At 47.0% G+C, this 72,089-nt stretch overlaps 2 protein-coding genes across 2 annotated transcripts; both read right to left on the reverse strand.

Moving 5' to 3' along the window:
- Positions 1-12,916: 12,916 nt before the first annotated feature.
- Positions 12,917-49,307, reverse strand: LOC138489376 (zinc finger protein 135-like). The gene is made up of 2 exons (XM_069617091.1): positions 49,207-49,307; positions 12,917-17,383 (listed from the first exon to the last, which is right to left on the reverse strand). Exons 1-2 carry the CDS (start codon positions 49,234-49,236, stop codon positions 16,250-16,252), a joined length of 1,164 nt encoding a protein of 387 aa, XP_069473192.1. The 5' UTR covers positions 49,237-49,307; the 3' UTR covers positions 12,917-16,249.
- Positions 49,308-49,451: 144 nt separating this feature from the next.
- On the reverse strand, positions 49,452-50,258 carry LOC138489377 (zinc finger protein 551-like). Its single transcript, XM_069617092.1, has one exon. The coding sequence runs from the start codon at positions 50,256-50,258 to the stop codon at positions 49,452-49,454; it is 807 nt and encodes a 268-aa protein (XP_069473193.1).
- Between the last annotated feature and the right edge of the window lie 21,831 nt (positions 50,259-72,089).

The following is a 72,089-nucleotide window of genomic DNA, read 5'->3' on the forward strand; positions in this document are numbered from 1 at the left end:
AGCATTTCTTTTTTGACTCCAGAGTAGTTTTTTTCTGAGTCGTAGAGTGCTTTGAATGCAAAAGCGACTATATGTTCCATGTCTCCCTTCTTTTGGGTGAGCGTGGGTCCTAGTCCACAGGCGTTTGCATTTATTTAATTGTTTTTTATAACACGCTTTATACCAGAGTTCGGTTTCTAAGTGCGGATCCGGGATTCAAACCTCTGTTGCTCTGCGTGGTATTGCTTCCAAGACCAGCACGTTGCCCCAGTGCAATCATCCGTTCTGTGGTGATATATGTTTCCCACATCGGCTTGACCGGTTTGAGACATGGGGCGTTGACAATCCCTTTTTTGAGTTCCTTGAACAAAAGTGGTCTTTTGTGAATTACCCCACTCGTACTCTGCTCCCTTCCTCAGCAATTCTCTCAAGGCAGTCGTTTCCGAGAACCTTGGCACAAACTGAGCCATAGGAAGGATCGCAACTCATCTTTCAACATTGGGGACAGGGCTTTGACTATAGCCTGCAGGAAATCCATTTTTAGGCTTACCCCTTCTCTCGAGATCCGGTAGCCTACGTACTCCACCTCCTGGGCTCCCAAAATGCATTTCTCATATCATAAACAAACTCCTGCCACTTAAAGTTTGTCCAAGACTTTCCTCAGTGCTCTTTCACGAGCTTCTGCGTCCTTGGCATATATGAGGATGTCATCTTGGAAGTATGACACGTTCCCCACACCACGCAGCAGGGAGTCCATCATTCTTTGGAACGCTGAGGCAGCTGAGGACAGGCCGAATGGCATTCGCGTATACTGATACGTGCCAAAAGGTGTGATGAAAGCCATGAGCAGACGTGATTCTTTGTGTAAGCTTATCTGATGATATGCATCATGCATGTCCAATTTCAAGAAGATGGTGGCCTCCATCATAATTATCAGCTTGTTGATGCTGGGTAGAGGAAATCTATCAGTTATCACATCCTCTTTGGCGTTCCTTCACCTGACCTATGTACCCTTCATTATGGTCGCTCTTCTCTCTCCTTCATCCTCTTCACCCATTATTGGTGGCACCTGATGGGAGGTCCTCTTGGCCTCCTTCCATACCTCCAGTGATATTATTAATGTCTATCTAAATGGTACCATCATGCTCCAGATAGGCACCTCCCTCACCTCATCAATTTCCTTCCTTCTCCTGCTATTCCTTCTACTACTTCTCTGGCTCCTCCTCCGCCTCCTTCCTCTTCCATTCCGGCTCCTCTGCCATCTACCACCTCTCCTGCTCCCTTGCCATTTGCCTCTCCACTGGCTCCCTTGCCACCTCCATCTCCCACCTCTCTGGCCACCTATAAAGCTGCCTCTCTCCTGGCTCCCTTGCTACCCTCATTCTCCACCTCTCTGGTTCTATAGCCATCCACTACCATTTTGGCTCTTCTGCGTCCTCCTCTCTTTACCTCTCAGGCTTCTCTGCCACTTCCATTGGGTACCTCGCTCCCCTGTACCCCTCCACAGAAGTCTTTCAAAAGTGGCATCCTGCTTCACATTGCTACTCTCAACTCTCGCTCTGCTTCAAACACTCCTCTGATATCTTCCACCTCCTTGAGCTCCTGGACCTAAATGTACTTGCTCTTACCGAGGTTTAAGGCCAGCTCTGTCATGAGTTTTGACACACTCCTCCCTGAGGGCTACAAAATCCTCTCTGAGCCCAGGCCCAACAGGCCCGGAGGCGCAGTGGCCCTGTTCTTTCCTGAGTGAATTCCTGCCTCCATCATCCCCACTCAAACCTACTCCTCATTTGAATGCCTTGTCTGCAGGCTCTCTATCTCGCCTGGCTTCTCTCTGACCATGGTCATTTTCTACAGGCCACCTGGCCAGGTTATCCTCTTCCTCTCTGAATGGGCTGACCTCACTTCTTTTCTCCTTTCCTCTACCACCCAGCTGCTCTTCCTTGGAGATCTCAACATACCCCTGAACTCTCCAGACTCCTCTGGGCCGCAACCTTTGCGACTCTCTGTCCCTTTCCATTCTACCTTCTGGTCTGACTCTCTCTGCTGGACACACCTTGAATGCTCTCATCTCTTTAGACATGCCCCTCTCAAATCCTCTCACTACTCCTCTCTGCTGGACTGACCACTCTCGTCTTTCTTCTCACTTGAAGCTTCCTGTCCCCTTGGCAAAGGCCCACCCATGGCTGACACCTTCCTTTGCGGTCATTCGACCTATGAAGCAAGTTTCAGTGGCTGCCGTTACCACCACCTTCTCCCACCACCTACTCCTGCGGCTGACTCCCAGCCTGACACAGCCCTTTCCAACATTCACCTTTGTATCTCTAACACTCTGGACACCCTTGCCCCTGTCATGAGGATCCACATGAAGCCTGCCAAAAAGTGCAACTCTTGGTACGACTCCGATCTGGCCGCACTGAAACGCAAGTACAGAGCAGCTGAACGAAAATGGGGAGCTTCGGGTGCACCCTTTGACAAACTGGCCTGCCGCCTACTCCAAAGGCAATGCAGACTCTCCATCTTCTCTAAAAAGAGCGTCCATATTCAAGCCTGCATCTCTGCAGCCTCCAACAACATGGCCAAACTATCCTATTGCAGTATCTTCCTCTTCTACACCTACCCAGACCCTCTGTATGGCCCCTGCCTCTCATTTCACCACTAAAACCTAGGACAACTTGTCCGCACTCTCTCCCTCTCTCCTGTCACACCTGATGATGTTTCCAGACAAGTCCGGTCTATGAAAGTCTCATCCACACAGGTGACCTCGTGCCCCTCCAGAACCATTAAGGACAACGTTGATTCTCTCGCTCCAGCCTTGGCCGATTTCTGCAATCACTCTTTCGCCACTGGAGTTTTCCCCTCTCCTCTCAAGCATTCCCTTGTGCACCCCGTACTAAAAAAAGCCGTCTGCCAACCCATCCATTCTGGAAAATGATCACCTGATCTCTATCACTCCTTTCCTGGGCAAACTCCCGGAGAAGTTGGCTATCTCCTAGCTAACCCTCCACACCGAAGCTGTTGGTCGTCTCCATGACCATCAGATTGGCTTCAGAGCTAACATAGGCACAGAAACTGCTCTACTGAACATCCTTGAAGATCTGTGCTCTAACCTTGACTTTAGCTCTCCCTCTGTCCTCATTCTCCTCGACCTATCCTTTGCTTTTGACACAGTGAACCACAACATCCTGATCACTTGTGTCCGCGATACCTGGGCATCATGGATCAGGCTCTGGTGTGGCTCTCCTCTTTCCTCTTGGACCGACCTTCCCAAGTTCAACTTCATTTGTTCCTCCCCACCACCGCTCTCTCCACATGTGTCGTTCCCCACGGCTCTATCCTCTCCCTTTGGCTTTACAATGTCTACCTGGCCCCTCTGGCCCTCCTGATCTCTAGCTTTTCCTCTAACTTTCAGTGTTATGTGGATGACACGCAGCTCTCTTTCAGGCTACCCTCAGGCTGCTCCTCCACCTTGCTCATCCCCGACTGTCTATCCACTATTCAGGCATGGTGCACCTGTAATGATCTCTGCCTCAATGCCAGTAAGACTGAGATCCTTCTCATTGGGGCCCCTGTTCTTGCTTTTCCCCTCTCACTTTTGCCGGCCTCCCTGGGCCCTCTGGCCTCACCCTCTTGTGAGACAAAAAACCTTGGGATCATCTTCGACTCCACTCTCTCCTTCTCGCCAGAAAGGCCCATTTCCAGCTACCCCTCCTTAGAGGTATTCTCCCATTTCTCACCTACCCCCAGAAGCCCACTGTCTCCAGAGCCCTGGTTCTGTCTAGGCTGGACTACTGCAACAGCCTCTTTCTCAATCTGCCTAACTTTACTCTTCGCCCTCTACAACTCATCCAGAACAGGACTGCAAGACTTATCCTTGGCCTCAAGCTGAGGGACCGCATACCTCCGGAAAATGCACAGAAAGCGCTGGGACCCCCTCTACCAAGAACGAACATGGCCATATAACCTGTTCTTTGGGAAGGTGCCCACTCAGGACGGTCTACAACCTCTTTTTAGCTCACTGTACCTTTCACAGAGGAGAAATATCCATTTGCATATCAGTCTTTGTCCCACCCACAAGGGCAGTCCAGCACCAAAATGCTAGGCAATTCTCCTCTGAACAAGAGTACCAACAGCAACCCCAGACACGTGTTTCAGCCTAGTCGGACCTCATCAGGTGAGGTGAAACTGTGCCTCCTAAGAAACTCTCCAGCCTTGAAATTCCTCCACTGGCTCCCGGTGGCTGCAAGGATGAAGTTCAAGATCCTCTGCATTGTCCACAAGGCTTTCTGGAGCCGGGACCCTCGCTATCTCCAACTCTCTCTTCCTAAGTACCTTCCTACTAGAGCCCTCCTCTCGTCTACTTCTAATTTTCTGCAAGTCGCTTCTTCAAGCAGAGATTGTGGGGTAGATCTCACGCCTCTGCATGTGCCTCTCTCTGGAACAGCCTCCCTGCCTCTCTCCGCCTTCAGCCGGATCTCCTTAAGTTCTGGAATATCCTCAAGACCTTCCTTTTCTCATTTTCGTCCTCTTTTCGGAAATGCATGGGGTTCCCTGTTTTCCTTGGTGGATTGGACACCCGAGGCCCATATCTGTATGGTGTGCCCATCTCGAAAAATCGTGACATTCAGCTGTCATTTTCATTGGGACACCTGTGGGAACACAGGACGGTAGGCCATGTGTTGTTGGCGGCGTGTTTCGGTGGCTGAGCCGAGTGAAATGTGCGGAAATTACATTTTTTTCGCCACATTTCGGAAGTTGCCGGGGTTTCTGGGTAATACATTCTGGGCCGATTTGCGCAAGTCAGACCTCTGTGGATTTCCACGGATGTCCTCTTTTCGGAAATGCATGGGGTTCCCTGTTTTCCTTGGTGGATTGGACACCCCTTGCCCATATCTGTATGGTGTGCCCGTCTGAAAGAATTGTGAAATTCAGCTGTCGGAAAATACTTGGGGTTACGGGTGTTTTAGGCTTTCCCCTTGGCGCCCAGGTAGGTGCACACACATGTGAGGTACCGTGTTCATCGGGACATGTGTGGGAATGCAGGACGGTAGGCCATGTGTTGTTGGCGGTGTGTTTCGGTAGGTGAGCCGAGTGAAATGTGCGGAAATTGTGTTTTTTTTTTTTTTTGCCACATTTCAGACTTTGCCGGGCTTTCTGGGTAATACATTCTGGGCCGATTTGCGCAAGTCAGACCTCTGCGGATTCCCACGGATGTTCTCTATTCGGAAATGCATGGGGTTCCCTGTTTTCCTTGGTGGATTGGACACCCCTTGCCCATATCTGTATGGTGTGCCCGTCTGAAAGAATTGTGAAATTCAGCTGTCGGAAAATACTTGGGGTTACGGGTGTTTTAGGCTTTCCCCTTGGCGCCCAGGTAGGTGCACCCACACATGTGAGGTACCGTGTTCATCGGGACATGTGTGGGAACGCGGGAAGGTATGACATTTGTTCTGTTTGTGTGGTTTTCCTAACGTTTTGACCCATTTGCTGGCGCCCTTTGTCACACAACCCTTTAATTTCCCAAATGTGCCCTACATTTAGTCGCTGCTTTAGGCACAATACACTTTTGTTACCTGCACTAGTCACCTACCCTTGAAAAGGTCTGCATGTGCTCTTTCAAAAAATGTATGCTTGCCGTTCCTCACCACATTGGTTTGCCTGATTTACACATGCTAAGTGCGTCTGTTCAGGCCGTAAGCATAAAACTCCTGTGTACCATGGCTCAGTGTTTGGCTTGTGGTATTACTTGTTTTGTGAAACACTACAAACAATGTGCGCTTTCCTAACTGCAAGAGTCGGAGGAATATAGAGGAGCATGGTTTTTCTCAAAATTCATAGACGCCATTGCCATACCAAGCCAACCATGTCCACCACATACCTTTTTTCTGTCATTTTCCCGCTTTTTCCCCAAACTATTGTGTTTTCCCCTACCTAGTTGTTGTCCGACCTGCGCAAATCACCCCTTCCTAAACTTGGAATTCTGTCTACTTTTCAGAAATGTATACCTTTCTGTCCTCCAATTCGGCTTTCCTACACTTTTCTTGCATTCCGTCCACCCATGTCCAATTGGCAAAAATTGCCAAAATCGCCTACCTCTCAGAAAACCATTGATAACCACATCAAAATAATGTTTTTTCATTTCCACTCAACCGGTTCTTGAACGCCAGGAAATTGGGGAATTCAGCACAGCAAACCATTTGTTCCTAGCTCTTACAAGGAAAACACCACAGGCTTCTTTGTACATCATTCTATTGGCATTTTTTGAAAAAACACAACATTTTTGCCCTTTTTGGTTAATTTCTCTCACCCCCCTACAGCAACCTAGGATTCGTGGATGGTGTTATGACCGCCTACATGTGGTAAAAAAAAGGGGCCAAATTTGGCAGAGGTATCTCATGTAACAAAGAAGTTACAAGGCATTAAATGGCAACATACCGAAATCACCAAAAAAGACCTTGGCACTGGGGGGAAAAACCCATGGCACTTAAAGCGTTAAGGAAACCATCCCTTTAGAGTTGGGGCCAGTTAGGCATTACACCAACCTAGGAACCTTAGTAAATAAAGGTTTTGAAACGGACATCTTTGTGTCTGTGTCTCTCTTGATACAACACTCTAAGAAGAATTCTCCCTTTTCTCTGTTTCTTTGGTCTTACTGGGATGAGGATGAATGATTCTAACTTGGTCTACATGAATGTTCCAGTAATGGTATGCTTGATTCTTTGTGGCTCTTTCTGTATTGATACGAGTAGCAGAGTTCAAATAGTAGTTCTCAATCTTATCAGTTATTTCGTTTTCACAGAGACGAGTATGATTCATACACTCATTGGGCCTCATTACCCGGTAGCCGGTGACCCATGGCGCTATTAGCGCCATGGGTCATGCCGGTAAAATACTGGCACCGCCTTGGCGGAAAGGGGATTTACCGCCCCATTCCAAGGTTGGAGGGGCGGTAAATCCCCTTTCCGCCATTGCCCTTCCCCATTCCCATTTCTGCCCCATAGGGCTCTATGGGAATGGGGAAGGCGCTAATTACGGCACCGCAATTTTGCGGTGCCGTAATTAGCTCCGAGGTCCCTTAGCGGGTTGGATTTTAACGCCTGCAAAAAGCAGGCGTTAAATCCCCCAACCTGCAAAGGGACCTCGTAGTAAGGCGGTAGGGATTTACCGGTACCGGTATTTTACCGGTACCGGTAAATCCCTACCGCCATCCGTGTAATGAGGCCCATTATATTTGTGATCCCTCCCAGGTCTCTCCCTTTCCCAGTTACCTTTTTTCCTTGGGGTTAGCGTCACCAAGCCTGCCTTCAGGATGGGAAGCTTCTCTGCTTCTCATTCTGTAGCTCGGTCTCCATTCCGTAATGCAAGCGGATCTGTGGTTTTGGCGTTGTTGCTGGACCGGACAGTCCACCGACTCTCGGTCATGCCCCCACCTTTCCCCAGCTTCTCCTGTTTCCAGCTTCACTCATGCCAGCTTCACATGCAAGCTTTCTTCCAGGTTTGAATGCTGCGCACCCCGGTCTCCTTCAGCTCTAGATGCACAGCTGACTCGAAATTCCCGCGCTTCTCTTCCCAATAGAACTTATTTTTCTGTATTTATGATGCGTTGCTGGGTCTTCCCCAACAGAGCCTCATAGTCCTTTCTCTCTGTTTCTTGAGTGTTCTGTATCATTCGGACACACTTCTTCTTCTCAGTATTACAAAAATACTTCTCATGGTGAAACAATAGTTTTATATCACAATAACAGTAGTTTGTGTTTCTTGTCTTTGGATTGCAGCTGTTAATGGTGGGTTGTGTAATTTAGGGAGTTTGAAACAGGAGTCCTTGTCCCCAAAGGGGAGTCCCTCTCAGTGTGGTCCATCTCTCCTCTACCCCTACGGACGGTATTGCGTTGTAAAGGTGCAGTACCCACAAAGTAATACAAAAAGAATACAAAAGTAGTCAAAAATAAAGTGCACAACTTGCAAGAAAAAACTGCTTTTTATTTGCGAACATCGTCTGTGAGAATCAGACATCTCTGTGGAACTGAACTGAGGACCATTTCAAACATGCCCATTCCCAGACTACACTATTTAAAGTGGTAAAATGCAAAATTAACATGTTCAAACAAATGCAACATTAATTCTAGCATTTCCATTGGCTGCTCGCCATTAAGCCCCTAAAGAACACTATGGCCCTCATTACGAGTTCGGCGGTAACCATGCCGCTATTGGCAGCATGGCTGCCGCTGAAATCGCGTCGGGGTCCGGGTCCTCGGAATGTGGATTTACCGGGCCATTCCGAGGTCGGAAGGCCTGGTAATTCCTCCCTCCGAGGACCCGGACCTGGTTCTTCCCCATTCCCATTTCAGCCCTCATAGGGCTGAATGGGAATGGGAGAGGAAGCAAACAACGGGCCATTACGAGTTGGCCCGTTGTTTGCTCCCTCTTCCCCTCGCGGGACCCGCTCTGCACGTCTGGTGAGACCAGACGTGCAGAGCGGGTCCCACGAGGGGAACTCGGAATCGGGCGGTACGGGGTTGACGGCACCGGCACCTTTACCGGTGCCGTTAAACCTGTACCGCCTGACTCGTAATGAGGGCCTATACATTAAACAATGTAATTGGAAGTTTCCTTTCTCGTGACCATCAAAATACCGCCACTCAAACATGACATAATTTGATGAAAGAGCTCTATATTAAGCATACAGGATGGCCCAACGCATCAAGCTTAAGTCTTTGTACATCATGCATCGCGCTCATTATGACCAGAGAGCGGATTTTCTTCGCACTAAATTTGTGCGTTATGTTCCAAATCGCCCTTTGCGGTCAGCAGCTTCTGATCTGCTCTCTGTGCTGTCCTTTCGGCTCACCCGGGTGGGGGGTCGTGCGTTTTCCGTCGCTACCACCCAGCTCTGGAATTCTCTCCCTCCCTCGCTGAAGTTTTTGCCTAACCACCTCTCTTTGTGAAAGACCCTAAAAACGCTGTTGTTCTGATTCCTGAGCCTCGTGCTGCTTTTCCTTGCCTGGTCGGTGGATTCCTTTCTCTCTAGCGCTATCATGCCTTTGGGCGACCGCGCGCTTTATAAAACCACGTAACATAACATAACATACAGTGACACCTGAGACAGCTCGGGCTGTAGCATCCCTACCAAGCCAGACCGATCATACGGCGAGTGGAAATCAACCAAGTCTAAGCTTTGTTGCAACCCATGTAACACCACAATGCCTGCCCCATAATTGAGCCTTTTGCCTTTCTGCCCCCTGCACCTGCTCACACTGCAGCTCCCATCACCATACATGCTGCCAACTCTGGAGTAACCTTCTAGTTATCTTCTCACAATGAATTACTGTATGCAGAAAATGTGTCTGAGGCCCTGCTGCTGAAAATGTATTTCTACTATTTGTTTCATCAAGGCACTTTTACCACTGAACCAGGTGCAATGCTCTGAGCGGGGGTGCTGTGCTTACAACCTAATTCTTCATTCTGGCAATGCTGGTATCTGGGGCTTTCTCGTCCATCTCATTGTGTCCTTCACAACCATTGTGTTTTCATTAGTCTAACGTCTGGGAATGCACCTGCTATCTCGAGTCTCGTTTCAGGCCCCTGAGAACTTGCAACAATTGGAAACTATTTGGCATCCCTTACCATACTGACATCGGCTTCTCTGAGCTCACTGCCCAACAGCAGAAAATTAAATTAAATGATAATAGCTCAAAAATGCAGCCTAGTACCTATAATGACAAAATCAACAACCTTTAACAATGGCATATTCTAACATGGCAGGCATCTTGCTCAATACAACAACTACACTCACTAAAGCTCAATCTACACAATCAAAATAAATCCAAACCACAAAACCTTATCTAATAATATGTGTGATAAAAAGAATGCAATATAATGAAAGAAATACTTTGCTCCACGTGTATTTTACTGTGCAGCAGACAGCATAACAACTCCCCGAAGTGTAACAAAACTACATCTTCACTGAATACAATGTCGACCATCAAAAGCATGTGACAGATACGTCACTACCAGGGGCCTAATGCCTTGCCAAAACCTATACTTGCGCACACGTTTGGAATGTTGGACTTGCATGTTTACAGCCTAGCGGGCTCACCTCCCTAGCCTCACAGGGAGAGGCTCCCCCCTGGGATAAGTGACAGAATCCCGCGATTCGTCACAGTACCTTGTTTTACTGTTAACATCCTAAGCCCTTTGCACTGGGAAGTGGAGAACTGGGCACATACTTTCTTAAAGAGGTTTCTGAAATAGGCCGTTTCCAAGAACAGGATCAAGGGGACTTGACAGTGAAGTTGTCCATTTCAAGCCATCACCATCCTGATGCGTTAGATTCAAGATTACTTTAGGTTGGGCATTCGGAAAGTGTGAAGGTTCCACTGAATGTCTCCTCTGGAGGTTGTTTCAGATTTCATAGGAATGCAGATGAAGGACACAGTCACAGGTGGCTTCAAAGAAGGAAAGACTTGTCTGGAGTTCATAGCAGATTCTTGGACATGCAGAAGGAGGATAACAGGGTGCTACTGCAACAGGCCACCGTGTACCTTCACGACTCTGACATTTGAAGAAGTTTAGATGATATAAGCGGGAGTGTGCCCGTTTGTGGCCGGGGCGTGGCACATTCTGCAAACAAATCTTGTGTATTTGGTCCTGCGTATGGTTCGCGGGCTATGAGGGTCTGATCTCAGGTTGTGCTGGAAGAGCCTGGAGATGGCAGTGTGTTGCTTGATTAGTAGCCAGTGGAGGGCCTTCCGAGCTGGTGCAAGGTTAACAAAATGTCGGTCTCGGAAAAGGCCTGCCTCCTGCACACTTTCCTCGCCTGTCCATCACACGATGGAAAAGGAGTCCGAAATAGCACATTTCTAGACATAACAAGTGCATAATATGAGTCTAGATGTCTCTTCTACCAGTTTGTCCATCCCAGCACATGAGCACGAACATGCGGTAACATAGCCGAACGACATCTCTTGCCTTTCTTAATCCCTCAATCCCATAGCTGTCTCCCTGGTAAGAAAATAATAACTATAGAAGAATAGTGAAATGTAATGAATAGGTCTTCTGAAGTTTGGGTTCTTGCTGGCTTTCCCCGAGGGAGACTTCCCAAACACCTGTAGGTCACTTGTCTGCAAAGTCTCTTCAGCGACTGCTGCGCTCTGAATCATTTCTGGGTGCTCTTTCGTTTCCAGCCCTCGAGAGAGTTGGGTACAATTGAACTGATGCTTTTGGGGAAATAATCTGCTGAGAGGGCACCAATCAGGGTTCAGATCTGGCCACAACATAGTATCCGCCACACACCAAGTCACACATGATGCTCTCTGCATGTTTAACCATAAAGAGTCTCCGTGGCCGGTCATGAGCATCTCCGAGTTGCACCACTGTCATGCCATACAATCCTTCTTTAGCACGGACGGAAATAACCCAACACAGACTTACAGAACATATGCAGATCATGGAACGATGACTAAGGGCCTCATTACACGGATGGCGGTAATGGTTAACGGTCACCGTTAATGGTAACGGTGACCGTTAACCATTACCGCCTTACTACGAGGTCCCTTAGCGGGTTGGTGCTAACCAACCCGCTAAGGGACCTAGGTGCTAATTACGGCACCGCAAAATTGTGGTGCCGTAATTAGCACCTTCCCCATTCCCATTATGCCCTATGGGGCAAAAATGGGAATGGGGAAGGGCAGTGGTGGAAGGGGGAATTACCGCCACGCCAACCTTGGAATGGGGCGGTAAATCCCCTTTCCACCAAGGCGGTGCCGGTATTTTACCGGCATGGACCAAGGTGCTAATACCGCCTACCGTGTAATGAGGCCCTAAATCTGCAATTCATAATACAAAGCGCTCACTCTATAGTTCCTGAAAGAGTTTGATCATTTTGCTGGATATCAACTATTCCAGCAAAACCCCACCATTTAGGCAAAACCCCACCATTTAGGCAAAACCCCACAATTTGTACCACCCATTATTTTAAAGCACCACACAAGAAAAACTAAAGAAAACTAAAGAAAACAATATTTCACTGCCATTCACAAGAGACCCTGGAGAAATGTCAATTCTACATAAACATATTCAGACATCTGCCAAGTTGCATCCCACACGTCTAACAGCAGAAACTTGAATGAATGATTAGCACATTTATCTGGAATATGAAGTCACATTTCGGATGATATTCTACAGTGATAGATCCTGAAACCATAAAAAGATGAAGGAAAACTGAGGAAGCAATGGCTGCTAAGTCTTGACTTTGGGAATCAGGCATATCCCAATGCTTAATGCCAGCCATTGCTCAACGGGGCACTATGCAGCTGTATTCTGGGATTTCCTGTTCAAAGGCAACAGAGTCCAGCTGCCTCTTAAGCTCTGCAGACTTGTCTGGACAGACAGGGGCTGCACAGCTGCATTCTGGGGCCTGGTGCGCCATGGAGGTGAAAGAGGTTAGTGGCTTAACAAAGCTGAGTACCCCCTTTACATTATTACTCTCCAATCCCACATGTAGAAGGATACAGGTGCCAGATCTTCTCAGCCACACCTGAAGGATACATGGGCCAGGTCTTATGAACAGTATTCTGGGACTTGGAGTCCTGCTTCCAAAATAAACATTTTAAGATTTCACTTTACAGTTCACCTCAAGACTTCTTTAAGATTTCTTTAAACAGCTCAAAATCTTGGAATGGGCAGACACTTGGCTTGCCAAAGCAGGACGGCTGTGTGTAAGACATGATCCAAGCTCTGTGCCCTCCTCTTTGAGAACCGGGTTGGAGGGGGGTTGGGGGGTCTGAATGCACTCTTGCAGAACAGATAGGTTTGAGGAGTAGGTCAGGCAAGGCAAGGCAAGGCCAGAGGGAATCTCCATAACACACAGTTGTGTTGAGAGATTGTGAGTAAAAGAGTGCCATTGAAGGGAGTACAGAAATAAACACCACTCTTAGGCTCTACAATTGGGCTTTATTTATGCACACAGTAGCTCTTAAAAATACTTCATATTATTTAGCATTTAATACATTTCATATGAAACAAAATGTGATTTCAAAGTCTACAGGTCCATTTCTAAACAAGGATTCATGTAAATCAGACATAAACGGAGTCGCGTTTGTAGTTTCCCACTGCATCTTCTCCAGACATTTGCAGTTTTTGTGCCCGTCTGCCTTCTGTTTCCACCTCTGGAGAATGTCTGCCACCTAGTGGGAGCAGTGCAAACACACCTTGGCAGCTTAAACAGAATGCTTTGGACATAACTCTTTAGTTAGTCCTAACCCGCTGGTTCTACATGGTGTTAGCTGTGGCACACTAATGTATGACATGGCACGGATGATCTCACGCCAGGAGGTTTACAGCAAAGTTTGTTAATTAAATTGCAATTGACATACGTAATGAGTTATCAATTCATATACTGTACTCAAACTGACCAGGAAAACCGGGCTTTAGCCCCCCCCCCCTCCCTACAAGGAAAGAGTAGGGCCTATTTGCATAAATGGAAGGGAAGGGAGGCCAGCAGAGCCACATGGGAGAATCCTCCTCCTGGGAGGTGTGCTCTGGAGAGACAAGCCAGCACCAGACATGGTGCTTTGACACGCAAGGGAGTATGCAGAAAGCTCGGCAAACAAGTTGCAGTGCAGAAGTTAGAGGTCCAGATTAGGATCAAGAGACACAGCAGAGGGAGCTGGATACAGCAAACAGCAGTGAGAAGCAGAGCCGCTATCAAGGCCCAAATAGGAGCCAATGAGAAGGAAGCATCTGCACCAATAGAGAAAGAGGAAGCTGACAGATGGAGCCCTCACCACCACCCCAACACGACAGGCTGGAGGAGCACCACTCGAAAGCAAAAGTAACGCAGTTGCTCGGGCAAGTTAGGAGGTGGGTGGTCAGATCAAGATGGACCCCAAAGCGGGTTGGGAACTGAACAGCCCCAGTGCGAGGTAAGATGCGACTACAAGGTGTGATGTGAGCCAGATGACCCCAAGGTTGGCTTAGAGCCCAACAACCCCAGGGTGGGGTGAGAAGCAATCGGCCGCAAGGGGAGGGGTTAAGCACCAAATGACCCAAGATGGGGTCGGGACAGAACTGAAAGGGGCCCCTAGGGGTCCCTCGTGCTATGGAAACAAGGCAATGACCATACACGAAAAGATGCGCCAGACACGAGGTTAAAATTCCCAATGCTAGGGTTTATTGCGAGCAAAAGATAGTATCAATTGGCCAATTATGATCTCGCCCCGCGACGTGAGTTTCCTAGACATCGAGGGACGCAAGAGAGCGAATTACGTAATCAGTTACATATATACAAAATGCATATCATACAATCAGAAAAGTCATGTTCAACACCCCTCTGTATTAAGTTCCTTTGAACTCGGGATGACGATGGACATATCCGACGAGTATGACGATTATAATGCTTTCGATGTCTATTCTAGTAACAATGTGCAATTTAGAAAGTGCGGAGGCATCTTTTAGAACACGATGGTTCTGTTCTTGGAAGCAATCTGTACACGGGGGAAGAGCCACATTCCAAGCTTTGCTATCTATGAGGTACTATTCGTGTCCTGGGAGCCGACACGTTATAAAGGGTTTTGCAAAGGGGGGCCGTAAGAGAAGCATAATTCAAGCCTTTAACTGTATTATTCTAAGATATTCTACCATCGCACGAGACTGGCTGGCTACTGTGAAGTGATTAAATGCCCTGCAGCTTCCTCCCAAGGCTACAGAGAGGGAGCGTGGGCATTCCTCTCTGGGCAACTCATGAGGAGTTTCAGCAAACTCTTCAGTCCCGCGACCTTGTCCTTTCATATTCAGACAACAATGTTAACAGTTGAGCAGAGCAAGCAGAATTCGCAGGAATTGCAAGCTGCAAAGCAGTTTTTAGACAAAAAGCAATGAGCAATGGTTAACAAGCAAAATGGCGATTCTTACTACATTTAAAATGGCCGCTCGTCGGTCAAGCATAGCAGTTCATATTTCTCCAATTCGGTGCATAAGACGGTTGGCCCACGGCCATCAAGTTACGTCTATCATTCAAATGAAGGTTATTCATTTTTACAGATTGAGAGAACGACCCCAAGGCAGAGTGAGAAGCAAGCAACCCAAAGCAGGGTAAAAGTAATCCAGCCTTCATGTGGGTCAAAGAGAGGCAACACCCAATGTGGGGGTAAAACCTGAGACTCTGGGGATGGGTACCCAACAGAAAGAGTGGAGAGGGCATAACAAGTATCCTCCTAATATAAGCCACAGGGACAATCGGGAACAGGATTCAAAAATCCCAAGGCTATCAGTTGCACACGAGTGGTACAAACTGTATGACAAAAGCAAAGGCTGACAGAAAGAGGGGAAAAAGGAAACTGTTTTAAAGTGAATTTACACCCCCAGATTTAGGTGAAAGAGACATTTTGGTGACTAAGCAGCGGGGCAAAGGCCCCCCTTTTTGAGAAAGAAACATACCTGTGGGCCAGAAGCCAACCACCATTCAACCACTTTGATTACGTTAACTTCTGTTCTGTTTTAGTGGTACGGACATGAACCAGGGTAGATTAGGAACAGATGTAATTTTGTAGGGCATCCTGACTACCACCATTTAGACTTCCTTCTTGTCTCCAAAATAGGGGCAGGACCGTAAGGGACAGATAAGATTGTTTTGAATAAAGAGGCATCTAATCCAAAATACCACTTTGTCCGTCTCCCGGTTCTGACTTACCACACATCTTCAAAGAAGTCCCCCTAATTGTATAGAAACAACCAAGACAACTATCACAGTCTCTGACCAGGAGTACATTTCCAGTAGATCAAGAACGAAGATGGCCCAGAATGTACTCTTGCCACATCAGGAGAGGCAAAGCATGCCAACACCTCTGAACTGTATCTGCTATAACAACCCTGGAGAACTGAACAATACAGATACAAGGGTCATACAACTGCAGGTCATTCAATGTTGTGTACCTCATCCAATGCAAAAAGAAAATGCATGCAAGGGAGTTATGTAGGCAAGACTTGCAAGGAGCTGTAAGAAAGGATGAACCTATAAGGATACACCATCATGAATCACAAATCAGAAACACCAGCGGGTTGACACTTCTCGGAGGATGGGCACCCACTGCAGGATATAGGAGAGATGGTTTTAAAAAGGTGGCCTCTTGAATAACACACACAAAAGGACATGGGGTTGAAGTGCCCAATGAAAAAGTCTTACCACATTCAACGCACACATAGGGCTTTTCCATAGAACTAGACCTTCAATGCCCACTCATGCATGTGGGGCCACTGAAGCTCTTCTTTCATTCTATGCATTGATGGGGCTTCCCCCTGTATGGATCGTCTGATGCTCATACAGATGTGAGCTACAAGTGAAGCATTGTTCACACACCATACACTGGTATGGTCTCTTCCCAGTATGGCTCTTCTGATGGTGGTATAGATTCAAGCTGCGAGTAAAGCTTTTCTCACACTCCGTGCACTGGTATGGTCGTATCCCGGTATGGATCTTCTGATGCTGGTACAGATGTGAGCTCTGAGTGAAGCTTTTCTCACACTCTGTACACTGGTATGGTCGCTCCCCAGTATGGATCTTCTGATGCTGGTACATATCAGAGTTCTGACTAAAGGTTTTCTCACATTCTGTACACCTATATGGTCTCTCCCCGGTATGGACCTTCTGATGGCGGTATAGACTTGAGCTCTGATTGAAACTTTTCTCACATTCTGTACACTGGTATGGTCGCTCCCCAGTATGGATCCTTTGATGTCTGTATAGATGCGCTCTCTGAGTAAAGCTTTTCTCACACTCTGTACACTGGTATGGTCTCTCCCCAGTATGGCGTCTCTGATGCTGGTAAAGATCTGATTCCTGACTGAAGGATTTCTCACATTCTGAACACTGGTATGGTCTCTCTCCAGTATGGCTCTTGTGATGCTGGGACAGAATCCAATTCTGACTGAAACCTTTCCCACACTCCGAGCACTGGTATGGTCGCTCCCCAGTATGGAGCTTCTGATGATGGTAGAGATGTGACTTCTGAATAAAGCTTTTATCACACTCAGTACACTGATATGGTCGCTCCCCAGTATGGAGCTTCAGATGCTGGATCAGAGTTGAGCTCAGAGGGAAGCTTTTATCACACTCCGTACAATGGTATGGTCGCTCCCTGGTATGTGTCTTCAGATGCTGGTACAGATGTGATTTTTGGGTGAAGCTTTTTCCACACTCTGTACACTGGTATAGTCGCTCCCCAGTATGGATCTTCTGATGCTGGTACAGATTTGAGCTACTAGTGAAGCTCTTTTCACACTCTGTACATTTGAACAGTCTTTCCCGTGTGTGGGATCTCTGATGGCTTTGGAGGTCAAAGCTCTTATCACACTTGGTGTACTCGTAGGACTTCCCCGTGGCATGGATCCTCTGATGGCAGCTCATTTTCTGTGGAAACAAGCAGAGGTCCCATGTATTATTTGATAGCATTGTGCAGCCTAAAAAGCAATAGGCCTAGGGCAGAGCGATTCATTCATTGTTTTACACAGTCCAATCCTCAATAATGATAATAAAATAACCCTTCTGAGCCTTCATGAATCAAGAAAGAGAAATGGCCAAATAGACTTGCAGGGAGACTACAGCACTCATTACATGTACCATTTTGCATATAAACAAATGTATTCTTTTATAAAAATATAAATGTCTCAGTTTGGGGTTTTATTAATCATGGATGTTGAAGGAAGAGGTCATGAAAACAGAAATAAATTCCACATAGGCAGCTTGCCTAGACAAAGGGTGCATCGCATGTTGGCTATTACATATGCCCATGACACGTACTGCTGAAATGTACAAAAAGAGGGTGCATGGGGTAGTGTCATCAAATGATGCAGGGGCGGGGGAGAATAAATTGTGATCCAAACATCTCATCACAAGATTAAATCAACACAGAGGTTTCTTTTCAAACTTCTCTTTTTATTTTTTACCAACATTTCTTTGTTGAATAATTTATGGTAATGTCACACCATCATCCTTAATACTAAATCTAATTAAATGTAAAGTGATCCCTTTCACTGCGCCTGCATCATGTTCTGCTTGGGATCTCAATTCTCTATTCAATGTTAGATCTCTCCCTCGTAGACATTTCTTTACAGTGCCCTGTGGTGCACACCATCTTATTCCAACATTCCTCCCTGTTTGGGGACTCTGCTTCGTTCTAATGCTTTACAAATATTAATCCTGCTTGTCAATAGCAACAGAAATAAAGTTGCACTCTTGGAGGGCTGTTCCATTTCAAGGCCAAATAATGCTGCATTCAGAATAGGTACAAGACCTTCTCTAAATTGGAAAGAGCAATGACTCTAAATTAGAAACATTATTGTATAATGTGTCAAAAAGGAAATCTGACTGAATGAAATTTGAATATATTTATGTATGTACATGTATATATTTCTTAATGTTTTAATGAATGTAAATATTTTATGAGAGGTTTATGAGTTTTAAATAATGTTGTAAAGTAAATTTGAAAGGTTGATGAAATTAACCAAACAAATGAAAAAAAACAAAAAATACAAGACCTTCTCAGCTCATCACATAATTCGAGCACACCTGTGAGATATTCATCATCTCTCATTGGAATGGGTTTAAATATTGCATTAAAGGGATTCTAATAGACCTTATTTAAAATGAATACTCAACCTTAATGATGACCTAGTTCAACATCCCATAATGATGCCATCATCTGCGGTCCCCAATTCCTGTGAACTTTTATAAGAGTTGCATATCTGCCATCCTCTTAACCATAACACCTTGTCAAATATTTCCTTAATCTTTTCACATTCAGTCTCACTCATTAGTACCTTAGTCCCTACAAATGTAAAAAGATGTAGTTTAGGTTTTAGCGTTATTCTGTGCATAACTTCTCAACAACCCAGTGTGCCCAGCAGAGCTATAGCTTTTCATATCTGTACTTCGATTGCACAGCTGTCTTCTTTAGGGGTAACTAACAGGAAACAAGGAGGAAGCAAAAATGGTTATCGCATAATAGAGAAAAGGAGGAACGGTATAGACAATTTCAGGAAGAGATGCAATATAAGTCATCACTGACTCTTCCTTCAACAATAAAAATAGTTGGTGTCTGTCAATGTATTGGATTCTCTGGTGGCATTAGCGACATTTAACTCAATAACCAAGCCTACCTGGTTCACACAGTGAATGAAAATATATTCCCAATTGTCTTCTGCTGGCCCTCGGAGTAGTATTTCCAACCAGCTCCCCATAAATTTGGCCTTCTAAGATTTTCCACAATATTCTGGCCTGCTTGAAAGACGACATAAATCTTGTGATGTTGCACTTTATGTTTTTGATTTTTACTAAATGTAGGGATGTAGGAGGTAATAAATTGCTACATTTTGCCAGAGAAATTGAAGTTTGAGATGAGTAATCAGTGTCACCAAACAAATTCCTCCATGAAAGGGAAATCATTCCTATCCCATCGTTTGCTGAAGAAGTGGGAGAGAACATGAGGACCAGAGGGATGAAATGAATAGGATAGGAGGAGTGGGACTAGGAGTAATAATGATTGCTGTAAGTACTCAGGCCATTACCCATCCGTTGCTCCTCCCCCTTCATTACTCCATGAAGTCTGTGGTAAGTCAGAATCAGGAGACTGACAAGGAGGCAAGTTTTTAAGCATTTTATTCTTTCAAAAAAGGCCTACTCTTTCCCCATACCTGGGGACTCTAAACCTTCTTCTAATCACAAACAGAATAAAAGGTTGCTCATTAGGATGTCTTGAGGTCTCAACATAAATACAGTCCTTTGTCTGTAAATCCTATTCTGCACTACTTTCTTCCCTCATCTCTAGAAAGGAAAACTACAAAACTACTAAGACAGAATTTGGGGACTTTCCAAATGAAAGGGATGGCTGGTGATTTCTGACCCCCATCCATTTTGGACTCGTTATCATAGGTCCTTGCCTAAGTTCGAAGTTCCAGTCTGCACAGTTCAGATAAATCTGAAATGCCGTCCCAGGCTCCAGCCAGGTCTCTCTCTTCCTTGTCAAAATGTATCAATCTCACAGTCATTGGGCCTCATTCGATGTTTGCCAGTCTGGAAACAAGGGTGCCGGTATGCTCACTGGCACCCTTGTTTCCGGATTTGAGTCTGCCTGCCATGGCCACGGTAGGCAGACAAGTCATGGAAGCACCAGCACCATTAGCAACGGTGCCACTGCTTCCGTGTCCCCACTCCCATGGAGTCCTATGGGACTCTATGGGAATGGTGACTTACATTTTACTGGCACCTGACTTCCCGGACCGCTGGAGTTGTAATCTCCCGGTGACACCGGGAACTGAGGCGCCAGTAAAATATTACGGGTCTGACAGGGTTACCGCCAGACCCATAATGCGGCCCATTCTCCCTTTGGTGGGAGGGGAGAAAGGACTATCCTCTTTCTTGTTTCCCCAGTCTGTACTTCTCGCAGTTCCTTCCTCCCACTCTGGAGCTTTACACCTTTCTTGTTTCCTACTCTGGGGTCTTTTCCTCTTCCCCCTACTCTGGGCCTCCCACTCTGGGTGTTCTTCCTTCCCTCCCCACTCTGGGGCTGGTTTCTTTCTCCCCCTCTGCATCAGAGTTTCTCTATTTTTCCAACACTACAAGGCCCTCTTCTCCCACCTTCTCTCTCCCGCTCCCTCTCCCTGTCCCAATCCCTCTCCCTTCTTCTCCTTCCTCCACGCAACCCCACCCATTCAGGCCTACCCCACCCCCAATGGGCTGCTTTGTGCTTTCCTCCCCTCGTTGGGTCTTCTCTGTGCTCTCTCCACCTTTGGGCTTCTCACTGCTCTCCCCACCATGGCTCTATTCTGTGCTCTCCCCACCATGGCTTTTCTCTGTGCTCTCCCCACCTTGGGGCTTCTCTGTGCTCGCTTCAACTTTGGGCTTCTCGCTAGTCTCCACCACCATGGCTCTTCTCTGTGCTTACCCCACCTTGAGGATTCACTGTGCTCTCCCCACCTTGGGGCTTCTCGTTGCTCTCCCCACCATGGCTCTTCTCTATGCTCTCCCCACCATGGCTCTTCTCTGTGTATTCCCCACCATGGCTCTTCACTGTGCTCTCCCCACCTTGGTGATTCACTGTGCTCTACCCACCTTGGGGCTTCTCCGTGCTCTCACCACCTTGAGGCTTCTCTGTGCTCTCTGCATGTTGGGGCTTCTCAGTGCTCTCTCCACCTTTGGGCTTCTCACTGCTCTCCCCACCATGGCTCTACTCTGTGCTCTCCCCACCATGGCTTTTCTCCGTGCTCTCCCCACCTTGGGGTTTCTCTGTGCTCTCCCCACGTTGGGGCTTCTCTGTGCTCTCCCCACGTTGGGGCTTCTCTGTGCTCTCTTCAACTTTGGGCTTCTCGCTAGTCACCCCACCATGGCTCTTCTCTGTGCTCTCCCCATTATGGCTCTTCTCTGTGTGCTCCCCACCTTGGTGATTCACTGTGCTCTACCCACCTTGGGGCTTCTCCGTGCTCTCACCACCTTGAGGATTCTCTGTGCTCGCTGCATGTTGGGGCTTCTCTGTGCTCTCTCCACCTTTGGGCTTCTCGCTGGTCTCCCGACCCTGGCTCTTCTCTGTGCTTTCCCCCCATGGGGATTCACTGTGCTCTCCCCACCTCGAGGCTTCTCGTTGCTCTCCCCACCAAGGCTCTTCTCTGTCCTCTCCCCACCATGGCTCTTCTCCGTGCGCTCCCCACCATGGCTCTTCTCTGTGCGCTCCCCACCATGGCTCTTCTCTGTGTGCTCCCCACCATGGTGATTCTCTGTGCTCTCCCCACCTTGAGGCTTCTCTGTGCTCTCCCCACCTTGAGGCTTCTCTGCGCTCTCCCCCCACCTTGGTGATTCTCTGTGCTCTCCCCACCTTGGTGATTCTCTGTGCTCTTCCCACCTTGAGGCTTCTCTGTGCTCTCCTCATGTTGGGGCTTCTCTGTGCTCTCCCCCCACCTTGGGGCTTCTCTGTGCTCTCCCCCCACCTTGGTGATTCTCTGTGCTCTCCCCACCTTGGTGATTTTCTGTGCTCTTCCCACCTTGAGGCTTCTCTGTGCTCTCCTCACGTTGGGGCTTCTCTGTGCTCTCCCCCCACCTTGTGGCTTCTCTGTGCTCTCCCCCCACCTTGGGGCTTCTCTGTGCTCTTCCCACCTTGAGGCTTCTCTGTGCTCTCCCCTCACGTTGGGGCTTCTCTGTGCTCTCCCCTCACCTTTGGGCTTCTCTGTGCTCTCCCCACCTTGAGGCTTCTCTGTGCTCTCCCCACGTTGGGGCTTCTCTGTGCTCTCCCCCCACCTTGGGGCTTCTCTGTGCTCTCCCCACCTTGAGGCTTCTCTGTGCTCTCCTCACGTTGGGGCTTCTCTGTGCTCTCCCCCCACCTTGGGGCTTCTCTGTACTCTCCCCCCACCTTGGGGCTTCTCTGTGCTATTCCCACCTTGAGGCTTCTCTGTGCTCTCATCACCTTGGGGCTTCTCTGTGCTCTCCCCCCACCTTGGTGATTCTCTGTGCTCTTCCCACCTTGAGGCTTCTCTGTGCTCTTCCCCCACCTTGGGGCTTCTCTGTGCTCTCCCCACCTTGAGGCTTCTCTGTGCTCTCCTCACGTTGGGGCTTCTCTGTGCTCTCCCCCCACCTTGGGGCTTCTCTGTGCTCTCCCCCCACCTTGGGGCTTCTCTGTGCTCTCCCCCCATCTTGGTGATTCTCTGTGCTCTTCCCACCTTGAGGCTTCTCTGTGCTCTTCCCACCTTGAGGCTTCTCTGTGCTCTCCTCACGCTGGCTCTTCTCGGTGCTTTCCCCACCATGGGGATTCACTGTGCTCTCCCCACCTGGAGGCTTCTCGTTGCTCTCCCCACCATGGCTCTTCTCTGTGCTCTCCCCCCACCTTGGTGATTCTCTGTGCTCTCCCCACCTTGAGGCTTCTCTGTGCTCTCCTCACGTTGGGGCTTCTCTGTGCTCTCCCCCCACCTTTGGGCTTCTCTGTGCTCTCCTCCCACCTTGGGGCTTCTCTGTGCTCGCTTCAACTTTGGGCTTCTCGCTAGTCTCCACCACCATGGCTCTTCTCTGTGCTTACCCCACCTTGAGGATTCACTGTGCTCTCCCCACCTTGGGGCTTCTCGTTGCTCTCCCCACCATGGCTCTTCTCTATGCTCTCCCCACCATGGCTCTTCTCTGTGTATTCCCCACCATGGCTCTTCACTGTGCTCTCCCCACCTTGGTGATTCACTGTGCTCTCCCCACCTTGGTGATTCACTGTGCTCTACCCACCTTGGGGCTTCTCCGTGCTCTCACTACCTTGAGGCTTCTCTGTGCTCTCTGCATGTTGGGGCTTCTCAGTGCTCTCTCCACCTTTGGGCTTCTCACTGCTCTCCCCACCATGGCTCTACTCTGTGCTCTCCCCACCATAGCTTTTCTCCGTGCTCTCCCCATCTTGGGGTTTCTCTGTGCTCTCCCCACGTTGGGGCTTCTCTGTGCTCTCCCCACGTTAGGGCTTCTCTGTGCTCTCCCCACGTTGGGGCTTCTCTGTGCTCTCTTCAACTTTGGGCTTCTCGCTAGTCTCCCCACCATGGCTCTTCTCTGTGCTTACCCCACCTTGGCGATTCACTGTGCTCTCCCCACCTTGGGGCTTCTCATTGTTCTCCCCACCATGGCTCTTCTCTGTGCTCTCCCCACCATGGCTCTTCTCTGTGCTCTCCCCACCTTGAAGCTTCATTGTGCTCTCCCCACATTGGGGCTTCTCTGTGCGCTCTCCACCTTTGGGCTTCTCGCTGTTTTCCCACCATGGCTCTTCTTGGTGCTCTCCCCATTATGGCTCTTCTCTGTGTGCTCCCCACCTTGGTGATTCACTGTGCTCTACCCCCCTTGGGGCTTCTCCGTGCTCTCACCACCTTGAGGCTTCTCTGTGCTCGCTGCATGTTGGGGCTTCTCTGTGCTCTCTCCACCTTTGGGCTTCTCGCTAGTCTCCCGACCCTGGCTCTTCTCTGTGCTTTCCCCCCATGGGGATTCACTGTGCTCTCCCCACCTCGAGGGTTCTCGTTGCTCTCCCCACCATGGCTCTTCTCTGTCCTCTCCCCACCATGGCTCTTCTCTGTGCGCTCCCCACCATGGCTCTTCTCTGTGTGCTCCCCACCATGGTGATTCTCTGTGCTCTCCCCACCTTGAGGCTTCTCTGTGCTCTCCTCACGTTGGGGCTTCTCTGCACTCTCCCCCCACCTTGGTGATTCTCTGTGCTCTCCCCACCTTGGTGATTCTCTGTGCTCTTCCCACCTTGAGGCTTCTCTGTGCTCTCCTCATGTTGGGGCTTCTCTGTGCTCTCCCCCCACCTTGGGGCTTCTCTGTGCTCTCCCGCCACCTTGGTGATTCTCTGTGCTCTTCCCACCTTGAGGCTTCTCTGTGCTCTCCTCACGTTGGGGCTTCTCTGTGCTCTCCCCCCACCTTGGGGCTTCTCTGTGCTCTCCCCCCACCTTGGGGCTTCTCTGTGCTCTTCCCACCTTGAGGCTTCTCTGTGCTCTCCCCTCACGTTGGGGCTTCTCTGTGCTCTCCCCTCACCTTTGGGCTTCTCTGTGCTCTCCCCACCTTGAGGCTTCTCTGTGCTCTCCCCACCTTGAGGCTTCTCTGTGCTCTCCCCCCACCTTGGGGCTTCTCTGTGCTCTCCCCACCTTGAGGCTTCTCTGTGCTCTCCTCACGTTGGGGCTTCTCTGTGCTCTCCCCCCACCTTGGGGCTTCTCTGTGCTCTCCCCCCACCTTGGGGCTTCTCTGTGCTATTCCCACCTTGAGGCTTCTCTGTGCTCTCATCACCTTGGGGCTTCTCTGTGCTCTCCCCCCACCTTGGTGATTCTCTGTGCTCTTCCCACCTTGAGGCTTCTCTGTGCTCTCCTCACGTTGGGGCTTCTCTGTGCTCTCCCCCCACCTTGGGGCTTCTCTGTGCTCTCCCCCCACCTTGGGGCTTCTCTGTGCTCTCCCCCCACCTTGGGGCTTCTCTGTGCTCTCCCCCCACCTTGGGGCTTCTCTGTGCTCTTCCCACCTTGAGGCTTCTCTGTGCTCTTCCCACCTTGAGGCTTCTCTGTGCTCTCCTCACGCTGGCTCTTCTCGGTGCTTTCCCCACCATGGGGATTCACTGTGCTCTCCCCACCTGGAGGCTTCTCGTTGCTCTCCCCACCATGGCTCTTCTCTGTGCTCTCCCCCCACCTTGGTGATTCTCTGTGCTCTCCCCACCTTGAGGCTTCTCTGTGCTCTCCTCACGTTGGGGCTTCTCTGTGCTCTCCCCCCACCTTTGGGCTTCTCTGTGCTCTCCCCCCACCTTGGGGCTTCTCCGTGCTCTCCTCACGTTGGGGCTTCTCTGTGCTCTCCCCCCACCTTGGGGCTTCTCTGTGCTCTCCCCCCACCTTGGGGCTTCTCTGTGCTCTCCCCTCACGTTGGGGCTTCTCTGTGCTCTCCCCTCACGTTGGGGCTTCTCTGTGCTCTCCCCTCACCTTTGGGCTTCTCTGTGCTCTCCCCACCTTGAGGCTTCTCTGTGCTCTCCTCACGTTGGGGCTTCTCTGTGCTCTCCCCCCACCTTGGGGCTTCTCTGTGCTCTCCCCACCTTGAGGCTTCTCTGTGCTCTCCTCACGTTGGGGCTTCTCTGTGCTCTCCCCCCACCTTGGGGCTTCTCTGTGCTATTCCCACCTTGAGGCTTCTCTGTGCTCTCCCCCCACTCGGGGGATTCTCTGTGCTCTCCCCCCCCCACCTTGGGGCTTCTCTGTGCTCTCCCCCCACCTTGGGGCTTCTCTGTGCTCTCCCCCCATCTTGGTGATTCTCTGTGCTCTTCCCACCTTGAGGCTTCTCTGTGCTCTCCTCACACTGGCTCTTCTCGGTGCTTTCCCCACCATGGGGATTCACTGTGCTCTCCCCACTTGGAGGCTTCTCGTTGCTCTCCCCACCATGGCTCTTCTCTGTGCTCTCCCCCCACCTTGGTGATTCTCTGTGCTCTCCCCACCTTGAGGCTTCTCTGTGCTCTCCTCACGTTGGGGCTTCTGTGCTCTCCCCCCACCTTGGGGCTTCTCTGTGCTCTCCCCCCACCTTGGGGCTTCTCTGTGCTCTCCTCACCCTGGGGCTTCTCTGTGCTCTCCCCCCCCCACCTTGGGGCTTCTCTGTGCTCTCCCCCCCCCACCTTGGGGCTTCTTGGTGCTTTGCCCACTCCGGGGACCTTCCTCCTCTTCTTTGCTTTACCTCCCAATTCCATGCAGCCACTGTCTACCTTCATCTGCTGTGCAGTGCTCCTGAGGAGGTGCATTGATTCATCAACTGGACTCCACATCAGCTGCTGTCACTTCATGTCTCCTGCTTGCTTCGTGTGGGGATGCCACTGTGTCTTCTCCTCAGGCATGTGCATCAGCGCTCAGAGTTTCCTCGTTCACTTCGTCGGGATGGACCCTTCCGGCTACTCATCCGCTATGCATCGCCAGGATGGACCCTTCCATCTACTCATCTGATATGCACTGCTGTCTTCCCACAGTGCAAACTGCGTTTTGAGATGCTGAGTCTGGCATGTTCCACCTCTGTTTGGCCACACCTCCTCTGGGCCTTCCAGCTCTTTTGAACTCTGCAGGCTTCTGCCAACAGTGCTTCTTATTGGTTCTTTAGGTGACGTTCCTCAGGGGGCAGGTCCACTCGCTCCTCCGTTGTCTCCCAGGAGGACTGGGCATAGTTGGAAACCACCAGCCATGACAAAAGGCGTTAAACATGCTGGGAGCCATTTAGATCCGGCTTGTGCCCTAGGACAGCCTGGTTAGCTTAACGCCAACAGCTACCAGGCACTAGTTTTGGATCCCGAGGCCTGGTGCCTTACAAGAATGCATATGTGACATTAACTTTGGTTGTTTGAGAATGTTAATAAAGAAGAATTAGGACATATACACGGCACATTTTAAATATGACGAATCATAAATAATATCCAAAATGTTCAACTGTATCTCATGTGAAATCACATTTGTAGTGTGCTGTGTACACGCTCCTGGTTACCCAGTGGTGGCTCCTGCTTACTGGATGATGCTTGATAGCCAGGAGCTGGTTCTAGTGCTCATCGAACCTTGATTTTGAGCCCTCCGATTATCATACATCTCTGCTCCCACATATTCAACAAAGGTCTTAGTGGTATGAGGAGCGGGGGTGTGGTGACTGTGGCCCTTTCTGGGAATTTACTGTCCACGAAGGGAGGGGAACCTCCAGAGCGATCCCGCTTTTCCTGTCCCCTATTGATTGTTAAACGTAGAGGACTCACCTCCGTAGTCCCAAAAGGGGTGTCTCCCCTTTGCGGAGAGACAACCTCCTTGGAATCATCACAGGGCATACCATACAATAAAAACGGTATTGTACAAAATTACCTACTCCCAAAAGTTCGACCACCAAAAGTCTGACCCCAAATTTTCTGCATATATACATATGGGGCGGGGTAAAGTGAATAAAAAATGTAGAGGGGTAAGGTTGGGGGTGTGTGGGGGGTCTCCACCCACATATATATTTGCGAAATAATTGAAGAAAAAAAGAAAACAGACTTTTGGGAGATGAACTTTTCGGTTCGGTAAAATAACGTAGATCCAATAAAAACATATATCGAGTTGGCTCCAGCAAGGCATAGAAATATCTGAAATGATGGAACAATACTAAATATACTAGAACATCTCACAAAACTGTGTAGTTGAAGGGAAAATCCTACAAACCACTAATATCATCAGAAGAAGAGCCTGCATCATCTCCCACCCTGAAAACACAGTGAGTGGTTAAGGCCACCAAAGGATGAAACCAAGCCTGGGCCAGGGAAAAATTGTGGAACACAGAAAAATCAACATCACCCCCAGAATGAACAGGACAGCTCAAAGCATGTCTGAAAGATGTAGGCTCGCCTCAACCCAAGAGAAGAAGGTAGGAAATACTGGGAGAAGAATATCTTATTGAAAAAAGAAAGCAGCTTCAGAAAGTTATGTAAGAAATTGCTTAGCCACTTACAAGAAGGGTCGCAATGAGGCAATTGGAGGAGCACAAGGTCCAAAGCAAGATCCTAAGGAAAAAGGAATGGCATCACAGTAACAAGAGCTAAAGGAAAACTGCAGAGGACAATAATTGACCTTTGAAAGGTGCTCCCAAAGCACAAAACACAATGCACAGTAATCACTGAGATCCAGGGTGAAAACCTAGAAAACCCCAACAAAAAGCCTTCTGCAGGTAGAAAAGAAAGCAACACACTGTCAAAAGCATTTCCCTCAAACCAGGTCTGAAGGGTAACCAGTGTCAGAGACGGGTTAGTGAAAGTGATCCGAAAAAAGGGAATTACCAGGCCATTCCGACTTTTGCGGGCCCAGTAATTCCCATTTTCGGGACCCAGTACGTCCCCATTCCCATTCCCATTTGAGCCCCCATAGGGCTCAATGGGAATGGGGAGGATGCTCCGTTGTTAGCATCCTGGTGTGCATACCCCCATACGCGAGCAAACTCGTAATGTGGTGGCCCGGTATGAACGGTGCCGGTACCTTACTGGCACCGTTCGTATCGCGGCCGCCAGAGTCATAATAAGGCCCATTGACTGGGGGATTTTGCAACTATATGCTAACATAGTTTCTCCTCCACCTGCCTCTTTCTATGGGCCTCATTACACGGATGGCGGTAGGGATTTACCGGTACCGGTAAAATACCGGTACCGGTAAATCCTTACCGCCTTACTACGAGGTCCCTTTGCGGGTTGGGGGATTTAACGCCTGCTTTTTGCAGGCGTTAAAATCCAAACCGCTAAGGGACCTCGGAGCTAATTACGGCACCGCAAAATTGCGGTGCCGTAATTAGCGCCTTCCCCATTCCCATAGAGCCCTATGGGGCAGAAATGGGAATGGGGAAGGGCAATGGTGGAAGGGGGATTTACTGCCCCTCCAACCTTGGAATGGGGCGGTAAATCCCCTTTCCGCCAAGGCGGTGCCGGTATTTTACCGGCATGAGCCATGGCGCTAATAGCGCCATGGCTCACCGCCTACCGTGTAATGAGGCCCTATGTGTACCTAAACACAATGGGCCTCATTATGACCCTGGCGGTAGAGTGATATCACTCTACTGCCACATTACGAGTTCTGTTCGCGGGGCCGCTCTTCACGCCTGGTCAGACCAGACGTGCAGAGCGGCACCCGCTACGATCCTCCCCATTCCAATTGAGCCCTATGGGGGCTCAAATGGGAATGAGGATGTATCGGGTCCCGCGAATGGGAATTACCGGGCCCGCAAAGGTCAGAATGGCCCGGTTATTGCTATTTTGCGGGACTAGGACCCGAGTTTGGGGGTGGCCATGCCGGTAAAAATGGCATAAATAGAAGATACCTCACTATCTGCGCTACCAGCCGGTATTTGTTTGATACCAATTAAAAATAGTTTTAAGCACATATGTAAGGTTGGTACATTTCCAGTCTGGGAAGTACTACTGGTTAATACAGTTTTAGGTACATGTGTATAATTGACAAAATGCCGGTCTAGAAAGTACTTCAAAATAATAATTATATGCTTTGCATCGGTGGTTATTTCATTATTCCATAAAAAACGCCACGCCGACACAAGTTTAAACCCTTTCTGGGCCGTCTTCAGGGCGTAAACATATCAAACTAGTAACTGGTATTTCACCAAGCCAGTTTAAGAAAATGTTCAGGTAGCTGCAGAGTTTGATATGGTTTGGGCAAGTAGACGATAATATAATATCGTGAAACTTAGATCAGTCCGCCATTCAAAATGGGTTTCCCAAGAAAGAGTTTATTTTTCCTAACGGCAACGATATACTGTGAAAGTTCCGTTCTGATGACTTGTTGTCCGCTTTAATTAAGATGCACCATTTCTATGCTTCAATGCATGCAACACTACAAGTTGCTGCCGTAAAAATGGCATGGCTACCTACAAACTCTTAATGAGGCCCAATGTTGGGAAAGGGTACTTGTAGTGTCCTTGAGAAAAGGGCTCCATCCTGTACTGATATCTTGTTAAGGATTGAGTCCTTGTACCAATCCTAATAAGGTTAAATTGAAATCATATAGATCATGGATCCAGACCAGGTCAGACCTTTTAGGTTATCGCTGTTTTAATGGCCACTTCAACTAGTCAATAAACATTTTTAATGTCTTAGCCCCATACCTAAGGAAACATCCATCGAGAGATTTTCGATTTAAAGTATTGAAGTTGCCTCCTACAACGAGGGTATTGGGGATCAGGAGGAATATTCAAAGGGGTATGAGAACATGTCGATATTGTGCAGAGGAATAACAGTCTCTAGAACTGCTGTTTACCTGTAACCATATCCTGTACTGTAAGCGCCCAAATACCTCCGGGTCAGGAGCGCTATATAAATAAATAAACAAACAAACACACCATCTATGTATAAACAATCCTGCTTTGCGCCCGTTTTCGGAATGAAAAAATAGCAACTATTGGCAGTGCCTCGGATGAGAATTCGTGGATTAGGACTTTAAAAACAAATGAAATTTCTGTATTATGTAGGTTTTTAGATTTTCTGAAAGTGGGTTTAGACATTTAAATCTTAGAATCCTTGTTGTAAATGTTTTTAGAGGCTTTTTGATGTTGTTCGTTGATTTATTAAATATTTTTTAATATATTGGTTGATATATTTTTGTATGATGAAATATGTTTAAAGTGTGAAATGTTCAGGTCATGAACTATAACGCACAGTAAATAAATAATATTTATAAAAGTAGTTTGCCTTCCATCCAATCAGCCCGACATAATATTTGCCACAGGGGCATTTAATATTGTAGACTATGTTACTGCTCTCAAAAGTGCATAACAATTTGTTTTTGCCTGAGTTAGGTTGGAATACCAGGATCCCTTTCAGGATAGAACTGCAATTTGAGCATTGAAGGCATGGCAAAGTTCCACATCTGCTTGTTTTTGTGGTGGTCTAGTGCTATCACTCATTACTTGCATATCTGTCATGTTTCTGCTCCTACTATATGCAAAAACTGGTGGTTCGCTATATGGTTCTCCTAGTGTCCTATCTTGTGATAAAACATGTCAGTGTTGTTGTATAATCTTTTTGATTCTTGGAATTTGTGTGGAGTATTTTGAGATGTAAATCAATGCAGGTTGCGTTTTTGTGGATGATTGTCTCAAGATAGCTTCTCTCAAGACATTTTGGACTTAGTTCAGTGAACTGGTTATTTATGAGTCGTGGTATCCTCTTTCTTTGAATCTGTCTGATATTCTTTTCAGTTGTCTGGTGCAGTCTGACTCGTCTTTCACAATTTATTTGATTCTTAACATTGGCCATGTGGTAATTTTCTGATTGTGTTTGGCGGATGGAAACTCATTCTGTGTACTGGGTTGTTTCTGTCAGTTGGTTTTTGGTAAAGGGTGGTTTTTAACCTATCAGTGCTTATCACTGTCATATCTAAGAAGTTAAGAGTGCTGGTACTGTGTGTGATGGTGAATTGAATGCAGACATCAATGTTGTTGAGGTAGGTACTGAATAGGTTAAATTCCTCCTATGTGCCAATCTAAATTCCAAACCTATCATCAATATACCTGGCCCAGTATTTAACCTAGTTGTGCCAGATATGGTGGTGTAAGATGTGTTAATTCTAAAAATGTACAATTCACCATCACACCCAGTTTTTTCTGCGAGTGCATTTCCTTAACTGGCATCACCTCAAGTGGCTTGGAGTGTGCCACATTTTATGACTGCTATTTGTTTGGGAAGTTTTATTGATTCTAAGCATACAGTCAAATGTTCAGGGTTTTTAATTGGGGGTCCTACTGTAATTAGATAAACCATTTCCGTCCACAAACTGCCATAGCCATGAGGATTGGAAAACATGTTTATATGGCGCTGTTTTTATAGGTGAAAAAAAGCTGTGTAGTGTTCGTGTCTGTGGACATAGACATATGTCAGCAGATTTTAACCTATAGAAAGAGCCCTTTTTGGGCAGCTTATAACTTTGCTGCTCCTGGACGAATCCTCAACAAACTTTGGGCCTCATTACGACCCAGGCGTTAAGGGTTAACGCCGTCGTTAACCCTTAACGCCTATTCTGATTTTAACGGCTGCTCTTAACAGCCGTTAAAATCCATGGCGCTAACCTGCCATGATGCTAATTACGCCACCGTAATTTACGGTGGCGTAATTAGCGCCTTCCCCACTCCCATTATGCCCTATGGGGCAAAAATGGGAATGGGGAAGGGAAAATGGGAAATGGGGATTTACCGCCCCACTCACCTTGGAATGGGGCGGTAAATCCGCCATCCACCATGGTGTAAACGTAGTTTACACCATGTTGGTAAAGTTGGCGCAATTAGCGCCTGGGTCGTAATGACCCCCTTTGAAACCAAAAAAACAAACAAAAAAAAAAAAATAATATGACTGTCTCGGTTTCGTCCAGAAGGAGAGGGGGGGCAAGTTATTGGGGTGAGGGTGCCAACATTTTTTAAATACTCATAGAAACAATGGAATAAAATGCATTTGTGGTTATTGTGTGGCTGAAAGAGTGTCTGGAATCGGAGGGGGAGTCGAGAACAATTAAGATGGAGCTGTTTTTATAGGTGAAAAAAGCTGTGCAAGTGCTGCCGGGTCCGCGGTCAATTTTACACTGTGTGCACATGAACATATGTCGGCAGATGTCATTGGGATTGGGGGGTTCTGAGTGAGTCATATTATTTGAAGGTGTATTGTGTATACGTGTTATATGGTTTAATTGTATTGTGGTGGTTGTGGACAGTGGCCAGATTCTTGGGCCATTGGCTTTCAAATAATAAGACTCACTGAGAACCTCCCCCATCCCAATGATGTTTGTGGTCAATTTTACACTCTGCGGACACAAACATATGTCTGTGGATGTCATTGGGATTGGGCGGGTTCTGGCCGAGTCTTATTATTTGATGGTGTATTGCACGTGCATGTTATTTGGTTTAATTGTATCGTGCTGGTTGTGGGCAGTGGCCAGATTCTTGGAGGCGTGGGCACTAATTAGAAACACTATAGTAATATGGGTATAGTAATTATAGGTACTGTAGGGGGGAGTGCACAGTATTTGTAATATGGCGGGATGATATAACCGAAGGGTATATGGTATTTATAATTGCAGTTGAATTGAGGATAATGCTGATGGAATCTGTAGGTGAAGAAAAAAGAGAAAGATAACACTGGGTATGGATACTTAGTTGCATATGGAAATAAAGCTGGAATCTTATTTTTTTCTGTGTAAAAAAAAAACAGTATAATTTGTTAAATAAAATAGCTTAAAACCTTTAATTGCATACAATTGTACATATAGATTTCCGTTTTACCCTCATAAATAGTACATTGGATGTAATGTGTTTGGTCAGCTATCTAGAGCTACAAAGTCCTCTTTTTAGGGGCTGTGTGGGTGAAGACGGGTTAACACAAAGTATGCAGTATCCCACTAACAGCATCCTTCCTTTCTGTTATGGGTTAGTTTTTAGGTACCTCGTGTCATAGTTTTGTCTGCCCATTCACCACAAATGAGGGCAGATCGCCATGGATTATCCAAAAATATACATATTTTAATATTTATTAAAAAAAACATCAATTGACAATACATTTACTTAAAGACAGCAACATGATCACAATTCATTCTTACACATGTTTATCTTCAGAACATATACAAAAATACATGAAGCTCATATGGCGAAAGAAGCGACACACATAGTTTGGCCCCTTCTGTGCCTTGGCAGTAAACCACTCAATGACTCTACTGGTACCTTACACCGTGGTGCCCTCTTAATTGAGGAGGGCGAACAATGTGCCTACACTACAAGATGTGTTTCTAGGACCAACAAAAACTCTTAGCAATGCACACAAATAAATTCGGATTGCATTCCTTATCAGTGCTGTCTTCAGGGCACTTATTCTTTTTTCATATGCTCATGTTAATCGTATGACATCACAAGATTTTGCAGTGTTCCCAACATTCTACAAAACCAAACAGAGAAAATAAAAACGTAATACCATGGTTACTACGACTTTTATAGTGTCACCCTTTCCACCATAACCTTTACATAATTCTAAACAGAAGGATTCAATGGGCCTCATTACGACCCTGGCGGAGAGGGTATTACGCCGGCGTAGTGCATGGCGTACCCCTCCGCCCTACTACGAGATCCCTTACCGCCATGGCGATTTTAACGCCTGCTTTTTGCAGGCGGTAAAATCCATGGCGGTAAGGGACCTTGTTGTTAATTACGCAACCGTAATTTACGGTGGCGTAATTAACGCCTTCCCCACTCCCATTATACCCTATGGGGCAAGAATGGGAATGGGGAAGGGTAAAATGGGGATTGGGGATTTACCGCCCCGCCAAGGTCGGGATGGGGCGGTAAATCCGCCAACCACCCTGGCGGAGTTGGCAGCTTAGCGCCATGGACCATGGTGCTAATAGCACCATGGTCCTCCGCCAGGGTCGTAATGAGGCCCAATGTCTTTCAACATCACCATGCCCAGGTTTACAGTGAGTCAGAAGGCCACTGGGTTAATGATTTCCTTTATGGAGAAAGGGTCATAGCACCGGGGAGCCAATTTATTTGGTCATAAGTGTCGAGGCAGAAGTTTCGAGGATAGCCAGACCTTATCACCTATTGGGGGTCATTACGGGTTTGGAGGTAACCATGGCGCCATTAGCGCCATGGCTGCCTCCAAACCCATACCGACTCCGCCCTGGTGAATGGAGGTATTACCGCCTCATTCCAAAGTTGGCAGGGGCGGTAATTCCCCATTCACCAGGGTCCTTCCCCATTCCCATTTGAGCCCACATAGGGCTCAATGGGAATGGGGAAGGCGGTAATAACGGTACCGCAAATTGCTGTACCGTTATTACCTCCAAAGTCCCTTTGCGGGTCCCGTCCTTAACGCCTGGTAAAACAAGGCGTTAAGGGAGGACCCGCCAAAGGACCTCATAATAGGGCGGTAAGGGATTACCGGTACCGGTGCGATTACCGGTACCGGTGCCCTTACCGGTAATCCCTTACCGCCCGGGTCGTAATGACCCCCATTGTATATGAAGGCCCTGGTCTTCTTTTGGAGTCAGCATAGTGCTTGGTGTTTGTTCGGGCCTTTTCGAGGTGTTCTTTTGCTTCTTTGGGGGTCATTACGACCCTGGCGTTAAGGTTTTAACGGCGCCGTAAAAGGTGTCGGCGCCGTTAAACCCTTAACGCCTGATTACGAGGTCCCTTTGCGGGACCCGACCTTAACGCCTGCTTTTAGCAGGCGTTAAAGTAGGGTGCCACAAAGGGACCTTGGTGTTAAGTACGGTGCCGCAATTTGCGGCACCGTACTTAGCGCCTTCCCCATTCCCATTGAGCCCTATGGGGCAAAAATGGGAATGGGGAAGGGTCCATGGTGAATGGGGAATTACCGCCCCGCCAACCTGGGAATGGGGCGGTAATTCCACCATTCACCATGGCGGACCCTGGCATGGACCATGGTGCTAATAGCACCATGGTTTAGCGCTAGGGGTCGTAATGAGGCCCTTTGTGTATGCTGATGAGGGTTTCAATCCAGGAGTCAACTGGAGGAATTGGGGTAGGATGTGGGAGAATGGATGGTAGTACCGAAGGGTAGAATCCTTGGCTACAGAAGAAGGGGCTGGTTTTGACAGCCGAGTGATCCGAATTGTTGTAGGCGAATTCAGCCACAGGTATTAAGAGTGACCAATCATCCTGGACCTTGGTGGCGAAACAGCGAAGATATTGTTCCAGAGTTTGGTTCATGCGTTCAGTAGCTCCATTGTTCTGTGGATGATAACTAGGGCACGTTGGATTCCTAGTATGCGACAGAATTGTTTCCAGAACTGAGATATGTACTGGGGTCCTCTGTCAGATATGATATTGGCGGGTAGTCCGTGAAGTCGGAATATGTGTTCCAGGAAGATTCCGGCAAGTTCAGAGGAGGATGGTAGTTTATATAAAGGTGTAAAATGAGCCATGTGAGTGAATAAACCAATGGTAACCATGATAGTTGTGTAGCCCCTGGAAGGTGGTAGTTCCACAATAAAGTCCGTAGCGATGAATTCCCAAGGTCTTATTGGCAGAGTTGGTTGGAGCAGGAGACCTGCCGGTTTCTTGTTGTCATGCTTGTTTTGAGTGCAGACTGCACATGTTTGGATGTAATGCTGGACATCAACCTTCATCTTCGGCCACCAAAACTGTCTTTGTATTAGACGGAGGGTGTTGGTGATGCCACGGTGTCCTGAATGAAGGGTATCATGACATAGGTTTGTGATCTTTTGTCGTAGTCTCTGAGTGGGGATGACCAGGTAATTGTCCTTGAATAAATATACGCCCTTCGTCTTGAGGTTCCATTGATTCTTTCCATTAAACTCCTTCCAGATTTCAGAGGACTGAGTTTGAATCCGAATGTCTTCTAGGAGACTGATTGCTTGGGCAACCAATATTGTGTGGGGGAACATCTTTGGGAAGGATCGGTCTTCAAGAATTTCATAGTCAGGACGTCGGGATAAGGCGTTGGCTATTAGATTGTGTGTTCCAGGAACATGATGGATTTGAAACTGGTACTGGGCAAAGAAGAAGGCCCAATGGGCTTGACGACTGTTCCTACATTCCAGGGATTGCAGGACTTGAAGATTCCGATGATACGTGCGGACCTGAACAGGATGTTTCGCTCCCAGGAGTAGATGCAGCCACTCTGTGAAGGCTTGACGGATGGCTAGTAGTTCCTTTTCCAAAACAGAATAGTGGGTTTCTCTAAGAGTCAAGGTGCGAGAAAGGTAGGCAATGGGGTGTTCTAGTTTGTCATCAAATTCCTGTTTCAGGACTGCCCCGATGGCGTAGTTAGAGGCATCAATTTCCACTAGGAAGGGTCGATCAATGTCAGGTTGGGCCAAGATGGGGGCTTGTGTAAACTCCGACTTTAACCGTTGAAACGCCACATCTTGGACTGCTGTCCAGTGAAAGGGTGTATCCTTCTTCAACAATGTAATGATTGGATGTACAATCTCCGAAAAAGAAGGTATGAATTTCCGGTAGAAGTTAGCAAGCCCCATGAAGAATTGAATTTGTTTCACAGTAGTTGGAACAGGCCAGGATAGAATGGAGTCTACTTTCGAGCGGTCCATTCCAATTCCCCCTCGGCTAAGGACAAATCCGAGATAGTGAACAGTAGACACATGGAAAAGGCATTTCTCGGGTTTAGCCAGGAGTTTATGTTCACGTAGACGTTGTAAAACTGTTTTAACATGTTCTTCATGCTTCAGATGGTCCTTGGAGTATATCAGTATGTCGTTTGGGTTTTCTAGAACCCCGTGCGTGTGTCCTCGGGTTCCAGCGTGCGGTTCGTGACCCGATTTCAGGAAGCGTTCAGATGTCCGGGAAGAAGTCCAGGAAATGGCGAGGTGCACACTCGGAGATACGAATGCGGTGGCAATCCAGGATATGCAAGGTGAGGAAAAAGAGAAAGGATGAAAGAAGAGGAGATTCAGGGGACCGGGAACCAGGAATCAGAAGTAATCGCTGTACGAACTCTGGCCGCACATGTCTGACTACTGCAAGCGGTAGCGTTGAGATGCGCAGGGCCGCGGGGGCGTGTCTGCTTTGTAGGACGTAGAGCGTACAACACGGAGACTGGCAAACAGACGGCCATGTTGGGAGTACTGCTGAGTTCAGTCCCCTATGGGTCAGGGACCATGAAGTCCAGAAGGGATGCGTACGGAGGTTCATGGCATCCACATCATTGCGTCTATTCCCCTGTCCAGGTCCTCCAGCTGGTGGTGGTGGCCCCTGGGGAGTAGGGATGGCCATGAATGATGCCATTGTTGAAGTTAAATAGTAGTTGTGCCAATAGTCTTCCACCCCATAGAAGGGAAAACTTCCATTCAGTTTTCAAATGTCCACGGGACCATTGGCAATCACGTCATCACGCCACGCGTATGGTCACCTGAGGGTCTGCGATGTCGTCAGACGTTCACAAACGTTTATGACCAAAAAACAGCATAAACATTTGTAGAAAGTTGATAGAAGTGTTAAGCATGAGGCTGGGAGGTAGGGAATGACACAGTTTTCACTTAAAAGTTCCTAGATTTTCTGTAAATGCAGTTTCAAAAAGTTCACGAAGCACAGGACCATTCACAAACACGTCATTACATTGTGTGCGCACTGTCATGTGATACTGTCCATGATGACGAAACAACGTCCGTGGACCTCAGAGGTGGAAGATGCAGCACATGGCTGTCTGCACGACACCGGACAGGGCTTTCGGTCTGCAAAAGGTCACCCATTGCGACACAGGACTCTGAACATCTCTATAAAAAAAATATGAAAAAATGATATACGAGAAATTTATAGTGTAACAAATAATGTTATTTATGAAAAGGGATGGGTATTGCAATTGAAGAATTTGGAATGTTATAAAGTGTTCATTAGGGGAGGGAGGGAGAGATTTGATTGGGGTGATTATTGGGGGAAGGTGAACAGGTACAAGTAGGACATTTATAATGCATATTTCCAATAATACAATGTTTAACATAATAGAGAAGTTCCTTAAAAGTCTACTGGTAAAAACCCATGAAATTCAGTGAAAAATACTTTGTTAAAGGCACGTTATGGTGACAAGTGAAACCGAAAACCCCCACTTATGGTAAGGTAGGCAACCATAACTCGCGCCATCCCTATGCGCTGCTAAGACTAACACCCAGGACATCAAAGATGACATCACAAATGTCATTGATGACATCACTGTTGACATCACATATCTAGGCCAGTTGTTTTTGTTCACTGACAGAGAAAATAACTGACAAATGTCTGGGGGTTTTTCGGTTTTACTTGTCTCCATAACGTCCCTTTAACAATGTTTTTGACCTTAAAACTTTGCCATTCCCCACTTTTTAGCATAATGTTTAACACTTCTGTACACTTTTTGCAACTTTTCCCACAGATTTTGTGTTTATCGACATTCGCGAACATCTGACGTCATTGTGGACTTTTTGGACAGTGTCACATGAGCACGCACTTGTGCGTGGTATGATGATGTGTCTGCAAACGGGTCAGTGCTTTGTGAACAGTTCGGAACTGCATTTTCTGCTGTTCTAGGAGCATTCAAGCTCAAAACGTATCCTTGGACAGCTCCTACACCTATTCTTACTCATTATCCATTAACAATCTAGCACAGAGCACATACTCAGAAGAGTATTATCAAAACTGCTATTTAACTTTAAAATGACACACCCTATTGCCATCCCTCCTCCCCACGAGCCACCACCACCAGCTGGAGGACCTACACAACAAAAACAAAAGCACAGTGCTTTAATTTGTATCAGTATATATGGTTATAAATGTACATCATTTATATCTTTTTTTTTTTTTTACCAATTTCTGTTTTGAATAGGGTTTTATTTTTGTAATCTGTATTAAATTTTATGTCTCTTTGTAAATGGTGTAAACCAAAATAAAGTATTACCTACCTCAAAAGACAATTAAGAGGACCAAGAAGATGAGGTAGAGGAAGTGTCTACCTCTAGTACCCAGAGAAAATCATGGGTGTGACAGTTTTTTATCACTGTTGGGAATTTACCAAAGGCTAAAGCTACCAAAGTGAAATGCACTGAGTGCAACTTTGTAATGAGCCATGGACTACCTGGACAGTACTCCTACGGGACCACATCCATGCACCACCATACCAAATCCAACCACTGCAATGCTCTCAGAAAGGTTGTTCCTTTCTTAGCAAGTAGTAGGCTGTCTTCCTCCACCTCATCTTCCTCAACCAATACTGTAAACACACAGCCCACTACTGTGGAACACAAAATCCCACCAGCAACCTTGCAATCATTAGAAGATGCTGTTGATCCATATCTTTCGAAGACAAAAGTACTATGTATGTACTGCAACACACCACTCTGCAGGGGGGAACAATTTTGAAGTGCTTTTGAAGCTGTAATCAAGGAGCATGAGAAACACTGCCCCCTACCTTAGACGTAACACATGCGCAACATATTCCCCTGTCCACCAGCCCCTCCATATTTGTGATTGGTGCCTCTTCTCTCATTTCCCTCCCCACCTTACTTTCTGACATCTCAAGCAACAGCAAACAAACACCAAAAAAAGTTTCTTTAGTTACCACCTCTCACAGTTAAAACATAATCTTATAGACTCCGTCTACTTTACATTTCTAAGGTTCATACAAAATTTCGTCGCCATTAAGCCCCTAAAGAACACTATGGGGGTCATTCCGAGTTTGGAGGTAGCCATGGTGCTATTAGCGCCATGGCTGCCACCAAACTCGGGTCCGGGTAGTCAGAATGGGGACTTACCGGGTCATTCCAACCTGGGAGGACCCGGTAAGTCCCCATTCTGAAAACCATTCCCTGGGCTCAATGGGAATGGGGAAGGAGCCAATAACAGGCCTGCAAATTGCAGGTCCGTTATTAGCTCCCTGGTCCCTTAGCGGCTCCCGCTAAGGGCGGCTGGTAAAACCAGCCGGCCTTAGTGGATCCTGCTAAGGGACCTCGGAATGCGGCGGTAGGGCGTTAACGGCACCGGCATCCTTACCGGTGCCGTTAACTCCTTACCGCCAGGTTCAGAATGACCCCCAATGCATTAAACAATATAATTGGAAGTTTTCCTTTCTTGTGACCTTCAAAATACCACCCCTCAAACATGACATAATTTCATAGTCAGCGTAAAATACAACATCTCCACTGGTTGGCCTTCTCCATGGTGCAATTGATAAAAAAATAGCTCTATCCTAATCATACAGTAACACCTGAGACAGCTCGGGCTGTAGCATCCCAGCTAGACAGACCGATCATACGGCGAGTGGAAATCAATGAAGCCAAAACCTTGTTGCATCCTATGTAACACCACAATGCCTGCCCCATAATTGAGCCTTTTGCCTTTCTGCCCCCTGCACCTGCTCACACTGAAGCTCCCGACTCCATAAATGCCGCCAACTCTGGATGGATGTAACCTTCTAGTTACCTTCTCACATTTAATTGCTGTATAAAGAAAGTGTGCCTCATTACACGGACGGCGGTGGACCAAGGTGCTATTAGCACCTTGGTCCATGCCGGTAAAATACCGGCACCGCCTTGGTGGAAAGGGGAATTACCGCCCTATTCCAAGGTTGGTGGGGCGGTAATTCCCCCTTCCCCCATTGCCCTTCCCCATTCCCATTTTTGCCCCATAGGGCATAATGGGAATGAGGAAGGTGCTAATTACGGCACCGCAAATTGCGGTACCTTAATTAGCTCCCTGGTCCCTTTGCGGGTTGGTTTTTAAGCGCCTGCAAAAAGCAGGTGTTAAATTCTCCAACCCGCAAAAGGTCCTCGTAGTAAGGCGGTAAGGGTTAACGGTCACCGGTACCATTAACGGTGACTGTTAACCCTTACCGCCGTCCGTGTAATGAGGCCCAATGTGTCAGAGGCCCTGCTGCTGAAAATTAATTTCTACTATTTGTTTTATCAAGGCAATTTTACCACTGAACCAAGTGCATTGTTCTCAGCGGGGGCGCTGTGCTCACAACCTATTTCTTAATTCTGGCAATGCTGCTATCTGGGGCTTTCTCGTCTATCTCATTGGGCCTCATTCCGAGTAGGACGGTAAGGGTTAACGGTCACCGTTAACGAGACCGGTGCCGTTAAACCCTTACCGCCCTACTACGAGTTGCCTTTGCGGGTCCTTCCTTAACGCCTGCTTTTAGCAGGCGTTAAGGACGGGACCCGCAAAGGGACTCCGGGGTCAGTAACGGTACCGTAATTTATGGTACCGTTATTGCCGCCTTCCCCCTTCCTATTGAGCCCTATGGGGGCTCAAATGGGAATGGGGAATGGCCCTGGTGAATGGGGAATTACCGGTCCCTCCGACCTCGGAATGGACCGGTAATTACTCCATTCACCAGGCCGGAGTTTGGACGAGTTCGGAGGCAGCCATGCCGCAAATAGCGGCGTGGTTACCTCCAAACGCGGAATGGGGCCCATTGTGTCCTTCACAACCATTGTGTATTCATTAGACTATCGTTTGGGAATGCACCTGCTGTCTCGAGTCTCGTTTCAGGATCCTGAGAACTTTCGGACAACAATTGGAAACTATTTGGCATTCCTTTCCATCCTGACGTTGACTACTCTGAGCTTGATGCCCATTAGCAGAAAGTAAAATAAAATTAAATGGCCATAGCTAAAGAATGCAGCCTAGTACCTTAAATGACAAAATCTACAACCATTAACATTGGCGTATTCTAACATGGCAGACTTCTTGCTCAATACAACTATCAACTAAGGCTCTGTCCGTGTCAGGGTTTCAAAAACAAAACTGTCCTGTGTCTAATGTTCTATTCTGACCCTCCCACTACAAACGTAACCCTAAGGTGAAAAGAGGACGTGTCTTTAACGTTGAGTGGTTTGGAAGAAGTGTTTATAAAGGAAGGATAAATGACTTAAATAAAAGGTTTCTTCAAGGAATAAAATCTTGGTTTTAGAGGGTAGCTCCCTTCCCCTAGATTCTTCTTTACTCCTTGAGGTTTTCATACACCATAGTTCTTCGTGCTTCTTTTGGCCAAGTACAACACTTGTACAACAACTATTCGACTTCACCATCTTTGGGCCTCTCTTTGCCAAATGCAACAGTTGAAAGAAACTGTGTTGTCAAGCATGTTTTGTGTACAAGAACAATTCTTTGGGCCTTTCTTGGCCACGTGCAACACATATATATAGAACTTGTTTAAAACAATCCTCTTCAATTGCCTGGTATACTCCCCTGCAGGACTTCTGTTTCTTTGGGTTTATCGCCCACCCCCAAAGTTGTCTGTATATAGTATTCAATAATGCATCCTCTTGATATATGATCTTCTTTCTACTTTCTTCGTATTGACACTGTGTACATTTACACATTAGAAAGGGGTTTCTTTATGACTCAAATTCCTTTCTCTTTCCCCTTTAAGTAGCGTTCAATTGTTCACACTCTGCATGTTCACCGATACGCTCCGTTGTCCATGTTGCTTTTCGGAGGACTCACCGGTTTATGTAGGCATTGATATCTTCAATCATGGTCAGCTGGGTAATGTGAGAAACAATAGGTTGTCTCACTTACTAGTCCCCAGGGATCTCTTGCTCAGGTGGCCAGGGCACGGCCATCGCTCTTGGATCCAGACCCTGGTGGTAAACCAGTGCGAGAGGATCACCTGGGTTAGGGGTCTTCAGTGAGTGGGGGTGAGGCGACCGATGGTGAGACGCGGTATTACCCCCCTTTCCTGTACACCTGACCCATCCTATTTCATAGGATTCTCTGATGTCCGAACGCCCCTCCCCCCCCCCCTTCTACACAAAAAATGGTATGTGGAAGTGGATGACAGAGTAATGAGGCTAACCCTTACATATTTCATTGGACATGTCCCGCTAATCGGGTCAGGCACTTTACTTTAAGTGCATACATCGGCTACCAATTAACCCTTCCCACACAGATAAAATACGGGACGTAGAGACACACTCTGAGCAAGGTGCAACAGGAACAGAACTTCTGGGTCGAAGGTTAACCTACTGTAGCAGAACAACAGACCGAGGGATGAGAGCAAAGGGTAGAGAGTCCCAGGAGTTCCATGAAGGATGTTGTTGCCTCCAAAAGGCAGCGAAAGACACTTTGAGAAGCCTAATATTCCAAACAGGAAGACTGCATTGGGTTTCAAGGATGACAGCCACCCTCCAGGTGAAAAGCAGAGTTGGGGAGGCGAGGCCAAGCCTGTGGTACTAAGCTTGACTCGTGAATGAAAAACTGCAAAGAAAAGAAAGAAACGCACACAGCCGGTGAGTTGGTGAGCGACTTGAAAGACCAGTGTGTAACAAGGAAAGATTGAAGTTGCAGCTCTATATCGCACAGTTGAAGACTGCATGTGTGTCGGTGAGATGCAAAGAAAGGCAGACATGTGAATGAACTTTGAAGTACCGATAGCTGTGAAACCAGCGATACTGAGTAGCAGAGTGGTCCGGCGAAAGGAAGTAGCCCACTAGAAAGTCTCTGTGAAAGGTGAAATGTTTGTGTTACAAAGTAAAAAAGTGACTGAACGGTAAAGAGCAAAGTGATCAAAATTTATCCTGGAAAAGGAGGAGAGTAAAAAGGTGAATGTTGAACTTATGTGCTTATGACATCAAACTATACAGAACAAGAGTCACTGGGGCAAATAACACAGGAGTGTGAGCGGAAGGGAAAGTCAAAGTGGTCATGCAGAGGTCTGTAGTAAAAGCCACGTACATTTGAAAGTCTTCCACATCAGGAAATGCTCCGAGCCAGACTGAGGGAGACTGGAAGCTGTAATAAGTTAGGGGAAGGGAACCCCTAAGGGATGTGAATTAAGCTTGAGGAAGGGAACCCCTGCAAGTGTTTTGCTGTGAAACGCCCTAGCCCGCCTGAAACAGACTGGCGTGAACCTTTGTTGAACTGTGCTTTGAAAGCTGGAAAGTGAGACTTTAATGTGGAAGGCCAGGCGGGCCTCAAGCCACGTTTTGAACTGCCTTTGTGTTAAAAATCTGAGCTAGAGTGTGTCATACTGCCTACGGGGACCGCCTTACTCTGTGCTGTCTAACGTGGGGAGGAGAGCTGACTCAGCCACATTTATTCTTTATATTTGAACACCGTCTTTCCTGCTTACATATTCTCCTTTACACACTTTTGTACAAGAGATAGGGCAGGCATTAGGTTTTGTTAGTTTAGGCCATTTTGATTTGACGGACTCAACTAGGACTGTTTTGTTTATTATTTGATGGCAGAGACTACTCCCATTCCAAACCCAGAGGGGGTAATTCATGGAATATTTGCGCCGAAAAAAATGGGATGTGTGCGCCATTCTGCCAGCAAATCCCTGTTTAACAAATGGGGATTTGCGGGCAGAATGGCGCACAAATCCCGTTTTTTTCGGCGCAATATTCCATGAATTACCCCCAGAAACTTTAATAAATGTTTTTGCAAATTGTACCTTTTGTGTCAGTATCATACTTGTGAAAACATGCCTCCCTTACAGTAAGGATTCCCGTCTGCTTCCCTCTGGTGGTCTTTTTTCCTTAGTTGGCCGGTCCTCTGGGGCTTCCTCTCGACACACCTGCTGTCTTTGTGGCTCTGGTAAGTGAAATACTGTTCCCCTGTGAATGCCCAGGAGTTCTTCTCCGGCTCCTGGCACTCCTGCAGCGACCTTCACTTCAGCAGTCCCTTCTTCCTCCGGGGATGAGCCACCTGACTCCACCATGCCGGTCCTGGCTTCTATGTTCTCTGATTCTGATGCAGCGGTGAAGCCCTCTCACCAGTCACCACAAACATTCCCTGTTTGGTCTGCTTACATTACCCGGGCAGAGATGAGTGCCAGCAAACAGTAGAGCGCTCACAAGATTTGCTGTCTCTTTTGCGCCATATTGCTCGATCCTTCTTCTTCGTTGCCCCAGTATTTTGTGAATTCTGGGAACAGAAGTGCATTATGAATGATTGACTTATGGAATTCGGATAAGCACTTTCAAAAGGTTTTGATGGCAAGTCAGTTCTGATTGATGAAAAAATGGGTCTGAAAGAGGGGATTTCATCACATTGTCAAATTAGACCAAGGTTGGAATGTTGGTCCGTAGTTTTGGTAAAAGGGTTTTCCCTGCTCTTCATAGGAAAGGGAGTGGATAGATGACAAAAGGCCATAATGGTTTCAGACAAGGGGTTGTTATTTTCAAGAGAGAATGGGGGATACCATGTCTCGTCCGATGGAGCCGCGACATCTCCCCGGAGCTGTCTCCTTTCATGTGATCCTCCCACATATAACCGCCCCCAGGGTCAGGGTCAGGAATTGACTGGCATGCCCCTGGCAACATGGAAGGAGGTTACCACCAGGGAATCGGTGATTAACCCAACAAGTTCATCACAGGGTTTACAACAAATATGTTTGTTGGTTAAATGGGAATTGATATATGTAAAATATACCTACTTGTTGGGTGTGGTTTCTGACCATAGTCAGACACCGTCCTCAAACCGACCCAAGAAGAGGGCATACATCCTCCCCCTCCCTACATGGAAAGAGGAGTGCCCATGTGTGTTGGTGGAAAGGAAGAGAGGCCAGCAGAGACACACCGAAGAACCCTCCTCCTGGGAGGTGTGATCTGGAGAGACAAGCCAGCACCAGACATGGGGCATCATCACGAGTTGGGCGGTAAAGCCGGCGGTATTACCGCCGGCTCTATTAGCCCTACCACCAAACCCCCCGGTGCTAATAGTGCTGGATCACGGGTTTGGCAGAACGGTTAGTGCCCATTCCCCATTGGGTCCATTCATGAATTCCTCATTCCCCTTTAGGCCCAATGGGGAAAATGTGTGCTATTACCGCCGGCGGATTTCCCGGCCGTGGTAATAGCGCCAAAAATGGCCAATTTTGCCACAGATTTCCCCCCAGCTTGTACCTGGGGGAAATCCGCAAAGGCCATGATCTGGCGGACCCTTAAATGTGGCAGTAATAGCGCTACCGCTGCATTTAAGGGTTACCGCCAAACTTGTGATGAGGCCCATGGTGTTTTGACACGCGAGGGAGGAAGCAGAATGCGCAGCAAACATGCTGCAGCACAGAAGTGAGAGCTCCAGAACAAGACCAAGAGGCACATCGGAGGGAGCTGGATCCACCAAAAGACAGTGAGAAGCGGAGCCGATATCCAGACCAATCTAGGAGCCAATGAGAAGGAAGCACCTGCACCAATAGAGAAAGAGGAAGCTGACAGAAGCCCTCGCCATTTCCCCAAAATGCCAGAATGGAGGAGCGCCACTGGAAACGAAAAGGTACGTGGTTGCTCAGGGAAGTTAGGAGGTGGGCGGTCAGATCAAGACAGACCCCAAAGCGGGTTGGGAAGCAAACAACCACAAGGTGGGGTAAGAGGCAAGCGACTCCTAGGTGCAATGAGAATCAGGTGGGGTTAGAACCCAACAACCACAAGGTGGGGTGAGAAGCAATCGGCTGCAAGGCAAGGTAAGCCCCAAATGACCCAAGATGGTGTGGAGACAGCACAAGCCCAAGTCAGGTTAAAAAAAGCAAGCAACCCAAGGGAGTGTAAAAGTAATCCAGGCTTCAGGTGGGTCAAATAGAGGCAATATCCAATGTTGGGTGTAAAACTTGAGACTCCGGGTAGGGGTAGCCAACAGAAAGAGTGGAGAGGACATTACAAGGATCCTTCAAATATAAGGTGCAGGGACAACCGGGAACCAGATTAACACAGCCCAACAATCCCAGGGCTACCAGACGCACATAACTGGTACAAAGTGTATGACAATTACAAAGGCTGACAGAAAGAGGGGAAAAGGGAGGCTGATTTAAAGTGAACTTACACCAAAGATGGAGGAGGTAAAAGAGACATTTTGGTACCTGAGCAACAGGGCCAAGGGCCCCCTTTTGGAGAAACATAACTGCAGGCCAGAGGCCAACCAACATTCAACCATTGGGCAAGATGCCATAACTTTGTTTACATTAGCTTCTGTTCTGCTTTAGTTTTAGGGACAGGAATCAGGGTAGATTAGGTTCTAGACGAGGAACAGAAGTAATTTTGTAGGACATCCTGACAAGAACCCTTTAGACTTCTTTCTTGTCTCCAGGAAAGGGGTAGGATAGTTAGAGAAAGATAAGATTGTTTTGAATAAAGAGACATCTAATCCAAAATGACACCTTGTCCGTCTCCTGATTCTGTTAGATGTAATGCTTAATTGTTCAATAGCATGCAAATCACACTATGAGATTAACACCAACATGTAGCAGGCACAGCTGTATGGATGATTGGAGAATCTACCTAGTCTCCGCCATCCTTGTCATAAATGCCGGGGCTGAGGAGAGTTCCAGGGAAACCCTTGTGGTGGAAAAAACCCTGTTCTTGGTGGTTGTCATCTCGTAGTGCAGGACTCAAAGCTGACCCCAGAATGTTGTGCTACTGTGTGGTGCTTAAGGAGAACGCTGGAAGGGAAAGGGAGGTATGAGTATGAATCAAAGAACAAAACCCTGCCCTTAAGTTGGGTGGTAGTAGGATTTACCCTTCGAGAGGTGAATAGGCACCGTTCCACGTGATCAGCTGCCTGGAAGGTTCAGGGAAGTAGGAAGCAATCTGTAAGAGCGTGTGTGATAAAGACAATTCGAGTGAAAACAGTAAAGACAATGTTCGCCGGAATGGAATTCGTGGGAAAGAACCCTACCATGTGTGAAGCACGGGAGGCGTGAGAGGCAAGGCTGGCGTGGAAGGCAGAGAGGGAAGCTGTGAGTTCTGGAAAGTGTAGCCCTGGTTGCTGAGGGCTGCCGGTGGGGATAGTCAGTCAGCTTCTGGAGGGGAGGGAGAATGGTGAGTGCAAGAGTAGCAATTTGTGGGAAATAAGGTAAGAAAGTATTGGAATGTACCAGTGATGGGAAGGTTCCCAGAGAGGGAGCGGGATAAACGGGGCCGGCGCAGCTGACAAGAGAGGTCGCAGGGAGGCAACGGCACTGCAGTATGTGAGGGAAAGAGACACAAGAGAACAAAGAATAAGGCTAGGCATTAATCCACAGATGGGTAGTCAGAAGCTACAAGATAGCAAACCCACGGAGCGCGGCCACTGTAAGAGTAGCAATGCGACGCTGTTTTGGCTGGGATTCTTGAAATACGCTGTCAGAAGCAGAAGGCAGAGCCAAGATTGTAGTGTCCTGGCAGATGTCTGCAATGCTGTCAACCGATGGCGATGCCATCTTGGGAGGAATATAATGTAGTGCAGCCAAATGCCTCCAGCAGCGCCATACAGGCCACCGGTGCTGACACAATATCACAGACTCTGACTTAACACACATCTTCAACAAAGTCCTCCTAATTGTATAGAAACAACCGAGACACCTATCACAGTCTATGACCAAGAGTACATTTCCACTAGATCAAGAACGAAGATGACCCAGAATGTACTCTTGCCACATCAGGAGAGGCAAAGCATGCCAACACCTCTGCACTGGATCTGCTATAACAACCCTGGAGAACTGAACAATACAGATACAAGGGTCATACAACTGCAGGTCATTCAATGTTGTGTACCTCATCCAATGCAAAAAAATGCACGCAAGGCAGTTATGTAGAAAGACTTGCAAGGAGCTGTGAGATAGGATGAAACTACAAGGATACACCATCATGAATCAAAAAACAGAAACACCAGCGTGTCGACACTTCTCAGAGGATGGGCAACCACTGCAGGATCTATCGGAGATGGTTTTATAAAGGCAGCCTCTTGAATACCACACACAGAAGGTTTCAAGTGTCCAATGAAAATCTTACCACGTTCAATGCACAGATACGGCTTTTCATAGTAGCAGACCTTCAATGTCCACTAGTGCATGAAGGGTCGCTGAAACTCGTCTTTCATTCTATGCATTGATGGGGCTTCTCCCTGTATGGATCTTCTGATGCTCATACAGATATGAGATACAAGTGCAGCTTTCCTCACACTCCGTACAATGGTATGGTTGCACCCTGGTATGGATCTTCTGATGCTGGTACAGATGTGAGCTCTGAATGAAGCTTCACTCACACTCTGTACACTGGTATGGTCGCTCTCCGGTATGGATCTTCTGATGCTGGTACATATCAGAGTTCTGACTGAAGGTTTTCTCACATTCTGTACACTTATATGGTCTCTCCCCAGTATGACTCTTCTGATGACGGTATAGACTTGAGCTCTGATTGAAACTTTTCTCGCATTCTGTACACTGGTATGGTCGCTCTCCAGTATGGATCCTTTGATGTCTGTACAGATTTGAGCTCTGACTGAAACTTTTATCACACTCTGTAAACTGGTATGGTCTCTCCCCAGTATGGCTTCTCTGATGCTGGTAACGATCTGATTCCTGACTGAAGGATTTCTCACATTCTGAACAATGGTATGGTCTCTCTCCAGTATGGCTCTTTTGATGCTGGGCCAGAATCCAACTCCGACTGAAACCTTTCCCACACTCTGTACACTGATATGGTCGCTCCCCAGTATGGAGCTTCAGATGCTGGATCAGAGTTGAGCTCAGAGGGAAGCTTTTATCACACTCCGTACAATGGTATGGTCGCTCCCTGGTATGTGTCTTCAGATGCTGGTACAGATGTGATTTTTGGGTGAAGCTTTTTCCACACTCTGTACACTGGTATAGTCGCTCCCCAGTATGGATCTTCTGATGCTGGTACAGATTTGAGCTACTAGTGAAGCTCTTTTCACACTCTGTACATATGAACAGTCTTTCCCGTGTGTGGGATCTCTGATGGCTTCGGAGGTCAAAGCTCTTACCACACTTGGTGTACTCGTAGGACTTCCCCGTGGCATGGATCCTCTGATGGCAGCTCATTTTCTGTGGAAACAAGCAGAGGTCCCATGTATTATTTGATAGCATTGTGCAGCCTAAAAAGCAATAGGCCTAGGGCAGAGCGATTCATTCATTGTTTTACACAGTCCAATCATCAATAATGATAATAAAATAACCCTTCTGAGCCTTCATGAATCAAGAAAGAGAAATGGTCAAATAGACTTGCAGGGAGACTACAGCACTCATTTACATGTACCATTTTGCATTTAGACAAATGTATTATTTTTATAAAACATACATGATATGATATGGCATTTATAACACGCCTGAACACAAGTGTTTCTCGGTGCGACAAGACAAGGATGGGAAACAGAGGGAGGACAAAACAACAATCTTACTAGGACCTGTGTCATTCAGATTGCGCAAGTTCAGGGAAGAGGAAGGGGAGAAGTGCCAGGGGTTGGGGGTGGAGGAAGGGAGAGGGTGGAGAAGTGAAGGTAACTCAAAGGTGCAGCCAGCGTGTGGCTCATATGTGCAAAGCATGCCTCCGTTTGGGGTTTTATTAATGATGGATGTTGATAGAAGAGGTCATGAAAAAAAATAAATTCCACATAGGCAGCTTGCCTAGACAAAAGGTGCATCGCAAATTGGCACCAACCTCATACACGTGTCCCAATAATTACACACCCCGTCAGGGAATAAGACCAAGAGATAAGTCGGGCAGCACATTAAAAAGGGCAAACGCATCATCAGTGATGATTTAGTATAGGGAAAAAGTCATGTAGCTGGCTGGCGGGGTACATATGGATAGGCCTGCTCTATATGGGATGCCAGGCCCTAATTGGCTGCTGCTTCCCAGTCAATCTTGGTGCACGTGGGTCAGCTGGGCTCATCTCTGCGGTGAAGGCCGGGTCGGAAGGGTGATACAATCTAACTGCCTGAGCTAAACAACAGGAACTGGTTATTCATGTACGATGGCAGGTACCTGAGCATCATATGAAAGGGGGTCTTGTGAAGAAAGAATTATGTATAGACATGCCGACCTCCACATTCAGGGTTTGATCTACTGTCTGCCTTCCCTGGTGCCTCATGATATGAACAGACGTGTGCTGCTATTGGGAAAATATAGCGCTGCACAGGCTTAGATCTGTGGTGGGTAATCTGAAATGGCGAAGACCAGGGGGTTAAATGGTTATCGGCATGAAAGGAATTGGGGGGGCAGGACGGAGAGGCCAGGTGGGCTTTGGCCTGGCAGGGTCGGGGTCGAGGGGCCACGTCAGTTTAGTGAAGATGGATGGGAATTTGTGCTGTGGCACGTTTTTGTCCCACACTCTCGGCAGAGCACATTCTTTGAAAAACGATACTAAGTATTTGCAACATTGAGAGGACAGGGAACGGATGGACTTCCGTGGGAACAAGGCTCGTGCGGAGCTTACCTTTGATGGCTTGGTCCCTCTGTGTGAGAGGCCGGGGGTGCGAGTGCCGCAGCCTCACAAAGTGGTGGTTTTTTGGGCCTAGTAAAAAATGGCATCTAGGCTTGATACAAAATGGAGTCGTAATGCGACAAGTGTGATGTCGATGGGGTTTGTTTGCCTTGGCTGCGGGCTGCGGCTAGGGGGGGGGAGACTACTTCCTTCACAACAGAGCCAAGAGGCTGGAAGGAGTAGAGAGAGGCTGGAGAGAGCTGGAAAGACTGGGTAGGGAACCTGCGAGACCTGAAATACCTGCAAGACCCCACCCTTGTGCAAGGTGGCTAGAGGGCAACCTGATCAGAGGTTGAGAATATCTGGATCAGAGGATGAGAACACCTGTGAGACTGCTTCCCTAGACAAGGGCCCAAGAGCGTAACTCAACCACTATTACAATCCCTGACCACCACCATCCAGACTGAATAGTGCAAAGTTTGACCATCCCCGATTCATACACCAATCTGAATACTCTCGACCGGCCTGTTATTTAATTTATATGGTCACTGGCAGCTTATTCTTTTTGTTTGCTACTGGCCTATTTTTCTGCATTGCTGCTCAATGCCTGCCCACTATTTACTTTGTGGTCACTGCCACCATGTTATTTAATGGCAGGGGACACTACCGTCCCACTGAACTGCATTACTGGTTGCTAGCACATTGTTATTTAATTTCTGTCGTCAGACAGACATGGTATCAAGAGAGATGACACAGATAACAAAAATGTATGTTCAACAACTTTATTAATAATCAGGATGGTGTAAGCTTAACTAACCCTGCGCTATGGTGGGATTTCCCTGCCAAAAGAAATCTAAGGAAAGTCTATGACAAGAAGTCCAAAAGCAAACGTACGTGTTGTATCTGGGCCAGAGATGACATGGAGCAAGAACCAGGCTGACCCAGGTAATTACAAACAGAAAGATGCTTTATTGTACTTGGTTACATTGATGCAGATCATGAAGGATAGGAGAAAAGGTCTAAAGCATCTGTCCTGGTTCCCTGCCATACTCCAAGTCCCCATCCGGCACTCCCAGGAATCCCCAAGCCTCCAACACTCCAAGCTCCACTTCACCATTCTATGAGGCCCTGCATTCACTTAGACAGTCACACTAAACATACAAAGATACAACACATTTCCCTCCTTAAAAACAACCACAAGAAACAGATCCCACCCACTATCATGCTAGGACAAACAATCAGAATAACCAAAACTCCTTCTACCACGTCCTGCCACACCGGGGTCTCAGTGCTGCCACCACCAAGCGCAAACCTTGCCACATAGACAATAAAAACTAACTTACAATACAAAACCCTCTAAAAACCTGCCACACCTGAGCACTACCCATGCCTCCAAATGAGACAAACCACACCTTCCAAAATAGTGTAGGCCCGATATTTAAAACATACACAATGGCCAAAACAATAGTTGTAACATGCCAAACACAAACAATGGATCCAGAAACGCACCATGCTTCATCGCCTAATACCTTCTCTCCAAAGAAAAACACGAAAAAAGGATGAAAAATATAGGAAATTGACTCACAAAACAAAGACCACACAAATCACAAAAAACACAACCACAGAAAGAAAGAATGTGGTGCGTAAGACAATGCACGGTAACAACCATGACAAAACTGTCCATGACCGCCATAAAAATTGAGTTTAGCGGTATGCATAGATGAAATGATGTAAAAAAAATAAATTCCTTATAGCACAACCAAGAATGAAAAATGTCATGCTAATCCCAAAACTCAATGTAGAATTTTAATTTGTTTAGATTGTTAAAAATAATTCACTATTTCAACTTGCCAGTGTGTGGTTCACCTGGTCATCTAATGACCACAACTTCAACCATTAAACCACACTCAACGAAAACACTGGCCTAAAATCTGTCTGCCACTCCAAAAACCAAGAGAAATAAAAATCAACTGGCGTGCAAAAACTACTATGCACCACCTGACACCACAGACCTACTACTAGGAGTCTGACCTTACTCCTAAAAGACACCAACATGTGCGGTCACCTACAACGCACAAACCTACAATATGGGCCCCATGCCCAACTCACATGCACAAATGCATTCTAATAAATCTCCAAAACACATAACGGGCCCCTTGCCCTAGTGTCTACACAACTACCCTTCTCTAAGCGTTAACCTCAACTGAACACTTCTTTTACAAGTGTCCAACTTCTACCAAAATGTGAGGTTCCTACGAAGGTTTTCCAATATTTAGGCAAACACACCCGGCCGGCGTGTGGAAGCCACCCCACCAAACATGCATGCAACTCCAAAAACACGTGTACAACTCCACTACAACGTGCTGCCACTCACACAACTGCTACACACACATGCTACCTCATGTGCGCACACATACGTCACATACGCTCACAACTTCTACACATTGCGCTGACAAACACTAACTCCAAACTCACTGTCCACACAATACACACTCACGTCATTCAAATGCGCAATTTAAAAATCTACATTCCCTAAAATAGAGCTATATTGCACTACCAGCCTATGGAGATGATCAGTCACCATGCTGGGGGCACATTCCGAAAAAAACATCAACAGTAAAAATCTTGTGGACATTTCATCATCATAATATAAAAAATGACGGCTTCGTCATCCCATTCAAACCTCATTAGGTACATCCGAGAAGAAAATTCTATTGCATTTCATTTCAAAACCCTGCGCATGTTCATCTTCGTTATCTTCACATCTTTAAATATGCTGCACAGGATTGCAAAAAACATTATGTGTGCTTGTTTCATGTCTCGTAAACAGCACAACAACGTCCATTTCATATTAAATACTTGTGAACTTCACTTTGAAACATCAACTCAAAGGGCCTCATTACACGGAAGGCGGTAATGGTTAACGGCCACCGTTAATGGTAACGGTGGCCGTTAATCATTACCGCCTTACTATGAGGTCCCTTAGCGGGTTGGTGCCTTAACGCCTGCTTTTTGCAGGCGTTAAAAACCAACCCGCTAAGGGACCTCGGAGCTAATTACGGCACCGCAAAATTGCGGTGCCGTAATTAGCGCCTTCCCCATTCCCATAGAGCCCTATGGGGCAGAAATGGGAATGGGGAAGGGCAATGGCGGAAGGGGGATTTACTGCCCCTCCAACCTTGGAATGGGGCGGTAAATCCCCTTTCCGCCAAGGCGGTGCCGGTATTTTACCGGCATGAGCCATGGCGCTAATAGCGCCATGGCTCACCGCCTTCCGTGTAACGAGGCCCAAAGTGTCTCATAACCTTCACTCATAATTACAGTGCAAAACCTATAACATTTCAATAATAATAATGCTTGCAGCTACATTTAAACTGTGATATCAACACCTCTCAACTCGTGTATAATGCATTCTCATAGTCAATGGATTATTGCCATCGCGACACACAGTCAATGGCCCTCATTACAAGTCAGGCGGTGGACCATGGTGCTATTAGCATCATGGTCCATGCCGGATTCCGCCATGGTGGATGGCAGAGTTACCGCCCCATTCCAAGGTGAGTGGGGCGGTAATTCCCCATTCACCATTTGCCCTTCCCCATTCCCATTTTTGCCCCATAGGGCATAATGGGGATGGGGAAGGCGCTAATTACGGCACCGTAATAATTAGCACCAAGGTCGCTTAGCGCCTTGGAATTTAACGCCTGCAAAAAGCAGGCGTTAAAGTGTGAATCAGGCATTAAGGGTTAACGGCGCCGTTAAACCCTTAAGGCCTGACTTGTAATGAGGGCCAATGTAAATGTCCTCCTGAAATGCAATCGTGTCAGTAACTCCGCATAAATGTGTCAAAACTTTGCTATAACTCAATAATAATCGGCTTCACCCAAAAAAACAAAAAAAAACGCCACCCCAGCAATAAGCAGATCAAAAGAAAATGTGCTTTATTTATTCCTGACCAAAACACGTGGTGCTCCGATCTGCATGACAAACTCCAGCTGTTCCTGTGCTAACCTTCACAAAAAAATGGACTGCTGCAGCGTGGGCTAAAGGAATAAAAGTACCTCGCAGCTTCATATTTCTCCAAACAGCACCCTATCGCTTCATGTCCAAGATAAAAGCGTTCATTACGGACTTCTCAGAACAGTCTAGCGCCACTTATATTCATATTGTATGCGTTAATTTCCTTGCAGATAAACAAAAGCTCCGTCACTACAATAGAACGAAAATCCTTTGTTCCGATGGGGCGGAACTCTATTACTTTCTCAATGCGCGTCGTCACGTCCTACTCGCGTTCCTAGGGCCTTTCCTCAAAGGGGTTTCACTGGCCCCGGAGAGGAGAATGATGGCGCTGGGCCCCCTTCTTCTCTGCGTTCCAGCCCAACGGGCGTGCTGGAACGCAAGCATGGACGGCATGCTGGGTGCGCGCGCCACCCATAGCCCCAGCGGACCCCTCCAAGGTCCAAATTTCGCCCGCTCGAGACTCTGCCAACCATATTTTCCCACAGTACCTTTGAAACATGGGCAAATCCTAAACGCCATCCTGCGCACACGGCATATTTTGCTGGTCACATTCTCGCTTGCAAACCAGATAAAGCAGCTCAAATTCACTCCGTCCCCATATAATGGATGCTGCCTTTCAACTAGTAACATCACTTCTGGCAGCCTTTTCTTGGCCACGGGTCTGGATGCGTGATGCCTCCCAAGTCACAGTTGCCTTGGCTCCTGGTCTAGGCGCAATTGTCAGACCGCACGGTCTACCCATTACAGGACACGCACCCAGAGGTTTCCCACAGCTGATATTCAAACAAGTGCAAATCCCTCTTGAAGTGTCTCTTGGGCAACAGTAGTAGTTTCTATTGTGTGAGCTCTGACAACCCCTCTTGCCAAAGTCAGTAAAGATTCACTATATGGGCTCACTAGCCCCTTTTCCACATGTTTAGCCAATATCAGCATGCTGGTAAGGCCACCAGCTCAGCAGCCCCTTTCCCTGTTTTCATCATTTGAAGTTAAGTAGGCCTCTGACTCTTCGTTATGTTCAACATTCAAGTTTTCAAGTATTTGTTCGGTATTCAAATATTGTTGTACTTTGTTCAATATATTGGTTCTATTCAGTATGGTATTCAATATATGCCCATTTGTTATAGTTCACAGTTCGTTACTCACTGGAAGTCTGTCTGCAGCTTCCCGACGTTGGAGCGTCCAACCGACACAGGTTACTCCAGTCGTTGGCACGACTTCCCCCTCTCTCGGGAAGCAGGGAGACTCACTGGTTCGAGCTTTCATCACTCACCACAGTGCTTCTCTCTCTCACTCACTCGCGCCAATGCTTCCGAAGCTTGCACTCACATGTGCACCACGTCCTCAGGGTTCCATGTTGTCCAGCAGCTCCGGCTGCTGGTCCCGGACTTTGGATGCTCCAGGGCTTGGGGAAATTAATACACCCATCCACTTCGGATCCCACGAGTCCTCCTCCGGGTTACTTGGTGCATCTTGGCTCCCCCTCCTAGACCAACCACCACGGCTGCATCTCCTCACAGGTCTCCTGCTAAACCTCGGCTCTCAGGTCTCCATCTTGCTCACAGCTGCCTTTCCACTTCCACCTTTTATACGTTCCCTTAATGTAAGTGGGCTGCAGGTGTTTCAAGTCACTACTAATTGCCTGACCTTGTATATACCTATTGGAGTGACCTGCCTGATCTTGATGCCTATAGGCCTCTGGCCCTCTCTTCTTCATCACAGTACAAATGTGGTGTTTACACTTAGAAATCTGCATGCCTCCTAGTGGCATCTTCTTCTTCCCAGTACTTAAGGCAATTGTATAGGGGTTGATGAAATCAGACATAGCCTATAAAGGGTAAGGGAGGGGAGGTCGATATCAGGAACAGGGAGATACTGTGTCTCATCATCAAGTACCCTCTTTCCAATCCCCAAGGACCCTCCACTCAGGTGATCCTTCCTCGCTTGTCCACCCCCAGGGTTGGGATCCAAGAGCAATGGCCCTTCCCTGGCCACCTGAACAGAGGATCCCGGGGGGTTGAGGGGGTAGATGCAAGAGCCCCCTCAGGTTTCCCACACTGGTCAGCACCAGCAAGTCACTGAACAGTTAAGAATGTTAAGACTATTCGAACTGGAGGATGAGAATACCTGTAAAACATGACAGTCTACTGCATTGCTCTATTGGTCGTGGCTGATCTTAACCCTGAGCCTGCACAGTTTACCACTGCATTTATACCCTTCTTTTTCTTCCTTTCAGCTGTGCATTGTATGCTCTACCATGTGTGGTCCTAGCAGCTATCCCTCCTTGCCCACACTGCCACAACATTCAAATCAACCGATCCTCTCACAAAAGGCACTGTGTCCAATCCTTCACCGTATACGAATCTACTGCCCTCCTCTCCCACCAGGTGCTCTCTCTCTGCGTTCCACCTTGCCTTTCTCACACTAGAACAAGATTGCCATCATCATTAACTACTTAAACCCCTATCGCTCCATCGTGGCAATCCCTGAGACATTGATCACCTCTCATGACACTGCCACACTTGCAGCTCCCCACACTGACTTTGCCACTTTATTCCACTCTCCTTCAATAGCTAAAAGGTGGGTTACAGGTCTAATGATCACAAAGGCTTTCCAATACATTCCTCTCCCACACTCCTCCGTTTTCTTCACTGTGCCTATGAGCACAAAATTATTGATAATAATAACGTATTTATTGCAGATCTAGCTTTATGAAGCAATGGAGCACTTTAGAAGTAATCGGGGGAAGCATACGTAAGGGTAGCAGATCAGAGGGATCAATATAAAGTAGCGTGGAGTGAACAACGGGGGAGGGGATTTAGCAGCACGTTGTCTACAAGAAACCAGGGTAGAAACAGGGGAGGCAGAATGCCCAGTCACAGTTTAGGTGGGGAGTGGAGGCGGTGTGAACTTTGAGGTTAATAAGGCGCCATTGCTTGAAGAGAATGGCTTTTAGCTCCATCCTGAAATGTTTAAGCGTGGGGGTAAGGGGAGGTCTGGTGGTGACATTATTGTTCAACTCTCCTACTTACCCCATGCATGATCGTGATCATCTGTCCAACTTCGAGGTGCTCTAAATCCCTCTTTCCTGACTTTGAACTAACTGAAATCATTCACTAATAAGCACTCTATTGTCTTCCTGAGTGATTTGAATCTTCCAAACATCTCCAATGCCCATCATTTTGAGCTTGACACCATCCTCGTTGACCACCCCTTGTTGTCCTTCAGAACCAACCCACATAAGTTAGGTCACATCTCTAGACTTTGGGCCTCATTACACTATTAGCGCTGGATCACAGGGTTGGCGGTAATGGAATTCCCCATTTCCCACTGAGCCCATTCGGGAATGCCCCATTCCCCATTAGGCACAATGGGGAATTTTCGTGCTAATCCGCCGAAGCCCTGATTTGACGGACCCTTAAATCCGGCAGTAATAGCACGACCACTGGATTTAAGGGTTACCGCCAAACTCGTGATGAGGCCCTTTGTCTTCTTCCCCTCATCACTCAGCTCTACTCACTGCTTCACTTATCCTTCTCACTCTGACCACTCCCTCATGCACCTCTTATCTCTGAGCCTCCTCCAATCTTACTCTCCCAGCATCCCCCATTACTGAAGACAAATTAAAATGTCACTCATGGCTCCATACATAATTGAGGTCAGGTCTCTCCCAGCCCTCTTTCCACCCCAGGAAGCTCCACTGAGCAAGACTACAATGTTTTTAACTCTGCACTCAACTCACCCCATGAGCATCACTGTCCTGCTGGCTTTTCACCCTCTCTTGCCCCAATCTTCAATCACCCAATTAATCCAGCAGCCAGGGATGACTGTGAAACTCCATGTGCAGTTCTGGCTTAAGTCCTAATCTCCTTGCCTCCTTCAAGTAATCTCTTCTGCTCGTTCTAATGCCGGAACTCAGCAAAGCCCAGTGGCAACACTGTTCACATGTCCATAAATCATTCTCTATTAAGTTGCTAGCCTTGTTCTCTCCCTCCCTCCTGTTGCTCCTCTCCCTCAGCTAACAATTTTGCCTTTTATTTTGCATGAACAATCTCGAAAGAAAGATATTCTGTCCACCCTCATTCTACCTACATCCCCCAGCAACTATTTTCTTTCTGCTATCAATCGCTCCAACCCAGTGCACCCACCAGCCTCCCGCTAACACCCCATTATTCGCCACAGCACCAAAAGCTGCCTCTGTTACTGCCTTGCACCATTTACATGCCCCAGTTCTCCTCTTTGTTTAACCTCTCTCTGGAAACTGGGACTATACCAGCCTGCTTCAAAATTACTGTTTTTTATGTCCTGAAGATATCCAACCACGGACCCAAATAACCTTGCCAACTGTCAACACATCTCTCTCTTCCCGCTCGTATCTAAAATTCTAGAACGAATAGCGTTCAACCATATTACTGCCTACATGTAGACCAACAGAGTCTGTGACCTCCTGAATTCTGGGTTTGCACAACCAGAACTCTGAAGAAATGGCATTCCCTTGTTAAGATATGATGTCTGTACTTCATTAAGTGTGTATATCTAAGTTAACACCCCTAGTATACAATCCCACCCCACAATGCTGGGTCTAGAAACTGGTTGTATTAAGCATCAAAATGTCCTTTTATTCAAATACAATCACTTGAAAGGTGGTCCCCTGAGTTTATGCTGGAGAAGTCGCCAGAGTAAAATGCATAGGGCCTCATTACACGGAAGGCGGTGAGCCATGGTGCTATTAGCGCCATGGCTCATGCCGGTAAAATACCGGCACCGCCTTGGCGGAAAGGGGATTTACCGCCCCATTCCAATGTTGGTGGGGCAGTAAATCCCCCTTCCGCCATTGCCCTTCCCCATTCCCATTTCTGCCCCATAGGGCTCTATGGGAATGGGGAAGGCGCTAATTACAGCACCGCAATTTTGCGGTGCCGTAATTAGCTCCGAGGTCCCTTAGCGGGTTGGTTTTTAACGCCTGCAAAAAGCAGGCGTTAAAGCACCAACCCGCTAAGGGACCTCGTAGTAAGGCGGTAATGGTTAACGGTCACCGTTACCATTAACGGTGGCCGTTAACCATTACCGCCTTCCGTGTAATGAGGCCCATAGACTTAATAGCCAGTTATTTTGCTCTCTCAAATCTCAGTGCTCAGATATATTTTGCTTATGAGTTTCACCAAATGCTTTTTGGAACACAAGAACGCACTTAATCTCTCAATTAGATAATAAAACTGGCACTTATCTGGCCATTTATTAACTCAAATAAATGTTACGGACTAAAAATATAGAATAAAAGAAAGGATTACATCACCATTGGCATTGGTTTATACCACTTTATCTTGTGCCAAAACTTCACTAGATAGCTTTGAAAACCCCAAGTTGGCAAAGACACTTGCCGCTGGAACTGACTGGAGAAAATACGTCTACCTTCTCTCAATCCAGCAGAAGCAAAAGTGACTCATTTCTTTACCAGTCTTGTCTGATATTTTCCAGTATAATGTACACATCCAGCTCAGTACTTTTTCAGAGAGGCCTGACTGCCAGACTGCCTATACAATTTCACAAATACCCGGCCGCTGTATGTTGTGAAATTCGACTGACTTGTAAACACCCTCTGTTTCGCATGGGAGCCGAAAGGACTTGCTCTCGGCTCCTTGCGGAGTATCTCAAAACAATCATTGACCAAGGTGACAAAAACAAAACATTTTTCCAGTGTTTCAGAAAATGAACACAGTGTTCAAACATGAGCTTTCACTGGGGCTTGGAGTCAAACGTTCACTTGTGCACCCAGAATACATTTCAATAGACTCCATCTTTGAGTCAAAGATATCACATTCTTTTAAATGCATTTCACTGGTATACATAAATAAGAATTGGTCTACCTGTGAACGTCCCACTAAGAAATGATACACATGTAATCACACCATAAATCAATGATATTTTTTTTAATTCTAATAGGACAATGTAATTTCTAAGCAACACAATCCAATTCATATTTAGTTACAAGCCGCTTATCAGCAACATTTTACTTTATGTTCTCCAATATGATAAACAAGTATTGGTATCAGAGAAATCTCACACAGAAGAATGCATTTGCTATGTATATTTTAAACTAGTAATAGGTTTCCATGTGCAATGTGGTATGTACATGAAATACTAGCTCTAGTGAGCCTTGCTCTAAATCTAGAATGCACATAAAGTTGATTTACTCTGTGTATTCACCCACGAGTCTAACTTTCTGAAAGGACAACTGATCATATGGAAAGGCTAAACACCCTTTCATTTCAATCTGTCTTTTTAAATATCAATGCTTTTCGCAGGTTTTGATGTATACATCTGGCAGGCTGTGAAGCATGCACACCTGGTTCATAGCCTCCGTTGTAGAATATAGCTATGAAGAAAATGCAGGATTCTGATTATTAAGTCATCCTGTATACAATTTTGCAATCTAGGATCTAGGAATGGGTAAATGCTCTCTGTTTTACAATGCAAAGAAAAAGGAAAAATGCCATTTGTTCTAATTGAAATGTAATCTAATTTTGTTTTAAGTACTGTGAAAGCAGGATATAATTTCACATTAACAAGCTACAACATCCTATTCACATTATGTTGGTGACAGTTTATCAGCCACCGCGCACAAGAAAATGGTTTATATTCTACAAAAGTCTGATATTATGTGGCTTTAAACATAGTGAGATGGCACTGTGCCATTTCACACGAAAATATGAGTGCATACCATTAGCAAAACATGTTCAAGTCACAGAGATATATGTACAGAAGGTAAAGGCATAGATGGATATAAGAGCAGGAAAATATGTACAGAGAGTGGGACTTGGGTAGTCCTGGCTGGCTTTGGGCATATCTTTTAGCTTTCATTGGCAAGAAGCGGTGAAAGGAAGGTTCAGCTCTGAGGGTGGTGGGGAGGGATTTCCAGAGCTTAGATGTGAGTACGGTGAAACTAGTGCCACCTGCTTTTTGTAGCTTGAACCTGGGAATGTTTAGGTCTGTGTTAAGGCTGATCTGGTTGGGCGGGATGGTATTTGGATCGAGAAGTTGTCTGAGAGATAGCTGGGTGCTTGGTTGTATAGACACTTGTGTGTGAGGGAGAGTGTTTTATAATGGATTCTTTGAGAAATGGATAAACATTGATTGGAGCATCTGATGTTTGATATGTGGTCATGCTTGGGTAGGTTTAAAGCTGATATGAGTGCATTGTTTTGAATTATTTGCAGTTTGTTGATGTTCTTGTTGCTCGTGCCCAGGTATATCGCGTTACAGTAGTTGACTTTCGAGAGTACAAGTGCTCTGGCTAGCGTGATACAGTTAGGGGTCGAGAGGTAGGGTCTGCATGCGTTAATAAGCTTGCACGTGTAGGCAGAAGCGGATGAGATAGCGTTGATTTGTCTGGTCAGTGTGAGGGAGGAGTCGAGATAAATCCCTAAAGTTTTGACATTATTAGAGACCGGGATGTTGTTGCCGTCAATAGTGAATGCCTGGTATGATTTGTTGAGGTTGTTGAGTCTGGCTTGGGATCCTAGGAGAAGTTGTTCAGTTTTGTCGTTGTTGAGGCATAAGCCATGTTTGGCCATCCATTCTTGTATAATGGAATATATGTTGTTATGTACGGAATTGTCAGTGTAATAGTCACCGGTAAGTGGGATGAGTATTTGGGTGTCGTCTGCGTAATTAGTGTAAATGACACCCAGTTGGTCCAGTATGTCAAATAGAGGTTTCGTAAAGACATTGTAGAGTGTGGGGGAGACACAAAAGCTTTGTGGGACGCCGCAGGTGACAGGGGCCGGTTCAGCGGCTGCCGAGGGAGCGAAGACCCTCATGGATCGGTTGTTCAAGAATGACTGGATCCATGCGTTTGCTTTGTCAGAGAAGTTGGTTGCTGAGGTTAGGTGTTGGCATAGTATATTGTGGTTTACCAGGTCGAAGGCAGCAGAGAGGTCGAGGAATAGGAGAAGGGCTAGTTTGCCTTTGTCTTTGAGGTTGTCCATTTGGGTCTTGAGGTCGATGAGGGCTGTCTCTGTACCGTGTTTGGGTTGGAAGCCTGATTGCCTGAGTCCTAGTAGGTTGTTTTTTTCGAGGTGGTCCTGGATCTGCAAGTAGGCCGCTCTGTCAAGGATTTTTAGTAGGAAGGGGACGGTGGTGATAGGTCTATAGTTTGTGGGAGTGTTGAGGTCTAGAGTGGATTTCTTGAGGAGAGGTAATACCCAGGAGTCCTTTAGGTTATTGGGTACTATACTGGATGTGAAGGAGGAATTGATGAGCGAGGTAATGAACGGGGCAAGATGTTTGGCCGCATCTTTGATGATCGGGGCTGGACAAATGTCTCCTTGACATTTAGAGGGTTTGAGTGAGTTTATTATATCTTCAACCTCCTTGATAGAAATGGTTGAGAACTCGAATAGATTGTTCTTGGCTTGACTGGTGGTATTGGTAGGTGCTGTGTCGTTGTTTATGAGGGTGAGGCTTGCTTTTTTGGACTCAATTTTAGATTATAGCATGGCGATTTTGCCCATGAGAGCTTCTTGTATTTTGGTACACCAGGCAATATCTTTGGTGCAGGTGTCGGGTATGGGACACTTCCACTTCATCAATTAAGCGGTTGTGTTTTTTGGCCATTGTGTCGAGCTCAGGTCGCAAGGCACTCTTAATTGTGATTAGCAGTCTGTCAAACCACCCAGAGGGCCAGCTTGTCTAATAATGATATTTTTTCTCTCTTTTTCATTTAATGTTTGTTAGTATGAAAATCCATGCAGCTATGCAACACCTATTATCACTTGATTTATGCTTTTTTAATTATTATTGTATATTGTAGTTATTTTGGTTGCAGAATTGAGATACGAATATCAGGATCTGTGAACTATGTTGATTTTTAAATAGGCATGGACTTGTTACTTATTCTGACAACTCTTCATGGGAATACATTGAGTAATGTGTGGCATATCACCGATTTTCATAAGAAGTGGTGTTTATCTCAGGCAAAATGCACCTGAACGTCATAGAGAGAGAGGGATTCCTGTACGTGAGTAACAATGTACAAACTGATGAGTAATTTGTTATCATACAGGAAAGTGCAGTTAACAATTTGGACATATTTACATAGAAATGCAATGAAGTCACACTGCTCAAATTGGTGAAAAATGCGTAAACAATTCTTTGATGGTACAGACAAGTTACACAGAGTGTAGGTAGAGGGTTTCCAAAAGAATACATTTCAAGATCTGTGAGACAAGTTGATTGACATTTTCTAGATACATTAGATTTTTCTGCTGTCAAGGAGTGGTGATCTGTGTTAAAATCAAAATGGGAACATGTGAGAAACATGTTGAATTTCACAAACAAAATACACATAATCTCAAATCCTAAAACACTTGCCTCATTTGATGCAGAGGACTCAAAACCAAACTAGTATGTGCATTTGTGAATTCATGAAAAGTGAAATAATTTGAACAAGTCACTGTTAGAATAAGAAGCCAACTTAAGCCTGTGATAAGAAGCTAGCCGAATAAGAAGTTAACTTCAGCCTGTGAGCAAGCAGCTAACTTCAGCCTGTGGCTTAGAAGTCGACTTCAGCCTGTGGCTAAGAAGCCAACTCCAGCCCGTGAACAAGCAGCCAACTTCAGCCTGTGGGTAAGAGGCCGACTTCAGCCTGTGACCAAGAAGCTAGCTCCAGCCCGTGAACATGCAGCTTCAATCTGTAAATAAGATGCTAGCTTCAGCCCGTGGGTAAGAAACCAACTTCAGCCCGTGGGTAAGAAACCAACTTCAGCCCGTGGGTAAGAAACCAACTTCAGCCCGTGGGTAAGAAACCAACTTCAGCCAGTGGGTAAGAAACCAACTTCAGCCCGTGGGTAAGAAACCAACTTCAGCCCGTGGGTAAGAAACCAACTTCAGCCCGTGGCTTAGAAGTCGACTTCAGCCTGTGGCTAAGAAGCCAACTCCAGCCCGTGAACAAGCAGCCAACTTCAGCCTGTGGGTAAGAGGCCGACTTCAGCCTGTGACCAAGAAGCTAGCTCCAGCCCGTGAACATGCAGCTTCAATCTGTAAATAAGATGCTAGCTTCAGCCAGTGGGTAAGAAGCCAACTTCAGCCCGTGGGTAAGAAACCAACTTCAGCCCGTGGGTAAGAAACCAACTTCAGCCCGTGGGTAAGAAACTAACTCCAGCGGAAACTCCTCAAGACCTTCCTCTTCTCATCTTCCTTCCCTCTCACCCTACCCTGCTAAGCCCTCTACTCCTCCTCTCTCCCTCCTTCCCATTCAGCTTTCTGACTGGCCGTTTGGTGTACCACAGAGTCCCTCAAGTCGCAGGCACCCCTGCCAGTCCTATGCACTTGCCTCAGGGCCCTGCTCCCCACCTTTCACTGCACTTGGACACACTTGGTCCCCTGCGCTCCCTTGCCCTGCTTGCACTTGCACGATCTGTATACAGCCCTGCCTGAAGATCGTTCTGTCTGTTCTCCGTTATCTTCATCCCTTAATGCGCAGAATCGTTGTCAGGCCTATTTGCCTTAGCTAAACTGTTAAATGTATCATATGCACTTAATCTGCCTGGGCAGACCGTTATCGGCTCAGAAATTCAAGGGCTCGGAGCGTCTGTTGTGTTTCCCCCCCATGTTCCCACCCTCCTTGAGCGCTTTGAAACACTTGCCTGTATTTAGGCTCTTTATAAATAAACATTACCATTACCATCCCGCAATCAGCTAACTTCAGCTTGTAAATAAGAAGCTGATTTCAGGCTGTGGACAAAAACCCTGACTTCAGCATGTGGACAACTTCAGTCTGGCCTGTGGAAAAGAAGCTGACTCCAGCCTGTAGTTAAGAACCTAACTTCAGCCTGTAATAAGAAGCTAACTTCAGCCTGTGAATAAAACGTCAGTCAGTGAATAAGAAGCTGACTTCAGCCAGTAAATAGGAAGCTAGCGTGCAAGAGGGCCTCAGAGGCAATATACAGCAGTACCACAGCCAGCAGTGGAACACGTGCTCTCGGCAGTGCTCGGGACACCAGGACTGCCCTGGAGTGCATGATACGAATACACCTGAAGCCAATTTCGTGTCTTGATTAAAGTGTATTGTGGGCGTACAAGAGACAACCTTCTGTGGATTGTCATAATCCTGGCCCTTGTTACCTGCCAACCTCCCACTCCATTAGTCCAGAGTATAAATAAGAAATAAGTGTAACTAATGTACAAGTTGCACTGTGAAACCATAATAACCCCAAGCAGGTTTCTACTGTATCCCCCCCACACCCAAATCGTTTCCCATTCTCCCTTTACCATTGTGAAACACTTTATTATAGTACTATGGTATTGTTATTATTCCTGCACAGGGATTCTGATAGAAGCACTCCGCTTTCTCTTCAATAAATATAAATAGAAGAGCCACAGGCACCAGCCATAGGGGCCAGCTTCAGCCAGTCCTGCAGATTTAGACAACAGAGCTCTGCATTCTGGGAATAAAGCAATATTTACTGGGGCAATGGAAACTACAACTCCCAGAATCCAAAGTGTAACTGTCTAAAAAGCAACGATGGCTGGAGGTGAACTTCAAGGTCAGTCCATTGGACAGTCAGCAATAACGGATGGCCACAGGAAACCAGCAACGCCATCAACTTACCTCGTGTGCGCCCTGTCCGGGCATTTCTCCCCCGTGATCTCGGGTGGATTCCTGTCCCGGAATCTCTCACGGGATTCTGAGCATCACCCAGCCGCAAAGGGAAATGAACTGGGGACTCAGCGAACTTGCTCTCTCCCCTTTCAAGAGATTGGGGCCGCAGAAGAGAAGACCCGGCCACCGCATCCCGCGATATTCCGCCTCCAGGGATACGCGAGCTCTGCACTGAGGCTGCGAAGAAGAAAGTCCGGGAACACCGCCCATCCCTCAATCCAGGGATCCGAGCTCCACAATGAGGCTGCGCAGAAGAGAAGACACATCCCCGTCCAGGGTTCCCGAGCTCCACATTGAGGCTGCGCAGAAAAAAAGACACGTCCCTGTTAAGTTTTGGGGTTGGGAGATCAGTACAGATACACAGGAGCCTCAGGTGATCGTAGACAGCTTTACTGGGTTCGTGGTTACAGGGAACACAACAGGAACATACATTAGGTAATAAGGACAAGTACTTAATCAGAGAGACATCCACCGGTCCCCCTGCTCTTAGGTTTCAGTTCCTACTGATCTCTTATGGAATGAAAGCAGTTTCACCCAATAACATTCCACAGCCAACACTCCATACTGAACACTCTAACTCAAACACACATAACAGGGAAAGACCAGAGTAAGTAAAACCCAACACATCTCCCCCCTTACATAACAATGAAATGATGGGAAGGCAGGGGGATGGTGAACTATGCAATTTGGAGTTAAACACTTAGAGAAAAACAATCCACAAACATCCTCCTAAAATGTGCCCATCCAAACAATCAAGCTATTACCTTACAGAGACCTTTGCAGTAGCTACATGAAGCCACACCACTCCTGAACTATCACCAGTACCATAACAGGCCTATTATGGAACTAACACTCGGGGACCAGCCCTCCTTCTAACGCAATTCTTACTCCAATTATACATCACTACTGTACCCTACTTCATCATCCACCAACAACTGGTTGTGCCAACACACAAACAAACAGGGTTCTACCCCACTGACCGCCTAAAGCAACACTTACAAATCACCTTATGGCACCAAACGATAACATCGGCACCACATACCACTGCGTATGGCACCAACCAAAAGTCGGTACAATACTGGAGCAACCATATGCTCTATCGGGTAATAAAACCCACATCACAATAGTACTAACACTGAGCAACATATGCTCATTCAGGTATTCAAACCCACACCACAATAGGTGCCACAACTGAGCAACCATATGCTCATTCAGGTATTCAAACCTACACCACCATAGGTGCCAAAACTGAGCAACCATCTGCTCACTCAGGTATTCAAACCTACACCACAATAGGTGCCACAACTGAGCAACCATATGCTCATTCAGGTATTCAAACCTACACCACAATAGGTGCCACAACTGAGCAACCATATGCTCATTCAGGTATTCAAACCTACACCACAATAGGTGCCACAACTGAGCAACCATATGCTCATTCAGGTATTCAAACCTACACCACCATAGGTGCCAAAATGTTAGTTACAAACACCACAAACACTTCCTCATCACACGTCTCTTACAACACAAGCAAAGATAAATTGAGAGTACAAGAATGGTAAGCGAGAGTTCAACACTACTATCGAGTCCATAATCTTTACCCTACAAAGTCCTTTGTGTTAGATGAACCTGTGAACGAAAAATGTGGTTAGCCAAATTAACATACATTACATTTGTGTGTACCTGTGAAAAAAAATTAAACATCACCATGCATATAGGAATATGAGCATTTGCTTGAAATACATCTGATAACTCCATCGCACACGACACTTTTGGCCACTCCATTCCTCCAAATTTGGCACCACACATTTCATTAACTGACATTTCCCGCAGAACTCGGCACCAGCAACATTGGCACCAAACGAAACATAGCATAGGATGGCACAAACATTCCTAAATACCCTTTCCAACTATTTGGCAATCACGATGCCTACTCTGTTGGCACCCACCAACAATTATACTGGATGTCATAATGAACACTAACACTCATAAACACTATGGAGCCACACACATGCCCATTACCTCAGCACAACCAACAAGAAAATCCCCATATCATAAACGTATCATTGGGTGCATTCAAGAAAATAATTCCAACAACTCACAACAATTTCAGAAAGCATGACATTTTTCTTTTTTCGATGGCCTTTCAATTACTGATGGAAATTCCATTAGCTCGTGACATGTTGCTTTTAAGCAAAAAAATTACCAGGCCATATACAATAGTGATGTCAATGACACTAGATGCAAATAACAATAAAGCCGTATTCTGCATAATAACATTAGCACAGAACCTTATGTCTCCGATGGCCTAAAATGCATTAAGTGCAGAGAAAAAGAAAAAAACTCGTTAGCTGCTGGCCATCCGATCCTGCAATAGAAGTGTTAAAACAGTACCTCATGTTTCCGATGGTTCGGTGTGCAATAAATGCCGAAAAAAACAAATTCGTCCCCTCTGGCAGCTAACACAGTTATTCCACTTGTGAACATTGCACACTTTCCCTCTTTTTTTTTTTTTTTTTCTTCGACTGCCACGAGACGAGCGCTTCGATCTAAGCGTTGTTTCTTTTCCGCAAAACATCTCCACTTTAGTTGCAGTCCTTTTCCTAGATTAATCATCCATGGCACGCAGATGACAGCTGCCGCAGACCCGGAAGAACAACACGTCATGAGCACGTTGAAAGGTGCACTTTTCGAAACTCCTATGAGTTTCTAATAATGAAATGCTCTACACTGCAGAGACTCGGAACGTTGCACTTCACATTCTTTGTTCGCAAAGGTCACCAATCCCTTCAGCCACTCACTGACGTCACCAGAACAAAGATGAGTGGAGCCACGAACGGAGCTCTCCAGGCCAACCGTCGCACACGGGACTGATGCTGAACTTGAAGGGTCACAGCCTTAAAATGCCAGCGCTGCTGCTCCACAACTAACTATCATGACGGTAATCATTTCAAACACAGTTCATATGTTTGAAGTCTGCAGGAGCGCTAATCCGAGGTGCAAATAAATCTTCCTTATCTTTATTACCCAGCCCCTTTAGCACGCTTTGGATGCTCATTAACTATAATTCCAAATCCATCCAGCCGCGCAGCGCAGCCCCTGGCAGAACTGATGAGCCTGCCTCTTTTCAATCAGGCAACTGGGCGCGCTTACCTTAGGGGCCGGGGGGGGGGGGGGCCGGTGGATGCCTCAGAATTCTTCTACTTTTCCTGGTGGCTATTTCCTTTCCACCTGTTGTCCTTTACTTCCAACTTGCTCAATACTTTAGTCCTGCTCCTTTCCTGTGCATTGTTTTCTCTACCGTCTTCCAGATCCTCGTCGCCAATGTTAAGTTTTGGGGTTGGGAGATCAGTACAGATACACAGGAGCCTCAGGTGATCGTAGACAGCTTTACTGGGTTTGTGGTTACAGGGAACACAACAGGAACATACATTAGGTAATAAGCACAAGTACTTAATCAGAGAGACATCCACCGGTCCCCCTGCTCTTAGGTTTCAGTTCCTACTGATCTCTTATGGAATGAAAGCAGTTTCACCCAATAACATTCCACAGCCAACACTCCATACTGAACACTCTAACTCAAACACACATAACAGGGAAAGACCAGAGTAAGTAAAACCCAACAGTCCCCGTCCAGGGAATCCGTGAGATCTGCACCGAGGCTGCGCAGAAGAAAGATCGCGAACACCACCCACCACCTCCCTCCAGGGATCCGCGAGCTCTGCACTGAGGCTGCGCAGAAGAGACAGACCGCAGCGAGACGAGGCACTAATCAACCCTCTTCTTGCAAGGGAACCGAGTCCCTGCGCTGCGGTTGCGCAGAAAAGGGTGGGCACTCCAACCTGAGACACGGATCACCACTCGCCCCGGAAGTAACTGACGGCTCTGCACTGACGCTGCGCAGAACAGAAGCTCTGCATTATGACGTTAATCCCCGTTCCAAGGGCCGGAAGGGGGGCACTGAGGGCCTCATTACGACCCTGGCGGTAAGGGGTTTACGCCAGCGTTTGCTGCGCCGACCCCTTACCGCCAATTACGAGGTCCCTTAGCGCCATGGAGGTTTTAACACCCGCTTTTAGCGGGTGTTAAAGGGCCTCATTACAACTCAGGCGTTAAGGGTTAACGCCACCGTTAACCCTTAACGCCTGATTCTGATTTTAACGCCTGCTTTTAGCAGGCGTTGAAATCCATGGCGCTAACCTGCCATGGTGCTAATTACGCCGCCGTAATTTACGGCGGCGTAATTAGCGCCTTCCCCACTCCCATTATGCCCTATGGGGCAAAAATGGGAATGGGGAAGGGAAAATGGGAAATGGGGATTTACCGCCCCACTCACCTTGGAATGGGGCGGTAAATCCGCCATCCACCATGGTGTAAACGGAGTTTACACCATGGTGGTAAAGTTGGTGCACTTAGCACCAAGGTTGTAATGAGGCCCAAAATCCATGGCGCTAAGGGACCATGGAGTTAATTACGCCATCGTAATTTACGGTGGCGTAATTAACGCCTTCCCCACTCCCATTATGCCCTATGGGGCAAAAATGGGAATGGGGAAGGGTAAATGGGGATTGGGGACTTACCGCCCCGCCAAGGTCGGAATGGGGCGGTAAGTCCGCCAACCACCATGGCGTAAACGTAGTTTACGCCATGGTGGTAAAGTCACGGCCCAGGCGGTAACTTACCGCCTGGGTCGTAATGAGGCCCTGAGTCACCCCCACACCTCCAGCCCCTGGAATGGTAGATTAACACTTTTTGCACCCGAGTTACTAA

The sequence above is a fragment of the Ambystoma mexicanum genome, chromosome 9 (assembly GCF_040938575.1).
Source record: "Ambystoma mexicanum isolate Mex_15411 chromosome 9, UKY_AmexF1_1, whole genome shotgun sequence".
In the NCBI taxonomy this organism is placed as follows: Eukaryota; Metazoa; Chordata; class Amphibia; order Caudata; family Ambystomatidae; genus Ambystoma; species Ambystoma mexicanum.

Bases quoted from the DNA above. Each gene is read 5' to 3' on its own strand.
- LOC138489376 (XM_069617091.1), bottom strand. From the start codon at position 49,236: ATGAAAAGCCGTATCTGTGCATTGAACGTG. The intron at 17,384-49,206 runs GTAAGATTTTCA...TTGTTTCCACAG, and splicing joins GTATCTGTGCATTGAACGTG to AAAATGAGCTGCCATCAGAG.
- LOC138489377 (XM_069617092.1), bottom strand. From the start codon at position 50,258: ATGAGCTGCCATCAGAGGATCCATGCCACGGGGAAGTCCTACGAGTAC.